The following is a 72089-nucleotide window of genomic DNA, read 5'->3' on the forward strand; positions in this document are numbered from 1 at the left end:
ACGGGGCGCTGCCATTGTAGCACCGCCAGTACGTGCTATGGTTAGAGACTGTGCAGTTGCCACGCGGCCCCTAATCCTAGTTGCTCCACTGCTATGCCACAGACTTAGGTCTGTCCTGAGCTTAAGGCTTCTCGGAGTTATCATGAAGCACCACATTTTCTTATCCCTGATCTCAGTGTATAGAATTTTCCCTGTCAGAATCTCCATTGCCTTCATCCACTGAAGAATTATGACAACCCACTTAGGGTAGGGATGGACAACATGCAGGCCATTTTAGGCAGGCCCATATCCCCTCTCCAAACCTGTGCTACTGAAAACCAGTGGCAAATAGCCAAAAAATCCTTTAAAGTGTTTTCATATTGGCCACCAAAATTCAGCATCACATTTCGGAGGTGGATGGGATTAGAATAGATAGTTGACATACATACAGCAGAGCTAGTGCCAGCTCATATAATTCTCTGTGGGGAATATATTAACATGAAAGAATGTGTATAGATCTGGCTCATTCAGAATTTAACAGATCTGGCCATATAAAAACACCAGGCATTACCAGAAAAGGAAACTTGTATTATATGCCCTTCCATATGCTATATAACCAAATTTTTGCTAATGGTTCTGCAAATGTTCAACCTATTCACCATCACCAACCCCAAATGGCCCAATATCTGGAGGTCCCTGTGAGGATTCAGAGTCTTTTCATACTGTGTGACTAAATGTTGTATTGCCATCATTTCTATGGACTGCCAACGTTTTGCTTTCCAAGGCATGTACTGTATGTAGCCAGAGACTGGTATGCAAGATAGTTCTTAAATGAACAATAGGATTTTCTAAAATGATCAGAACCAACAAGATCTTTAGAGATGATCTGGTGCTCAGAATAAAGCAACAGTTCATCCAGTATCTTTGTTTAGGGTCATGGGATGGTGTCTATCGGCTTTTACCTCAAATTATTCACTTCAGAAAACACTCAAACCAAAATAAAAAATAATATAAATTTCATAGGATTTTTTAAAGGTAAGGGATAACCAGAGGTGATTTTGCCAGTTCCCTTCCTCTGAAATATAGCCAACAGTACCTGGTATCCATTGGCCATATCCCATTGAAGTACTAACCAGGTTTGACCCTGCATAGCTTCCAAGATCAGACAGGATCTGGTGCCTTTAGGATATTCAGGCCCTGACAAGCATATGGTTGCTAAGTCATTAGTCACAATTATTTTGTGACAATTTCTGTTATTAACCCATTTCTTAACTCTCTGAAATAGCAGAGTTATGTTTGTGTTTGTTGTATTATATGTGAGCCAGTGTGATTTAATGGTCTTTGATTGATTGAGACTTGGGAGATGCAGGCTGAAGTCCCTCCTCAGCTGTGAAACTCACTGCAGCTACTGCCAGACTACAGAATTAATAGTTTGACACTGATTTAACAGCCATGGCTCCTTCCTATGGAATCCTGGTATTTGTAGTTTGTTCTGACAGAGAAGGGAAAATATCCAAATACTGCAGATCCCAGAAGTCCATAGCATGGAGCCATAGCAGTTAAAGCATTGTCAAACTGTATTAATTCTACAGTGTAGATGCAGCCTGGGTCACCTTGCGTCAGTCACCTTCTCTATCAGCCTGATCTACCTCACATGGTTGTTGTGAGAACAAAATGGATGAGAAGAGGTTAATCTATACCACCTGGAGCTTACTGGAAGGAACAGGATATACTGTAAATGTAACAACTGTAACAAATGAGTATGTGTCTTCCTATGGATAGTTATCTTTTAAATGCTTGTTGAATGTGTATGTGGGGGCAAAATTTCCTTGACAGTTTCTTTCTTTTGTCTAGAGGAGGGAATTGTTTGTGGGTATGAAGACACTTCTCCAGCCACAGGAGGCACATACTCCATTGGTTTTTTAAAAGACCATCTGGTTACTCCAATGAATCTCTGTCTTAAGAAAATCCAGGCATAGTTCTCTGTATGTAAAGCTAAGAGTGTGTAAAAGATGCAAGCAACTCCCCTACCCATTTAGAAATCTTCAAAAGTTCTGCTGGGTATTCAAAGAACTGTGTGTGTGTGTGTGTGCGCGCGCATATGTGCGTGTGATATTTCACTTTCAGTTGATTTTCACTAAGACCAAGTACTTAGTGTGAAGGATACAAACTGTAAACTGAGGGATTGCGTCTAGCAACTTCCTCGGGGAAATATTGTAAGAAGCTTTTTGGGCAAAGGAAGGGGGCATCATGAAGAGAAGGATTTATTTGGGATTAGAAGAGTAATTCAAGAGCAATTTTCCAGTCAATTGCAAAGAGTTCAAACATACGTTTGAAATACAATTATGCTGTACAACACACACACAGAGAACGGGAGGTATGCTCTCCCCTCCCTTCTCTCTCACACATAATTCCTCCTCCTTCCATATGAATCCTCCGTTCATGATACATTTGGACTTTCCTCACACGCTGCATGGTGCATATTCCTTCTGCTTGTCACTGTAAGGAGGTGATCTGCACACACACGCCAGCTGAATTAAGCAGCTGCAGTCACAAATGCCTCTGGGCAACTGCACTCTCTTTCTTCTCCATCCTGAAACTGCTACATGTTTCTTGGCAGTGGGAAATCCTTGATGCAAAGCCAGTTGGTGAAGTTTGGATTGGCATTGGGCTACCAGCTCCCTCAGTCTCCCTGTCTTCTATTTTGTGCATGCATGCATGCTTGCTTGCTTGCTTATTTATTTATTTATTTTGGTGTTACAGAGTGACTACCATTAACTATGAATGGAGAGGCTTGAGGAAAGACTGAATTCAAACCCAGAGCTCAACCAAGTATGCCTCTCACTCAAGTGGAGGATGGTGTCCTCCCTTGCAGGAACTGCTCATTGAATATGGAGCTGAATGAAACTCAGGAGCTTTTTGGAAACCCCACATCTGATTATGATGAAGAAGAATTCCTGCGGTACCTGTGGAGGGAATATTTATACCCCAAAGAATATGAATGGGTTCTGATTGCTGGATATATTATTGTGTTTCTTGTGGCGCTCGTAGGGAACATCCTTGGTGAGTAGTCGCTTCAAAATAGGTGGTTTAAAGCCATTTGTGTTGATGAGGTGATCTCCTGAGAAAACAGTGTGCTGCCATAGGGCAACGATCGGCTTTAGAATCATGATTTTTTTTAATGGCTATAGAAAATGCTTTGTGTTTAATAAGGCATTAAGATCAATACAATCGTACTTTATTCTGTTTATCTGGAGGGTCTGGCTTAGTGAAATATTTGCTTGTCCTTACCTGCAGGACTAGTAGCTCATTATAAGTTGGGCACCTGAGACAGCAAGGAAAAAGCATTTCCAATATACCAATTTTACATATTGTTCTAACCCTATTTATTCCAATGTCAAATGAAGGCTGAAACTGTACACTTTTTTTACCTGGGAGTAAGCTCCATTTTCTTCAGTGTGTCTAATATCTGAGTAAACATGCATAGGATAGTGATGTATGTGTCTTTTGGCATGAAGTGTTTAAAAATTCATGTATAGACATCTGACTCTTGTAGTAACTCAGTCAAGGATGAGGTATTAAACAAGCTACATGAGGATAATTTATGAAGCATTAGAATGCTGCTTCATCTGCCAAAAACTAATCGGTTTCTCATGGCTATCCGCTAAGTTTGAGTGCTGAAATCTTTGAGCTTCATCCATATCATTAGAAGATGCCTGGCTGGCATTTGAGCCTTGTAGGTCCATTCAGGTCAGCAGACTTTTGGCCAGGTTTTCACTGCTACGTGCCACTTCATTCATGTTGCCAGAATTCTGAATGAAGACATGAATGGCACACTTCATTCATGTGCAGCTCAACAGCTGTTTTTCATGGGTCTCAGTACTGGTAACTCTCATATCCCCAGTCTTGATATTCTCTACCAAGGTAGTGTAGTTTAACTGTAAACTTTAAATGGATTAGACATACCAGCTGTAGCTCTCTGAAGTTACTGACAGCAATGTGAATGAAATTATACAGCATTGTGCTCAAATTTGCCGTTTGCTGTATAGATATTGCGGATGGTTTATGATGATCAGAAAAAAAGTAAATGAATGCCACCCTTTGCACATTATCAGTGCAAGTGACAAAGTATACTATAATTTAGTAACTTAAATTACACACACATGCACACATACAGAGAGAGCAAGTGGAATCCCTTTAGGCTGAACTGACTTAAAATTCACATGAGTTACTTTAGGATATTTTGAGTAGAATCCCAAGACCCAGGACCTTCAGCTTGGTGCAAAAACAATATATTCTGAATGTCCCAATTTACTTTGTTCTGAACTGAACAGAGCTTGCAATCCTTACATGCAAGAAATACCACTCATATTTATCCCAAACCTTCTGCATTTAAGCAGTATCATTTAAGGCAGAGAGGAGTCTTTCTCTTGATACTGTTTTTATACATCTGGGAATTTTAAATCGATACCAAGTGACTGCAAATGACCCAGGGATTACTAGTCAATACAAATCTGCCTTCTGGGCAGTGCTGAAACAGAGGCTATCTCAGGGAAAAGTACAGCACAATTCAGGGTGATCCCCCCCCCTTTCCTTCTCAGAAGAGAGCAATGGAAAATGGTGACTTTAAATGAATTGAAAACAGGATCTGAAAAATATAGGGATATAGTGAAAGTGAACAAAAGAAGGAAAAAAAAAAGGGGGGGATGCACCAAAGATTGCAACTTTGTGGAAATAAGGGAGAGTTATCAGAGAAATGGGATTGCTTAAAAAAAATAAAAATATAAACCCTGATAAAACAATCCTAGATTTACAGTTGTGGGAAGGGTCATTTCAGAGGATTTCAGAGAACAATTTACCCAATATTTCTATCTGGTAAATTGTACAAGATGAGTTTAGAGAATAATTGATCCACACACGAAGAATTGGCAGCAGAGGATATCTGAAGAGTGATATCAAATAGGGGTGACCAAAAAGATATTTTACTATTAACAAATGAATTGGGGTGTTGGGAGTGTTTGTGTGTCCATGTGCTTTTGTAAGGAAGGCAATACTCATTTTGAAGCTTGCTGACACTCTTAAGGGGTTATTCAGATGGTGAAAATAATCCAGGATAAATCCAGGTTGAATCTTCATTGTTCACATGCATCCTGAATGCACCCAATTAAGTTTTCTATGCCAAAACCCCCACTTAACCTGGAATAATTGATAGTGAGCTTTGTTCTGAGCTTTTTTAAAAAAAGATTTGTGTCGTCAGCAGTGTGAATAACCATTGCAAATAGATACGAATAAACCCAGGATTAAATTCTGCATGCCTTGAATGGGCTTTAAATATATTCATATAATCAACTCCATCTTTATTTTAGCGCTAGCACTTGTGAGCAACTGAACTCTCAGAGATGCACAGGCATGCAGTTCCATAGTGTGAATAACAAATCCAGGATGAATGAGCGAGGATATTCACATCGTTGTGCTAAAAAAAATATTTCTGAATGAACCCTAAGTCCCTGTGTTTCTGGTGTTACAGGGGGTGGGTTTGTTTATATGTTTATTTATTAGATTTATATTCTGTCTTTCCTCCAATAAGCCCAGACTGGAGGACATGGAAGTCTTCCTACCCATATCAACACTGTGAAGAGGGTCAGGTGGCTGGGGTGAAAGTTACCTAGTGTGTTTCTTGGTTCAGTGGAGATCTGAACCTGGATCTTCCAAGTACTAGTCTAATACTCCAAGCATTCTTTGCATTAGTTTCTACTGACAGGAGGCCAATGACTCTAATACTAGAACTTGTAAATCCTGTAGGATCACATCTAGGATCCTTCTGGCTTATTACACCCATCTTCAAAAATTAGAAAGATCCTTCTAAAAGCTGTGTAAGGTAGTGGCAGCCACTACATTTGCAACAGTGACTTCTGTGTTTAATTCAGTGCATGGATGCTGAACTAAAAATAAATAAATAAAGGGGAAACTGCTTCTGAAGCACAAACACTTAAGACCAGGTTCATAGCTATTACTGTGTAGGTCAAAACTCAGCACCATTAATTCCCTTATCTTCTCCCAGTCCTTTGGTTATTATACCCTCTTTTCAACTGGGCAATCTTTTTTAAAAATGCTATATAAAACCAGTGGTAGAAGGGGATAGTGAGGTGTGGCAAGCCCTATTGCAGAACAATTCAGGTTGATGTCTGTGCCTGTTGGATCAAGGGTCAAGAGGAAGGTTATTGGTCAGGAGGGACAGAACTTCCCATATATCTGTGTTTGTCTGAAGTATGTGCCTTTTGCATGTGCACACAGCCAGGAGATCCAAGGAATCACCAGGCTAACACTGATTAATACAGTCTTCCAGGGAATCCTTGTGCCACACATGGAAAGCAGGAGACAAACTGCATGCAAAATTGGTAACTCGGATAAGTAAACTTGTAACTGTTGTTGTTGTTGTTGTGGTTGTGTGCCTTCATTCAAGTCACGTCTGACTTATGGCAACCCTAAGGCAACCGTATCATAGGGTATACTGAGACTGAGTGTGTAACTTGCCTAAGGGTGCTCAGTAGGTTTCCATGGCCTGAGCAGGGACTCAACCCCTGGTCTCCAGAGTCAAAGTCCAGTGTTCAAACTACTACACCATACTGGCTCTACATCCAAGTGATTAAACACATCTTTATAGAAAAGGCAGAAAGAATGAGACTGTAATGCTTATGAAGTCCAGAAAGACGTGAATGCAATTACTGTAAGGCAGGCAGAATTCATGCAGCACTGGGTGGGGCCCAGTGCAACCCTTGAAGCCCTGGCACTGTTAACCACCCCTCCACTATTTTGGTGAAAGGGGGAAGGCTGGAAAGCATTCCTGAATGCTTTAAAGGGCTTTAAAATACTTATATAGGAGGGATGTACTTCTGGAAACATCCAGAACCTCACAAAAGGCCCAATAGGTGAATGGCAGTGATGAGACATCACCTCTGGTCACCCAAAATGGTGGTTATAGCACCTCACTGCTGTAGCTCTAGAGGAGGCCAAAATGGCACAGTGCAACACTTCACTGATGAAAAGAAACACATCTTGATGGCAAATGTTGTTAATGAGGAAAAACACAGAAGCTGGGAAAAGCTCCAACATTCTGCTGTTGCTATAGCCTACTGGAAAGGGCAGGATCCCACCACCTCCTCTCATCTCCTGCTGAGTTAAGTGAGTGAAAACTGAACCGAGTTTGCCGCAATGGAAGTAAGCTGAGGATATAGGGAGATAATGGGAGGAGGAAAGAGAAATTAAAACATTTTTAAAGCATCTGGAGAAGTGAAATGGCAGAAAATTAATCAGCATTGACCCTGCCAAATTGGGACAGTGGGAAGGTATGACAGGCTTGGGAGTGTGCACCCAACTCCGAAGGCACTGCTTGTATGCCTGCTAGAAGCATTTAGTGGAGAGTTTCTACGAAAAGTATATTAGAGGATGAAGGAGAGAAGCAAGATTGTACCCAAGTCATAAACACAACAAAGGCATCACTACGGGTGTGTGGCGGTTGTGGACAGCCCCCGCCTAGAGGGGCATTTTCCCACTTGCCCTGCAGCCACACCAGACCGTAAACATACCTCAGTGCCTCCTGGTAGCTGCTGGGGGGTTGGTATCTTCATGGCAGGAGCAGCTGAGCCAGATCCTGAAAGCCTTTCCAAGGGGGCTATTTTCAGGGTCTGTGTGGCTGCTCTTGGAGAAGCTGCACCAGACCCTGAAGGCATTTCAGCATTTCAGAGAGCAGTCACCCCAGACCCTGAATGAGATGTGGGGTTGCTGGCAAGGCAGTTTGTCCCCTTCACTTGGTGCCACCAACTTCAGCAACACCACTGAAAGACAGTGGAGGGCAGAGTTGAGGTCCTGTCTTTTGACAGCCTAGTCGCAGCCGCAACACAACAGCTATTTATTTATTTCCCCACATTTCTCTCAGCATGGTGGCTTACAACCAGGCTTAAATAAGATAAAGGTAACTAATTTTTATTACTATTAATATCCTGAATGGATCCCAAACTTTTCTTCCATTCATACACCCACACAGTTCCCATCAGGATGTTTCCTACCTAATATATCTTCCACATACAACAAAGTCAGAAACCACACTTTTTTGTGTTGTGAATAGCATCCTTGCAGGCCAGACTGCTCTTTCCGGTCCCCGCCTACATTAAGAGAGCCAGTGGAGGAGGGCCGAGAGAAGTGGAGATTTTTAGTGGTAGATTCTATAGTTTCATGAGGGGAAGCTGATCAATCAGCTATCAGGGAGGCATCCCAAGAGAATCACTGAATGCTACAGATATTTGGTCTGTGATCCAAAATATACCCTCTTCCCTTCTTCTACACCCATAACAGGGACAAGGCAGCAGTGTGAAGCAGGAGTACCAGAACTTCAAGGGTGGGTAAAGTATGTGCCATGGCCCACAAAGTCCTTCCAATCCAGTCCCAGTTCCCACCCCCATTAATTTCTTCTTTCTTTTAAAAACCTATTTTCTAATCACTAAGATGCGTGAATTAGCACCCACAAGTGATGTGACAGATGGGTGAGGGAAACCACAATGTTTTACAGTCATCCCCCCACCTTCTGACCAGAAGATGGTAGTATCAAGTTCGCTGCATTATCCAAATGGCCCTATACAGACTTCCCTCTACCTTTCCATCTGTCTCACCTCGGTTTATGAAGTCTAAATTTGAATGAAGGAATTCATCTGAGATTAGTATTAGTCAAATCAAAGTTGTTGGTTTCCCACTTCAGAATATCATTCAGAGAGCTGTGCTCCTAAATGGCTTCTGGGGTGTGATTTAATGCTATGAACCATTAATCTTGGTTTGAAAGCAGATGTCTTTAAAATTGGAAAGCAATATTGCCTTGCATCACAAACCAAATGTGCTCCCACTTGCCAAACGACTTGCTCCTGCACTGAATAATGTGGCAATATTTGCATACTTTGTAATAAGCTTCTATTTCAGGAATGAAGCTTATTTATTCAATGTTATCTGCTATGCTGTCGAGTACACCACCTAAGCTAAACATAATCATTGCTTGTTATGATGGAAATAACTACCTTTATAGAAATGCCAGGAGCCCTTCACATCTTCCCTATTTTTCTAATTAGGCAGAAGAAATCAGAGCAGGGGGGATTTGTGTCTGAACGCCTCACAGATGAGAAAAATTAGGGCTGGCACCCTGCTGGGGATTTATGGTGTCATAAAGTAACTTTTGATTGTGTAGTTTAGAACTGCAGCATTGCACAATGGTCTGTTCTCCGGAGAGGATGTTGTAGCTGCACCACTGGGACCAGCCACAAGCTGAGCAACCAGTTTGGTTGTTGTGCAAGGGCCGCAATGCGTTAACAATACTGCACTTTGCACTGACAGTCAAGGAGAGAGGGGCAACAGTATCCTTCTGCATGAGCAGAAATAACTGTGACACCAGAGCCCTACTCTTATAGCTACACCTGACGATGCATGATCTTGGCTGTGTGTCATCTGCATAAAAATATTTCAGAGGACTTGTAAGAAAGCAGAAAGTTCCTGGTTTAAGATCTATCTGTTAACCTGTTAAAGGAGGAAATTAAAAATAGATTTTGCAATGTTATCATATTTTTGTTAGGTATTGTGAGTAAAGAATGGGAGAGAAAATGTGGATTGCTTCTTTGATATACAACAACAGCAGCAAGGATATTGCTTGCTCAAACTTGGAAATTTACTGAAGCACCGATGTGAGAAGAATGGCTTACGGAGGTTGCTGCATCAGAAGAATGGATTGCTAAGATTTTTCACTTGGCCAGATTTGGCTATTTCTAAAAAAATAAGCTTAGTGAAGATTAAAAACAGAATATAAGAATAATAATTGTTCTCTCTCTCTCTCTCTCTCTCTCTCTTTTATTTATTTATTTACAGTCAGAATTTGGAGGTGTCAGAGGCTCAGAGCCTTACTGTATATTAATTGTATGACTTTTTTTCTTTCCTTTTTTCCTCCTTTCTTGTCTTTTTCTTCTTTGTGTTTCCTTATCCTTGATTGTATATTATTTTGGTTGTAAATCAGACTGTTCATTCTAAAAATTAATAACAATTAATCCTAAAAATCACAACAATATTTTGTTTTAATTAGTGTGTTCTGCACACTAATTATTAGGAATCAGTGTGCTCTGCACAACATGCATGCTAATGTGTTATCTGTGCAGGAAAACCATGTATATATATTTTGCACACATTAATTTTCCCCACCAAAGTCCCAAAATAATCTGCATCGCTTGTAAATAATCTGCATCACTTATAGCTCAGTTCTTGGCCTGGCATCCATTATGTATCCCCATCAAAGAGATGCAGATCTGAGCATGGTCAGTTGTAATTTCTAATAAAACATGTTTGCTTTTGACTACCAGGCAGTGGAACATAGGACTTGTCTGCACTGACCAGTAAGACAGAGCACTATGCTGCTTAACTGGCCCTGGACTGGCCATGATGGCAACTGCACATACCAAGCCAAACCAAAGTCATTGTGGGGTGCAGGGATGAGGCTCACACCAGGTGACACCTCAGAGGAGGGGCAATACCCAATCAAGCTGCCCTCCCCTGGGGGGGGGGGAAGGGGCAAGTGCCCTTGGCCCTGCTTCCCTGCGAAGGTGGCAGTTCCATACAAGGATCCACCACCACTGTGGGGAATGACAAGGCCAAGGGCACCTGGCCCTGCTTTCCTGCTGTGGTGGTGGTAGCTCCCAAGGAGCCACTGTCACCAGGGAGAAAAAGAAGAACATGTGCCCCCTGCCCAGTTTTCCCAGGACAGTGGTGGTTCCTCATGAGGAGGCAACACCACCACAGGGAAGGAGATGGCAAATTTCTCCCAGCCCTGTGTCACCATGGTAGTGGTGGTCTCCTCCTGAGGAGGCTGTCAACACCATGGTGAAAGAGAAAGATTGAGCATGGCTTGGAAGCCCCACTCCCTGCACAGTTTGACACCAGAGGTAGTAATTCCACTGCCAGTGTGGTGACACAGCATTGTCCACATGGGCCAGCTGGGCTGACACCTCATCAGCATGGCTAGCCCATCCTTCTTCCCCATAGCCACCGCTATCCTATCTCTTACTTGCAGGAGCTCCATGGATAGGCTTCTTGGTCTTGGCACATTCCCACTTCTCAGGTTAGTGGGGTCCCCGATTACATGGTGAGGGTCTCCGGAGGCTATTTGGATGTTTCTCTGCCCTATCTCCTCATTGGCTGCATGGGTGAGCTCACCATCAGAAGAAATGGCAGCATGTTTGGAGGCCTGTCCATGCAGGTTAAGGATGTAACAGCAACAGCTCTGGGGACAGACCATCCCCTTTCACTGCAGTGTTCAGTGTGGGGAAAAGGGATCGCACAGTGCCTGGTGTGTGAATTGGCCTGATCCAGCTGTTCATATGTCACAAAACTCCTGCTAACCTTGGGGTTTGCAGAAAACATTGGAGCTACGTTCCTGTGACTCTGACAACTCCAGGGCAAAGTTAGGTTAACCAATGAAATTCTTGGTATTTCACCAGAGGTTGCTATACATCGTGGAAACAGACAGCACTGGCATTGAAATGAGCATGGGGTTTTTCACCCATGCAAACAAGGCCTTCAAATTTCAGACTGAGCTGTATTCCCTGAAAGATTGCCTGGGCTGTGGTTGGGAAACTCTGCTCTCATAAAAAGATGATGCAGAAACAGATATTAAGTGAGCTGCTTTGGGGTTTTAGCTCTGGATCCCTGGTGTCTTGGACCATAATAGTTTCATGCCAGGGAATTGGCTGGAGGTTTCTGGTGTATTTTCATATTCCTTAGGCTGTTCAAGGATCCCATTTCAGGCTCCAATAGCTACAGGCAAATAAGTAAACAGGGGCATTACTGGGGAGGTCAGTGGTGCAGCCCATACCTGGTGACATCTCAAAAGAGGAGTGCCACCTGATCAGACCATCCTCCCACTGGGGCTGGGAGGGAAGAGTACTCCTGGTTGTGCTTCCCTGTGCTGGCAATGGTTCCTTCCTTCTTCATGTTCTTTGAAACTACACCCGCTATTGAATATGTGATGACATACCGTAATCTCAGGACTGAGACGACTTCGTCAGTTACATGCAGTGGCCCGTGAGAGGATTGAGCAGCCATATATTTATTGTTTTTGTGCCTTCAATTCATTTCCAATTTATGGTGACACTAAAGTGAAGCTATCATGAGGTTTTCTTGACAAGTTTTTCTTCAGAGGGGATTTGCCGTTGCCAGCCTTTGAGGCTGAGAGAACATGACTTGCCCAAGGTCACCCAGTGGGTTTCTATGGCTGAGTGGAGATTTGAATCTTGGTCTTCAGAGTCATAGTCTAATGCTCAAACCACTACACTGCATGGCCTCCTATTAAAATATTGTAAATATTGTAAATGTCTTATAATGACATTATAATAACATGAACCGATGGTCACTTGAGCCATCTCAATGGTCTGTGCCACTCTTTTTATAAATGTCCAAAGGCCTTAACTCATAACAGATTTGGCCTTTCTGATACTGTTAACCAGGACAAATTCATTTTATGTTCAGCAAGACTGGCAAGTGGTCTAGGGGAGTCACAAAAGGGCAGCAAATTCTCAGTTACTATTATTGCAGTTTTTATTTTTTACTGCCTGGTAAGCAGTGATTGTGGCATTTTTCTCCTTGTGCCAAAATAAAGTGTCTGGCTGTGAACTTTATCTTCTAAAATAGAGATGGATGGTGAACAGGCTTCTGCAAACCAGACAGCAAAATGTCTTGGCCCTTGAGAGAAAGGCTCCAGATAATGAAATGAATGGATAACTTTTCAGATTTCACAGTAACATTCTGAGTTAAAATATCTCAGTATTTTTTACAGCAATCTTGGTCCCTCCAGGCCTGTTTTACTATAGCTCCCATCATCCCCAATTGGAGCCAATGGTTGTGGTAGACAAATACATCTGGACATCTCTAGGTAGGGGAAGGCCAATTTAGACAATTGTGTGTTGTCAGTGCTTTGCATGGGTACCATGGCTTTTCAGAATACATTTTGGAATAAAATGGTTTCACAAAGCATTTGAGTCTTAGAAGAAAACAGAGTTAGTTGCCAACTTGAACAATTTTTTTTATCAGTTCTCCTTTCTTAGTGGGGTTCCACCACTTCCCTTCCTTCATGTCAATTTCTGGCACTCCATTTATCTTTCTTCTTCCTCAAGTCAACTGTCAACGTTTTTTTCCATCTCCATATTTTCTACTCTTTGCTCCTTCCCAGCAGGTTACACCCTGCCCTATTCTTGCCTCACATACTATTACCATACAGTGATAGGCATTCCAGCTCCAGGCAGATACTATTTATTTGAATTACAACTGGCCAGAAGTCACACTTTTCACAGCTTCCAAAAGTTAAAAATAATGATCAGCCATTTTCCATCTCTCATTTTAAAATGGCGAGTCTGCCTTTTTTGCATTTCCCCTGCAGGCATTTGAAGACATGCAGCCCTTTCATGCTACACCAGTAGAACATAATGATACCACTGGGTCGGTCACAGCAAAATCTTAGTGAATGCTGGCATTTTCAGTTTAGGAAGGGATATGGCAAGAAAATTAATTCCTTTGAGATGTGGTGCTTCAGGAGAGTGCTGAGGATACCATGAATGACCAAAATAGCAAACGATTGGGTCCTAGAACAAATCAAGTCTGAACTCTCTCTGGAATCCAAGATGACTAAATCAAGGCTGTTGTGCTTTGGACACATCATGAGAAGGCACAACTAATCAGAAAAGACAATGATGCTGGGGAAGGTAGAGGGCAGTAGAAAAAGAGGTAGACCACATGCCAGATGGATAGACTCAATCAGGGAGACCATGGGACTGAGCCTACAGGACTTGAGCAGAGAGTTAGTGGATGGGGTTTTTTTGGGAGATGTCTCATTCACAGAGTTGCCATGAATCAAGGTCAACTCAAAGGCAGCTGACAATAAACAAACAACAATGCTGCCTCTGACCAAACTACAAGGTATTTCCTAGAATGGAACCTTGCCAGTTAAAGTGCAATCATAGTACTAATATTTGGGTACAGTAGAGGTGCTGGAGGTTAGCCATGTAGTTGTAGGATTCTCGAAGTATTAGCCCCCAAAATTAACTTTCCAAGCTCTGCCCATAAAGCAAGAGAATGCATGATCAATAAGATCCTTGGCAGATCACAGTTTTGGGAGAAAGGCAGCTGTTCTTTTTTTTAAATTATAATGTTAGTTCCATATTAAATTACATGCCTCTAGATTTGATAATGTTTTAAATAACAGGGCCATTATACCTATATTAAAAACATGAGCTTTGGCTGTCGTTTTTTAGAAAGTAATGCTACCATTTCCATAATGGAAATGCAAAGCACTACCATTGTAATACATTTAAAATGTTGTAATGATCTAGCAGGAACACTGTGCCTTTAATAACTGCACAGGAGATGGAGGTGTGCCTGTATGGTTTCCACCGATACAGTTTCCCCAGAATGATGAAGTGAGAAAGTAGTGGGGAAGAGAGAAATGCTCTCCTGCTGGACTTCTGATACAGAGAGAAGGTTTTTCTTGAGTACGACCACTGGTCCAACTAGTTCAGCATTGTTCCCTCAGACTGGAAGGAGTTCTCTGAGATTTTAGGCAGAGGTTTTTATGGCACTTATTAAACATGTCAGGGATTGAACTTGGAAACTTTTGCATGCATAAACTATTCTATACCACTGAGTTACAGTCCTTCACTATGTCTGATTTTTATTTTTATTTTTTGGTCAAAGTAAAGGTGGTAACAAGAGCCAGCGTGGTGTAATTATTTGAGCATTGGACTAGGAGCCTGGGACACCAGGTTTCAAATCCTGATTTGATCATGAAAACCCACTGGGTGGCCTTGGACAAGTCACATTGTCTCAGCCTCAGAGGAGGGCAAAGGCAAACTCCCTCTGAAGAAATCTTGCCAAGAAAACCCTTTGATAGGGTCGCCTTAAGGTCACCATAAGTCAGAAATGACTTGAAAGCACATAACAACAAAGGTGGTAACACAACATATTAAGCAAGATTGTATGTAGGGGTGGGGGGTTAGAATAAGTTTATTCTACATACTGATCACAAACACATTGTTTGAGTACTGATGACAGTATAATCACAATCAGAGGTTGGAGATTTGCTTTGTGGACTTAAATTCAACTGTTTCTGGTTCAGAAGCTTCCGATTTGGAAAAAATGGCTGCCAAAGCAACTTAAGGGGCCTGAATTCAGCCCTGGAGGCAACTGGAAGCCATTTTGATAGAAAAGGCCATGTGATAAAATCAGCCTAACTTCCAAACGGGAGCCAAATTGGGAAGAGGTAAGTCGGGCACTGGAGGCGGTGTGATAATCTCCATAGTCAGCATAGAAGATTCTGAATGCTCTAGTTGGATGAGGATTCTAAAATTTGTAGTCCAAAGCATTACATTTTCCCAGCTCCAGCCAGAATAGCACTATCCGCACACAGCAGGAATGCATGAGCAGCCTTAAGAACAAAACAAAGGTTTGCAAAAGTACAAAAAACCTGAGGGAAAGAGAAATATGCTAAAAGAGAAGGAAGAGCTAAAGTAACCCCAATAAGGGCTGAGCATGCTCAGTGGTCACAGTTCTGTTTATCTGTTGCTGTCAGAGGAAAGAGAAAATGGAAGCTTAGAAGTGGTGGTGGAGTGGAGCATCTTAGAAGAAACAGTAGCTTTCCACATGGGCACTATAAAATTTTGTGGCAGCTTCCATTTTGTCTTTTATATCTTCTTCCTTCCCCTCCCCCCCCATATTGTTATCACGTTTTAAGACACTGACAGTTTGTTTGGAATTAACATTGAGGCAACTAGTCATGATGGCAATAGCACTACCACCTGTTTCAGAGATATTTAAAGTTGTTGTCAATTACTTTGAAAGCCATATTTCCAGCCAATGCTTCTAAATATTTGTTCTTTTTTAAAATAGTCTCTCAAATAGACAAGGGAGCTTGCTTTCTTCGGCCCAAAGAAAGACAGGGCCCCAAACAGTGCAGCTAGTATGTTCTCTTTGACAGTGCACCAAGCATTCAAGATACACAGAGTTCTTCATCCAAGGTATAAGAAAGGATGGGGCAGAAATGCAGCTAACAGAAGTGAAAGAAAAGGCCTATGGGTTTCCATCACATCCCATCTTCTGTGAGGATAAAGCACACCAAATGCAAGGCCAGAAGCCAGCTCCTGGATGAAAAAGCAATCAAAGCTATTGAAGATGCATATTTCCCCTCACCTCTGGTGACCAATGGAATTTTCCTCTTTTGTTCTCCCCTCTTATTAGCCCATCTTAACATCATCTGCCAATTTAACTGATAGTTTTTATACTCCCCCCCTAATTGAATGGCTCACTGTGCTAAAATTCTCATTGTGCCCAACCATTGGGCATGTTGGTTGAGGGCTGGAGTGTAATAGATAGTCCACACATTTCCCACCCCTCCTCTAAGGAATTAGCATGGCAGGTTTAGGAAAGATAGGCCACAGTCTTGTTGGTGACATATGCTCACATAAAATGGGATTATGTATGAGAGACAGCATGGCATAGTAGTTTGAGTGTTGGATTTCGACTCTGGAGAGCAGGGTTTAGTTCCCAGCTTTCCATGAGACCTTCTAGTGACCTTGGGCAAGTCACATACTCTCAGCCTTGGGGGAAGGCAATATCCTTCTTGAATTGAGGTAACCAGAACTAGACACAATATTCCAAGTAAGGCCTGACTGAAGTAGAATGCAGTGGTACTATCACTTTCCTTGATTGAGACACAATACTCCAATTGATGAAGTCAAGAATCACATCGGCTTTCTTGGCTGTGTGGTTCTATAACCACGAGAAAAGAGCAGGTTCTGCCCTCCTAGGTCTCCAGTGCTAAATGTTTATGGGGACTTCTGCTGGCACTGTGAAGTTACCTTAGATGGGGATGGGGCATTGCTCAAGGAAGTAATAAATAACCCCCTTGTTCAATGAATTTAAAAAGCACATATGTTTGTGCAACCACAGCTTACTTGAGCATAAGGATTCCAGCTAGGATTGCCATAATTGAGGACCTCCAAACCGGGACAAATGTAGGACAAGGTTTGAAAATGTAGGACATTTTTTTAAAAAATTTCCTGGCTAGGACATTTTTTAAAAAGTCCTAGATTTTTAAACCTTGTCCTCCTCCTCCTCCTCCTGTTCTGGGAGGAAGCCTAGGCTGACTCCCAGGCAGGGAAAGGCGCGGGGAAGCTTGGCATCGCGGCAATCGTGGCGGTGCCAAGCGTCCTCCTCCTCCTCCCGGTCTGGGAGGAAGCCTAGGCCTGCTCCCAGGCCGGGAAAGGGGCAGGGGACGCTCCTCATCGCGGCGATCGCCGCGGTGGGAAGCAGCCTCCTCCTCCTACCTGGCCTCGCGGAGGCCTTGGAGGACCCCGCGGCCAGAGCTCCAACCACGGAGCCGCCTGAAAGGCCTCGCTGGGGCCCGGGAGGGAGCTTCTCCGCAGCTGGAGCTCCAACCGCGGAGAGCCCTCCCAGGCCTCAGCAAGGCCTTGGAGCTGTCGCTGGGGCTGAGGTGGCCGCGGTGGGTGGGGCCGTCCCAGTTTGGGCGCCAAACCGGACCGGGACCGGGATGGCACTGCCCAAACCGGGATTGTCCCGCCCCCCGGCGGGATATGGCAACCCTAATTCAAGCCCATGTTTTATATTCTATTCTGTTTTGACATAGGGGTCAGCTGTGAATGTCGAGATATGACTCATGGTTTTCCTTATAGCTCAATCTAATGAACCAGTGCCTGACAGAGTTTACCTCTCTACTGGCTGCATAAGCTCCCATTGCAGATGCAGCCTGCAACTGAGCAACATTTCAAGGGAGCAGTTTGCAATGAGGTACAGACCTCTGGAGGATTTGCCTAGAAGGATTTCCCAGCTTTTAGCCTTCCAGATATTTTGAACTCAAAGAATCCCTCACCACTGGTCATGCTGGCTGAGTCACCTGGAACATGACATCCCCCCAAAAAAGTCTGGAGGACCAAAGGCTGAGAGCCACTAAGCTAGAGACCCACTAAGTTAGCTACTTTGAGTCCCAGTTTTTTGAGGAAAATGAGGTACAAATAAATACAATAATACATATAAGAATGGAGTACTCATTATTTGTTTGGTCATTCATTCAATCAAATATATGCCACATTCTCTACCAAAATTATCTTAAAAGATGTTTGATCAGCAGATGGAATAGGCATATTTCCTATACCTATGTGTCCTTGAAAAATCATTTAGGTACTATGATGGCTGATTTCCAATGCAAAGGGACACCTGGGAGACTGTAAACAAACAAACAAACAAACACTACTTGTTCTTCTAGTTTGGTGGTATAGAAAATGGATCTGATAAGGCAGAGAAAATATTCTAGTGAGATTCAAAATTATAATTATCTACTTTAAATTTTAAAAAATCATCTTTTTTAAAAAAATCTAATGCTATGGATGCCTCCTCTTCCTTTAACTTGTGTGAATACATTTAAGATTTCTCCCTTCTTCATGTTTTATTTCTCACTTTTTTCTCCAAGCAGTTCTGATCTTTTGGCAGCAAGCTTTTTCCATATTGTTCAGAAAACATTTTCCCAGGTTAGGTTGAAATTGTACAATGAATATCTCAGTAAGCAGGGATTTGGAGTTTGCTCAGACTAATACTGAATAAAGAGGAGTGTATGTGTGAACTCTCTCCTCCTCTCTGTAAACGAATATGTGTGTGTATAATTTGTTGGTGTTAGCTGCCCTTGAGTCTTTTCTGACTCATGGCGACCCTGTGGATGAAACATCCCCAAGAATCCCTATCCTCCACTGTATTGCACAGATCCTGCAAGCCCCTGACCATAACCCCCCTGATTGAGTCTATCCATCTGGTTTGTGGTCTTCCTCTCTTTCTTCTATCCTATACTTTTCCTAGCATTATTGTTTTTTCTAGTGATCCATGCCTTCTCATTATGTGACCAAAGTGTGATAATCTCAACTTGATCATCTTTGCTTCCAAGGAGAGCCCTGGTCTGATCTGTTCAAGAACCCATTTGTTTGTCTTCGTGGTTGTCCATGGTATCCTAAATACTCTTCTCCAGCACCACATTTCAAATCAGTTGATTTTCTTTCTGTCTGCTTCCTTCATTGTCCAGCTCTCGCATCCGTACATGGTAATTGGGAATACAATGGCCTGAATGATTCTGACTATAGTGCTCAGTTGTATTTCTTTGCTTTTCAGTATCTTTTCCAGTTCTTTTATAGCTGCCCTTCCTATTCCTAGTCGTCTTCTTATTTCTTGGCTGCAGTCTCCATTCTGGTCAATGTTTTATCCTAGAAATGGGAATTCTTTAACTATTTCAATTTCCTTGTTGTCTAGATTGAATTTGTGTATTTCTTCTGTGGTCATTATTTTTTGTTTTCTTTATATTCAGCCTTTCCATTTTCATCTTTGACCTTCCTTATTAACTGTTCCAATTCCTGAATGTCTTCTGCTAATATTATGGTGCCGTCCGCATATCTTAGGTTGTTAATGGTGCTTCTTCCATTTTCACTCCTCCTTTTTTGGATTCTAATTCTGCTTTTCTTTTGATATTTTTAGTATATAAATTAAACAATAGTAAGGTGATAGGATGCAACCTTGCATGACCCCTTTGCCTATTGGGAACCACTCTGTTTCCCCAAATTCTTTTCTGACTGTGGCCTCTTGTCCTTAGTACAGATTCTTTATCAGGACTAACAGATGTAGTGGCATTCCCATGTCTTTGAGTGCATTCCATAGCTTTTTGTGATCTATACAATCAAATGCTTTGATGTAGTCTATGAAACACATACTGATTCTTTTTTGGAATTCTTTGGTGCACTCTATTAACCATTATATGTTTGCAATGTGGTTCCTAGTGCCCCTCCCTTTTCTGAATCCTGCTTGCGCCTCTGGAATTTATCTCTCTGTGTATGTTTGGAGACTATGCTTCAGATTTTAGAGCATTATTTTGCTTGCACGTGAGAGTAGTGCTATTGTCGTATAGTTGCTGCAGTCTTTTGTATCTCCTTGTTTGTAGATTGGTATGTATATTGAGCATTTCCAGTCTGTTGGCCACCACTTTGTTTTCCATATTTGTTGGCATATTTCAGTTAGCACTAAAGTTGCATCTGTCTGTAGGTACTGTAGCAGTTCAATTGGGGTATCATCTGTTTCCGGTGATTTATGTTTCCCCATTTCCTTTATTGCAGATTACACTTCACTTCTTAGAATTTGGGGTTGGTCTTCATATGGCTCCTCATTATAAATATCATTTATTCCCTCATCTCTTTTGTATCACTCTTCTGTGTGTTGCCTCCAACATCTTTTTATTTCTTCTTGTTCCTGTATTATGTTCTTTTTTTCTCCACAGGGCATCCCTGCCCTCAGTTTGAACTTTAATTTCTAGGATTTCTTTTAATAGAGATCTCTCATTCTTCCCTTTTTGTTATTTTCTTCTATTTCTGTGCCTTGATCATTGAAGTATTTCTCCTTATCCCTGCATGTCAGATGTTGGACAGTTGTGTTCATACTTCTGGCTTTGTTCCTATCTTCCTTTGCTTTTGCTTTTCTTCTTTCTTTTACTGCATGAAGTTTCCCATCTGTCATCCATTGTTTCTTATCTTTCTTTTTGGCCACTGTTAGTGTTTTCTTGCATTCATCCTTGATTATGTCTTTGACTTCTGTCCACAGTTCTTCAGGCTCCTGGTCAGTTATACTCAATAGTTCAAATCTGTTTCTTACGTTGTCCTTGAATTCATCTGAAATGTTATTGAGGTCATATTTTGATATAATGATGGTTTTTGCTTTCTTCTTTATCTTAACCCTGATTTTTGTTATGAGCAGTTTGTGGTCTGTGCCACAGTCAGCTCCTGGTCTGGTTTTGGCCACAAGGATAGAGCTTCTTCATCTTTTTGTAAATGTGGATATTTTACTATGTTGTGAGCCGCTTTGATTATCTCGTTACAGAAAAGCAGGATACAAATAAAAGTTTTATTATTATTATTATTATTATTATTATTATTATTATTATTTATTATCTTCTACTTCCAATGATCTAGTCTATCTGGTTTTTGTGTTTACTATCTGGTGATGTCTAGGTGTATAGTCTCCTATTTGGTTTTATGAAGCAGGTATTTGAAATTAATAAACTGTGTACAATACATTTCCATATTTAGACTTCCTGATATTTACTGTTTGAAAATCTGTGACCCATATTAAGTGGAAGGGCAGAGTAATTTACCAGTGGCCTTTTAAATTTGAATGTTAATTTAAAAGGTGTACTCTTTAGAGCACTTTGGTCTAACATGAAACCAGTAATGAACAATGTAAAAACAGACTTTTGGTACCATTTACTAGTGGGACACGCCAGCTCTTTTACCCCAAAGGAATCCATTTCATCTGCCTTGGCTGCATGCTAAATAAGGCACTTTGTAGCAATTCATGACAAAACATCTGAAAGACAGACCAGTGCCGCCGCCCCCCCCCCCAAAAAAAAAGGTTGTTGATAGAGGGCTGAATCACATGTTAACTTGACTGAATGGATATTTTATAAACTGGGGATGAGACTTGAGCTTGTGAAAAGGACAGCATAGCTTAGAACTCACATTCTTGTGAACTACACTGGATTATTCCAGCCAGATGTGTGGCTATTTGGGGGAGGGATGCTAAAATTAAGACATTGTCCATCAAATCTACTCCTTTGCTCCCCCAGTTTCTAGCATTGTAGCAACTTAAAATTTCAGTTGAAAATTTAGAAATACTAATTTAAAAATGCATCTGACGAAGTTGGCTCAAGTCCATGAAACTCATGGTACCAACTTCTTTCTTTCAGCTACTTTCAAAGGTGCTACAAGATCCCTTTGTGTACTAATTTAGAAATAAAGTTTAGTCATCCAAACAAAAGGCAGGAAAAGTTACTAAGGGAATGAAAAGACATCTGATATAAGAGTTCTAGGTGTGAATTATATTCTATGTCTTACTCTCTGCGATGCAGGAAATTCAGTGTCTGATAACAGAAGGTATGGTATCCCATACGCTGCAACTTGCACTGAGATCAGCTTTTGTCCTAATTTTTGTGCGTGACTAAATTTATTCATCCTCAATTGTCTAAGTTACAATGATTACTGACTGTGAATGGTTTTTAGTGTATGTGGCTTAGAATACTGAACAAGACTAAGATGCCACCTGGCTTGATTGACAGTTGATATAAAATGATTCCATAACAGACAGTATGCTGCTAGGATCTGATTTTGTTAGACAGGCCTCTGAAACAGCCAGCATTTGGAAAAACATGTTGTTACCACTCCTGCAGAACAACACCTATTTATGTTTGGGCTTCCAGTTGACTTCTAATTCAGCTGTGTTTGGAATTTAGCATGATTTCAGTCACCTCCTGCCTCACTCAGAAATATTCTCAATACAGCAATAGAGTCAGGCCTTTTACTTAAATGCAGAAGCCTTTATAACTCAGCATGCTCTTGGCAGGGTGTTTGCTTTGAATATTGACTCAGTAGTTTAATTTTCTAAGCTTTGAGATATGCTACATTCAATGGAGAGAGGCACTGCAATTTTATCTGTGCTTGTGATTTTAACTACGTAAGGAAATTCATGTTGCCCACAGCCAGATTTGACTGTCAATGATTATATAGCAATGTTGCTAATGGGCATTAGTGTAACTAATTTGCATCACCCAGCCACCCACCCACCTGCTCCCACCAAAAGGAAGACAAGAAGCATGGAACTGCATAAAATATGTACTGATGCAGATTTAGAAATATTTACTATTGTTTCAATAGAAATGCAGGTGGCTTTTGTATTCACAGATTCTGCATCCACAGATTCAATAATGCATGTCTTGAAAATGTTTTTTAAAAAAAATATCCCAAAAGCAAAACATGACTTTGCCATTTTACTATGTCATTGTGTATAATGGGACTTGAGCATCCACAGATTTTGGTATCCACAGGACAGGGGGTAACCCCCCAATGGATGCCAAGGACCCACTGTACAGTAATCTTGCCACTGAGAGGAAAACTGTGACTGATCTGCTGTCCAGGGTGAAACGGATTGTAGATAACTTCTTGGGATTCAGTGGTAGATGCTGATGCTGATATCAGCATCCTTATGCTGGCAGTTCAGGAGCACAAAAGCTGTTCCTTTATCCTCCCCTGTAAAGTGGTAGCCAGACAATGCCCAAGTATATCTTCACAGCCAGTTAGTGGCTATGTGAGTCAGGGAGCAGAGTTGTGCCTGGGCACTTTCCAATTGTTGCTTCATTGTAAGGGGGAAAGCATTCTACAAGAAACTACATTCTACAACTGAACACAGAGGTACTTCAATGTCCGAAAGAATACTTGTGCTGCTGTTACATTGGTGAATGTCTATAGGAGAATTTGTTCTTTTATTTCTGAACCACACTTCACATTAGACGTTTCATTAGACAGGGCTGTTGTCTGTATAGTAGGGCACATGGCCTGAAATGGAAACTGTCATAGTTTCTGCTGCCCAGATGGGAACTTTCACCTTCTTTCCAGGGCATGGTTGAAGGCGCATAAGGCCACAATCTTGCTGACACTAAGCAGGGACAGGCCAAAATAATGCATGGAGGAAAGATCCCCTGAGTGGAGGGGTCTCAGTGGTCTTTGTTGTAAACAGAAGCACCCAAGAGATGAATGGAGTGAGCTGTATTCTAATGGTAATGTGGACAATTTTTTAAAAATGGTGTAAACTTTTGCTTAAATACCCATTTAGTCTCCTGTTTTCTCCTTATATTAATACCTTTCTTTTTGAAGACTGAATTTTATTGATTGTTTTGTTAGACTAAAATAATTCTGTGTGCAAATGAGTCCAAGGCAATTCCGTTCACAGGCACAGAGATCAGCAAACCAATACAGGTTGGGTGGAATTAAAAAGCCCATTCATTGCCGCCAACAAGGCAATTTGAGTTCTCATGTTGCTCTTTTAATTCATATAAACAAATGTTGGAAATGATGACTATGGATGGTAAAAGATGAAAAACGTGCTGTTTTGATGCCACCTGGCATACTGTAAATGCCAAACTGATCCAGAAGGTATGTATGTTGCCAAGTGAAATATAATGGAAGCCTTCTGCAGTGCTGCAGGAATGGTCAGGGATTATGAAGCCAGGCAACAAGATGGCAATAAAAGCTGGCTAGGACAAAGGGAAGCAGAGGCACTGTCTCAGAGGCATACTTTCTTTGGTCTGGCAAATCCATAAACAAAAACAGCAGTCATGTTTTGCATTGGCTGAAATCTTTTCATTCTCCCCACAGACAGCTTTCCATTTACAGATAGAAAAGAAAATACTAGAATCCACCATTAATTTGTTTGCATCTATCTGTCTTTCAGATGTGACTGTAGTTAATTTGAAGATTTAAACAATTATATCAGTGCAGAAATAATGCCATCTGGAATTCTGGGATATGTAGTTTTAAAAGCTCATTAGCCTTCTCTGCCAAAATGTGCTGGTGCTTCACAAGACTACAAATCCCAGGACTCTGTAGTATGGCGCCAGGGCAGTCAAAGTGGTGTCAAATTGTATTAGAGAGACCATAAGCATGAATCTTGAAAGGTCAGATGACCTTTAAGTGAAAGAATAAAGGGCATGTTTATCAACTTTGCAGATGACACCAAATTAGGAGTAGTAGTTAATACCCTAGAGGAGAAGATCAAAATTCAAAATGGCCTAAATAGATTAGAAAGTTGGGCCAAAACTAACAAAAGGAATTTCAACATGGAGAAATGTAAGGTACTACCTTAAGGCAAAAAACCTGAAATGCACAGATATAAGATGGGGCAAACCTGGCTTGAGAATAGTACATGTGAAAGGGATCTAGGAATCCTAGTAGACCACAAGTTGAATATGAATCAACAGTGTGATGCAGCAGCTAAAAAGGCCAATATGATTTTAGGCTGCATCAATAGAAGTTTAGATCAAGGGAAGCAATAGTGCCACTCTATTCCACTTTGATCAGGCCTCACCTGGAATAATGTGTTGAATTTTGGGCACCACAATTCAAAATGGGTATTGACAAGTATGTCGAGGGGAGGGGGTAGCCAAAATGGTGAAGGGTCTAGAAATCATGCCTTATGAGGAGAGATTTAGGGACTGGGTGTGTTCAGCCTGGAGAAAAAGAAGGTTAAGAGATAATATGATAGCCCTGTTTAGCATTTGGACAAATATTGAGGATGGAGCAAGCTTATTTTCTGTTGCTGCAGAAAAGCAGACCCAGAGAAATGGATTCAAATTAGAGGAAAAGAGATTCCAGCTCAACATTAGGAAGAACCTCCTGATAGTAAGAGCTGTTTGACAGTAGAACACACTTCCTCAGAGTGTGGTGGAATCTCCTTTTTTGGTGTTTTTTAAGCAGAGGCTGGATGTCCATCTTTCAGGGGTGTTTTGACTGTGACTTCCTGTATGGCAGTGAGGTTGGACTGGATGGTCTCTTCCAACACAATGATTCTATGAACTTCTGACAGACAAAGACCTGAGGGCATGTGGAAAGAACCTCTATAATTGAATATTGCTACTTCCCTGCTATGTACATTTCCTCTTGAAAGTCACAGAGAAAGGTTTGTCAAGCCTAAAGCATTAGACCAATCTTTCTGCTAGCCCCCATTGCATTTTCCCACACCTGATCCTATCCCAAACTCCCTGGGGTTGTCCTGAAGGTATTATGCTTGATTAAATCAGTGTCACTGCCATTAAGCAAAAACATTCCTTTTGTAACTCTGAAGTTAAAACCATCAACTAGGTGGGAATCCCATTGCTTCTGGTACTCCTGAAAAATCAACTCAAACTGCCTCAAATAAAGTTTGGCCCATAAATATCTCTGGTTGGGCACTCCGATTTCAGTCTCAGTTGGGGTCAAGTAGACATGCTGTTGGATTCCATCTGAAAAGTCACAGATTGCCAGCCAAATTCAGTCCCAGGTAGCAATCTGAGTTCAATCCACTCTGCATCCACTCCTCAGATTGGCATTTGGCTTCTGGGCTGGTAAGCATTGCCCATTGCAGTCCTTTAATTGCTATCCCCTACCACCTTTTTCTGTACCTTAGTTCTTGTGTGTGTGTGTATAAGTGCTTCACATGAATGTTGACATCCCTCTTGTTGTTCAAATAATAAAATTGAGTTGTACTTAGTACTCTGGAGTTCTTGTTTTTCAGAACCAGTAAACATAGGCTGAAAATCCCTGCTAGTGTTACCCTGGCCCTCTTGCTGCTCCCAATTGAGCTAAATCAATGTCCTCATTGAGTACAATTTAGGCAACCCCCTGCAATTTAGGTAACAATAGCCTCAACTTCATATTAGACTTTCCTGATTCAGGATCTCAGCCAACATTTTCTCTTCACCACATTCCATGGTGTTTCAAGTCACTTGCAGTATTCCCTCTTGGTATTCAAAACTTTCAATGTATTCAGTAGTCATGTGAATCTCTGCTTCAAGAGGGACAGCACATTCCCCAACAAACTCCACATCTTTGCTGCCCCATGAGCAGCGAGAATAGAGACCCAGAGTAGTTAAGCATAGAATATCAGAAAATAGATAAAGAGAGAAAAGACAGAGATAAAATCCAACCTCTCCATGCTGGAAGCAGAAATAATTAGGGCTAGAGAAAAGTTCAGAAGAAAGCGGATTATGGTTATCATTGCTAAACACAACTGTTTGTTTGGTGGCAAAGGAGATAACACCTGGTCAGCCACAAAAATCAAAATGGGACATCACACACTTTGCTAGACAGTCCCCCCTTTCTCCTACAGTGCAACACACAGCAAATCACAGCAAATTACCCCAAAAGGAAGAGAATCAGAATTTTCATGAAGACAAATCTTGTCTGAGTCTGATTAATTCTGGAGGAAAATTGTCTGACGAAGAATAGATAATACACAAAAACATCACAGGACACCACAGGCATTGCCTGAATCATCTCAAAGCAAACTACCCCCCTTGTCCAACAGACGCAGAAAGTGATATATAATAATAACCCGACCGGATTTCGTCTAGACTATGTATTTATTTGTTATTTCTATTTCTCCTGGGATTTAACTCATGAATTGGCTAAGAACAAACGGTCTCTGATAAGTATTTTGGGAAAAAGGTATGAAAACTGCCTCTCTTTTTTACCACATAAATTAATATGAGCTGTTACTGTACATGGGGATGCCCACAGGGCATAGAATCAGAGAATCATAGAGTTGGAAGAGGCCGCATGGGCCATCCAGTCCAACCCCATTCTGGCATGCAGGAAATCTCAATCAAAGCATCCCCAACAGATGGCCATCCAGCCTCTGCTTGAAGACCTCCAAGGAAGGAGACTCCACTGTACTCCGGGGGGAGTTTGTTCCACTGTCGAACAGCCCTTACTGTCAGGAAGTTCCTCCTAATGTTGAGGTGGAATCTCTTTTCCTGCAGTTTGCATCCATTGCTCCAGGTCCTAGTCTCTGGAGCAGCAGAAAACAAGCTTGCTCCCTCCTCAACATGACATCCTTTCAAATATTTAAACAGGGCTATCATATCACCTCTTAACCTTCTCTTCTCCAGGCTAAACATCCCCAGCTCCTTAAGTCATTCCTCAGACCTTTCACCATTTTTCCAGACTTTTCACCATTTTAGTCGCCTTCCTTTGGACACGCACCAGTTTCTCAATGTCCTTTTTGAATTGTGGTGCCCAGAACTGGACACAGTATTCCAGGTGGTTCCTGACCAAAGCAGAATAGAGTGGCACTATTACTTCCCTTGATCTAGATACTATACTTTTACTGATGCAGCCTAAAATCGCATTGGCCTTTTTAGCTGCCACATCGCACTGTTGACTCATGTTCAACTTGTGGTCTACTTGGACTCCCAGATCCCTTTCACATGTAGTTTCATTCAGCCAGGTATCCTCCATCCTATATCTGTGCATTTTATTTTTCTGCCCTAAGTGCAGTACCTTACATTTCTCCCTGTTGAAGTTCATTTTGTTAGCTGTGGCCCAACTTTCTAGTTTATTCATGCCATTTTGAATTTTGATCTGTCCTCTGGGGTGTTAGCTACTACTTCTAATTCTCTATTGTGTACATACACATCTCTGCATTCAGTTCCATCCTGGGATTTGACTTAATGCCCCCATGTTTGCAGGATGTTATAAACAGGAAAAGTGTCTATGCTTGGGAGGGTTATGGGAGCTGTAGTCCAGAAACAAGATTTCCAAATTCTAGCTCAGAATGATGGAGTAAACGAATCTGGAAATAGCTTCTTGAATATCATACAGCCGCTGTTGTAGGACTAGAATTCCACTCACACAATGACTCTTTCCTAGTTTTTCCTTCTCCCTACAACCCCACAAACATGCTCTGAAGGATTCTCCACCATTGCAAAATAGTTTTGGAAAGCTGGAGGAGGGACCTCAAGGGAAAGGGAAGATCCAACCTCCTAGCAGGTGCTGTTTCATCATCAGGGGATAAAACTATGCAACAACCTGTAACAGGATCTGGTCCTGGAAGCTAAATTTATATCGACTGTTTGTTTTGGTGGCTTTTTAAAAACATGCTGGGATGAATCCATGCTGAATGGTGATTTATCTTAGTTTCCAAACATTCACTGACACACTGTGGCAACATGAATGAACTGCAGCCTCTCTGAACAGAATGTAGGCCAAAAGAGTTGTTGTTGTTGTTGTTGTTATGTGCCTTCAAGTAGTTTTTGACTTATGGTGACCCTAAGGCAAGCCTATCATGGGGTTTTCTTGGGAAATTTCTTCAGAAGGGGTTGCCATTGCAGAAAGGGGCTGACCTGGAAATGCTGTATAACATTTCTTTTTCTTTAACTTTCTAGCACAGAAGTGAAGTTTTAGCAGGAATCTGTGAGAAATTTCATTTCTTTTGTCTTTGTTAACTACTCACATCTTTGAAAACTTAATGCGCTGGGACTCTTCAAGGAAGGGCTAGCTAATGGCAGAGTCAGATACTCACTGAAGATATTAGTCAGTAGCAAGTTTCCTTATTGGGTTGAACATATGACATCAAGTGGCCATCTCAGAAATGGGGAAGAAATAGCTTAATTGATGTTCCTGTACTGCAGCTACCAATATCCCTCACCATTACTGTGAAAAGGCCTCTAAAACCATTTTACATAATAATTTTTGCAAGCAACTAGAAACCATTGCTCTTTACATCAGTAAAATAACTGCACTCTTGCTCATTACATATAACTTCATTCCATTTTTTCAGTATCCCCCTCCCCCTTCAAGTACTGTAATTACTTGCTGGTAACCACATTGCTTACAGCTGATTATTTCTAAGGTCTGGGAAGACATATAAGGTTACCAACCAAAGATTATGCCACCTGAACAGATGAAAATCGGGACACATGTGGCTAAGCAACACTGTAGTGTGATCAAGAGGGCAAAAGTGTTTGCTTTTGCCTCAGCCTACTGAGAAAGTCAAGATTCCACCCCTCTTCCCCTCTCCCCCCGCTCCTGAGTGGATAAGCAAGAGTGCAGTTATTTTACTAATGTAAAGAGTAAACGGTAGTGGAGTGCAGACTATTTTTACATTTTGGACTCACGTTGCAGCAAATGAAATAAGGCAAGGATAGAGGGAGAGAATGGGAGAAGCAGAGAGAAACTGGGGCATTATGAAAGCAGCTGAAAAAGTGGAATGACATAGTAGGCACAGCTGGAGGCTATGGTATGCACCAACCCTGCCCATGAATCCTCAGGTGTACAAGCACCTCTAAAGATCTCTATCCATTTAGTATTAATGCCAGCAAGAAAGCTTGGGCTACATTTCACTGAATGCACTTAAAGTCTTTTACATTTATATGTATAATTATTTATTTCATTTATCTCTTGCCGTTATCCCATTATGGGATCCATATTGGCTTCCCCAGGATGAAGAATCTCATCTTATTATGGTTTCCAGTCATGGTCAAATTTGTAAGTGTATTAGGGTTTCCAGTCATGGTCAAATTTGTAAGTGTGTTGAGCTGAAGGCACTTTCAAACACTGTCCTCCAAAGTAGAGCTCTGTGCTCAGTGTGCAAAGATCTACAGAAGAGCTGAGTATGTGGAGATGTTGCATGGTGCCATCTCACTTTTTACACTTGTAAAAACAAAAGATGGACACCTGCACATAGTTACAGAGCTTGTGGGTACTTGGTTTGACCTCTGTAGGAAGCAGGGAGCTGGGCTGGATAAGAGGTTGGTAACAGACCTAGAGTGCATCTACAAAGGCCAAATAAAATTATCTTACGTAGTTTTCACAGCATGCTGTCCAAATGATGTATGAGATGATTGGAGCTGAATCTGGGACTTTTCATCACCTCAGGACTTTAGTCTGAAGGGGGGGGGAGTGGGCATCAATGCCAGGTGTGAGTGGAACATCCAGATATTTATATGCATGTGTGGACTGTGCTCCATAGCAATGTTGGTGTGAGGCTGAGGGGGAATTCAGAAATATGCATTTTCACATGCATTGGGGCAGAGCATACTGTGATTTCTCACACCAATGTATGTTCAAACGGGAGAACTGTTTCAACAGTTTGTACCAAACTTGCCTTGCTGTGTGTAGACAAACCCATGGTCATTGTGGATCAAGGTAACCTGGACATTCCTATCAGTGTAGATGCACCCTTAGATTCAATGAGCAAATACAACCCAAGGTAGCACATTCTCAGTTCCATTTTCTGTCCCCTTATGGCTGTTGGATTGGTCAGGCATCCTATGGAAACAAGGAACCTCACTCAGGTCCTCTGCAATTGGTGGGGATTCCATAGATCTGACAAGCGGCAAATCTGCCTCCTCCCAAAATACAGACCAGCCTTCAGTAACTGGGCCTAGATTTCTATTATGTTAATCTTTCCATTATATTCAGCTGCAACTCAAATGATCCTACCTCCAACTATATTGCCTGTGGGATTATGAGAATTGTACTTCAACACATCTGGAGGGTGCCAAGTTGAGGAAGACCTATGTCTACTGCTGAAATAGCTTATAGACTTGGCACCCTAAGTAGTTAATCCAGCCTGCACCCATGTTTTGTCACAGCCCCGAGCACAGAAACTGGCCTAGTGAACCCAGTGAAAGAAAGACAAGAAAAATCTGAGTCACCTCATTTTCATAAGGGCACTCATCTCCACACCACACAGTTTTAACACTAGGCTCTGTCATATAAGATCCTGAGGTTTGTAATTTAGTTGGGGATTTTGGGTTATTTGCTAGAGAGTTCCACATCACTTCTTTGAATTACAGAGCTAAAGCTCTTTAGTGCTACAAATACTAGGATTTCCTAGGACAGGAGTAGAAGGCCAAAGTGTGGCCTTCTACGTGTTATTACAGCATCCTGCAGCATTTTCTGTGCTGGCCAGGGATGTACAGATGGATAGATTGACTGATTTAACTCCCCACTTTTCTTCTAATATGGGACCCAAAACAGTGCACAGGTATGATGAAAACTGAAAATTGCAGCTCAAAGGTATATGGAAAGACACACTTTGCTCATTCTTCTATATGATGGCATCTCAGCAGTTACAGTGGTGTTAAAGTGCCATAGTTGTGCAGCACAGAAACCTTCTAACAGACATGTATTAGCGGGAACACTTTAGTTATGAGTCTTATTCAAAATGGCATGTGTTTGTCAGCCACACCTCCTGCTCCAAGATCCTTGCTTTTCTCTGGCTGGCTGTTTCCCAATGTTTCTTTCACTGTACTGACTCTTCTCTGCCAATACAGTTTGTGTTGCAGTATGGAAAAACCATCACATGAGAACAGTTACCAATTACTTCATAGTAAACCTCTCCCTGGCTGATGTCCTTGTCGCCATCACTTGTCTTCCAGCAACTTTACTGGTGGATATCACAGAGACCTGGTTCCTTGGTGATGGCCTTTGCAAGGGGATTCCTTATCTACAGGTATTGACTGCTAGGTTTGGATTATACATTTAAAAAGAGAGAGTGTGTTATGGAAGCTATGATTAGGTTACTGCATTATTTATTCAATTATTGTATTATTAATTAATATTCTACCTTTTCCCCATTGAGCTCAAGGTAGCATAGAGTACATGGCTTTTCTTATCCCTGCTTTATGCAAACAACAACCCTGTAAAGTAGGATAGACTGAAAAAAACCTGAATGACCCAAGTGAACTTCATGGCTTGATGAGGCTTTGAACCTGAATCTCCTAACCTCTGGTCCAGTATTTTGACTGCTGTCTCACATTAGATCATGCAAGAAGACTGTTTTAAAAATTGCAATAGTACAGTATTGTACTTTTAAAAGCTTATTGTTTCATTTGTGGATTCAAATGAAATCATATTGTAAGATAGTACTGTAAATACCACAACTGCCTCTGTTAGGCACTTACAGAGAATGAGCTAATATGGAATATGTATGTATTCTTAACATGAGATATTTTGTGTGGGGAGTAGACTGATGCACATGTGAATTTGAGGCAGGAGAGTTTCCAATTGTGAGAGGAGGAAGAGAAGGACATAGGATTGTCCCTCTCAGTCTGATCCCTTTTTCACACAAATCAGTGATGAATTCAGGAAATACCAAGTTTAGCTGGCCTTGCTAAACAACAGTGGCAGTGACTTTAGCTCAGTGGTTCCCAAACTTTGGACCTCCAAGTGTTTTGAACTTCAGCTCCCAGAAGCCCAGCCAGCTAGGCCAAAAGTAAGGAATTGTGGGAACTGAAATCCAAAACATTTGGAGGACCTAATGTTTGGGAAGCACTGATTTAGCTGAATGTGCCAATTGACGTTCCTCTATGTGCATTGTTCAATGTGTATCAAGGTCTTCATACAATCAGGAACTCTGTTCATACAGCTGTATTCATAATGTGCATTGCAAACAGGAGCATCCCTACCAGGTGGGAAACTGAGGTGGCAAATGCAGCAAGGGGCTGAAAGAGAGAGATGGACTGTAGAGTTACCACATCTCTGGATGACAGTTGAAATCTGAAAGAAGTGCTATGCTTTCTCAGTTCTTTAGCACACCTATAACTGCTGGGCACCTATTGCTGTCTGCTCAACCATAAAACACTCCCCCTATAGCTCTGCTATATACCTTATTTGCTAGATTTACCAAATAGTGGTCATATTAATTCAGATACCTGTCACACCTATTTCCACAATCGTCTGGACCGGAAGTAGTAGGCCCTCTTCACCTTTTCTTACCTGGGCTGTGCAACCCCTCCTCTGGTTTCAGGATTTACACCTGAAATCTCAGGAAACAGGAAAACACTGACTTCACAACCCCAGACAGGTCTGCCCTTTGCCCCTAAGCTAGCCCACTGCCAACACTTTCTCACTGATATTTATAAATCTTTTATATTTTCATTTGATTGCTATTGTATTTATATTGTTTATTGATTTTGTTTTGTTTAGGTATTGGTCAGGGGATTGGGAAGGGATTATTTGTATCTTATTGTATTTTCTATATTGTATTTTCTTACTGCTGTTAGCCGTCTGGATTCCCCATGATTGGGCAGCATACAAATAAATCTGTATTATTATTATTGTTGTTGTTGTTGTTGTATTGATTTTATTTCTGTCCTGCATTTCTGCTTGCACAGGATCCAAGGAGATTGAAAGGTTTGCAGTCAAGTGGATACCTGTTAATGGGGTTAATGAATTCTGTTAATGGAGTGGCAAGAAACAGTAGTATCCCTTGCCTTGGGCAACAGAGTATCTTGGCTCAACCCTAACTGCAAACAAATTTCATAATCCAGTCTCTCCTCGTTGCATTACTGTTAAAACGTAGCAAAAGAATAAAAGCTCAACTGCAGGAATTTCACTGGTACCAAAAAAGCATTTTTTTATTTTTAGTCAGTCAGTCTGTCTGTCTGTCTTTCTGTCCCTCCCTCTGTGTGTGTGTGTGTGTGTGTGTGTGTGTGTGAAAGGGAGACACAGAGACAGATCTGATATGTTTTGAAATGCAAACCAGCTGGAGGAGGTGTTTTAAACCTCCTGTGTTGTTGCATGATGGCGCTAATCCAGATCGAGGCAACATTCACTTACTCAAAGGTAAAAAGGAAAGAAAGAAAGAGAATTTGATCTGCACAAGCACATATTTAAAATAGCATGCTGTTTAGCTTTTAATCACATCCAGCACCTCAAGACAGGTGAAGGATAAGCCTATTTTCTGGGCTATGCCTCTTTAGACCACACACAGAAGCTCATGTGGTATGCTGCTAATCTCTACCTTCTCCTTCCTCTCCTCCTCCACCCCCTTCTAAAACAAACAAACAAACAAAAAATCCCTGCACATGGAAAGCTGACATGGGAAGGAGAAAGGATTTGTGTCCAGGACTCACCCTAGAATGTCCCTTTCTCTTGTTACATTCTTTTAATTTCGTGTTTACAGCCCAAAGCCATACAGGTACATATGTATCTAGAGCTTGGAAAAAATACTTTCTCAGATGGCAACTCTCACTATCCCCAAGGCCGAATGTCCAGTGGCTGCACTGGCTGAAGTGGGGTGTGGTTCTAGGATTTGCTGATAAAAAGTTTACTTTTCCAAGTTCTACGTCTATCATCTGTTCTTTCTAAGAATTAGGCATTATGTCTGCTTTCCTTAGTTTCACTGACTTAACTGCAATTAATATATTCTGGATGGTGATGTAAAAGCCAAAATCTTTTTGCATGAGTTACGTATATATGATGCTTTGATGTTTCTTTTCCCTTTTTAGACTGTGTCAGTCTCTGTTTCTGTGCTGACTCTCAGTTGCATTGCATTGGATCGATGGTATGCAATTTGTCATCCTTTGATGTTCAAAAGTACAGCCAAACGGGCTCAGAACAGCATCATCATTATCTGGATTGTGTCCTGCATAATAATGATTCCCCAGGCCATTGTCATGGAGTGCAGCAGTGCGTTTCCAGCATTAGCCAACAAAACCATCTTATTTACTGTCTGCGATGAGCACTGGGGAGGTGAGTAGGGTTCATCCTAAGCCTGGAATTTACCACTGCTATTATGGAAGAAAAGCCTTGGCTAGAATGCTATTGGGCCATTACTTGTTGGAGTTTGCCAGGAGCAGGGAAAAGACCATGGGTATAAGACTGTGGAAGAAGTAAGGTGTGGGAGAAATAGGCCACTGGGGGATGCAAGTTTTTGTTTGCAACCCCATAGCATTCCTCTATGACCTTGAAAAAAGTGCAACCGCTAGTGTCAGTGTACTAGTAACATTTCAGTGTGTATATTTTACAAACCTACTGTATAGCTTTCTGTCTCCAATACTGTTATAGGGTGTCGATAAAACTGCTCATTTACATAAGCTTGTGTGATACTTAATTGCCTTTCACTGTCTCTGATCCCTAATGTGCAAAGCAGTTTTCATAGGTGACACATAGGAGCACATTTGTTCTCACTGTTCATTCAAGGGCTCTTTGTCTCAAACAGAGTTTTGTTCATATGGCCTAGAATTTAGGAATCTCAAGAGCTGTCCAAGAAAGCAGCCAGGCTGGTGAAGTTTTAAGGCAGTCTTCTTTCATGCAAGCTTGCCAGTAGTCCATGTATTAAGATCAACCTTAGAATCCCACCTTTGGGACCTATGACTGTCAGGAGTGAGAGCTGAAGATAGGGCCTTTTGGGTGGTTGCAACACAACTTTGGAATGCCCTTGCCAGCAAGGTTCACTGATGGCTAATCTTCCCTGTTTCAGCATTTAAGTTTTGTTTTGCTGTGGTGGTCAAACAAGTTTCAGTCTGTAACAATTCTTCAGTCAAGTTCAGATGTTTGGCATCCCATTCCCACTTGTCTGTGGGAAGTTGTCAGCTGTGGGATTACAACTCCATGGGGATCGCAAAATGCACTGATGGGAAGAGGCTGCCATGATTTGTCACAGAATCTTGGAAAACAAGGACTCTTATAGCCATGCAAATATCTACAGCTGCAAGCATAGTGGGGTAGGGAACCCATTTGGAGTAGTAAGTTAGTTCTCCCTCTGCTCCAAGTATTTTGGGAAGGCAAGAGGGAGCAAAACTGGGTGCACTCTGCTGGTGCTTCAAGAGACAGCTGGGTGCTGAAATCAGCAAAGTGTCCCTCACTCTCCTCTTCCATCCTAGCACTGGAATGGAAAGAAAGAAAGCAAATCTGAATGCACTTAGCCAATACTTCTTGATGAATCATCTCACTCCCAAACTCACTATTCAGATGGTTCTTGCAAAGTCAGATAACTATGCTTTGGTCCTCTTTGAAGCTCCCATCTTGTGTTCCTTTTGAGAGTGCAGAGGGGGAATGGTGACTTCAGGCTGGGGACTTAATTGGGCCAAATGAGTCCACAGTTACACAGTCAGCACCTTCTTGTGAACCTATAGCATCTTCATCAACAGCCCCACCAGAGCTTGGAAAGATACTTTCAGTTACATTCACAGTCTAATATCCCTAAAAGTAATTACTGACTTTTATGTTTGCATGAATCAACCTTCTCCCTATGCAAAACTAGAACCAAATATCATAGTACCACAAAACTGCTCACCTGTGGTACATGGAGATACCTAAATAGTAAGCCACACATCCTTATACTGTAACTCCAAAGGGAATCAAACCAGTGAAGTTATCAATTATTACTGTAACAATTAATTACAAATGGCTATTTATTTGTCACTAGTTATTTCTTACACACTACTCCTCGGCAAGTCCAAGACCTGGTCAGAATTAGAGGATTAATCGTGTCACAGAGAAGCCACCCATTGTTTTAAAAAGTCAAAGGTGGGCTATTGGGGCATGCACAGGACCCCCATATTTATTGTGGGGGGTTGTATGTGCTACCAAAAGAAAAAAACCCTAAAATAATTGAAAATGTACTTCTGGTTCTCAAAGATGGGCAATTTTATGTTAAAAAGTACAGGGAGCCTTTGCAACCTACTGAAAGGTAAATTACTGCACCTGGAGGAATAAAATTTCACCCTCTTTTTTTTATTAGATAGAGGTCAGACTGGGGATTGTAAAGGTATCAAAGGCCACAAACACAACCCTGGGAGGGGAGCACATGTGGGCCCAGGGCTCCACCTTGTCCACTCTTGTTTGTCCTCCGCAGTCAATACAGAAGGATTTGCTGCCCTTGGCATCAAGACGGTCAAGTCTCCCTCCTGCTCTCTCCTCCTGTCAGTCAGGTGTAATTGTGGACATAGGTGGAATCTTTCATTTTACTTCAAGAGCAAAGATCCTTAAGTGGCTGTCATGTAAAATATGTGCCTGGGGTTTTCTCTTTGATGTCCTGATTCCAAATGCTTTCCTTACCTCCACTTCAAAAGAAAAGACTAGTTCTATATCCATCCTGATTCATCATCAGCTGGATCACAGCTTGGGCTGCTTCTATGATTTTTTCCTTCTTTTTTCAAGTTAAGTTGTTAAATTAGAAACTATAAACCTCCCAAAAGGCTGTTGTAATAAATGTTGCAATCATGCTTGCCCTAGGCTGCCTGAAGGTCACCACATAGGCAGGTGGCGGCGGCACTTTATGAGATTCCCCCTCCTCTCCGATCCTGCCACACTGAGAGCTCAAATACTTCAGATAATTGTAATTTCTCCTGCAGTAAAATTTCAATTATAGCTGTGGTTCCCTAAGATGGAAATCTCATTAAGGAAGGTCCCATCCTTTTCAAGCCTAGGCAGTTATGGAATGTCCCTTTGTATGAGCAGTAGATGTATGCACATTGGGCCCAGGCACTAGGAACAAAACCAGTCCTTCTGACCCAGTACGTGGGAAGAAAACAGATGAAATGAGAAAATTTTTACAACAGCAGATGATGACAGCTGGTAATTCGTGAATACTGATGAAGTCTGAAAAGCCAGTTTCTCTGCAAATGGTCCTCTGGTGTTTTGGTTCTGATCCTTCTACTCCAGACTCCACTGTAGAAGCTTTCCAACCTTCCAGGACCCTCCTGGTTTCATCTCCAACCCATTAGCTTCTAACTAGAATTTACTCATCATGCCCTGGTGCTTTATTTCTTTTAAACCATTTAATAGTAGTCATTACTTCTTCATATATAATGGTTGACTTCAGAAGATCCCCGTGTCCTCTGCAATCCACCATGCAAGTGGAATGAAGACCTGGATGGAAGGAAGCTCTGGGGGCAGCGCTCCGGAGAGCATGGTGAGACCTGGAGGGCAGGAAGTGGAACAAGGGAGCCTCAGCAGGTCCGGGGCTGAAACAGGCCACGAGGTCATACAGATGAGCCCCAGAGCACCCCCAGGAATGCACTCTGGAGCGCTGCCCTCGGAGCTTCCTTCCATCCAGGTTTTCTTTCCAACCAAGGGAGGCCGAAGCCTTGTGGTTCCTGTTGCTTCCATCAGGCCTAGACGAGCCCCTCTGACAGCCCCAGTGGTCACATGCTTGTCCAGGCCTGACAGAGGTAGCAGGAACCGTGAGGCTTGGGTATTCCTTGGCTGGAAAGAAGACTTGTAAGCTTATCTCACAGGGCCTGGAACGGGCCTGTCACATTACAAAAGGGGGTACGAATGGAACGGGAGGCAGCATAGAAGACTGTTTACTGCACAGGAGAATGCCGCTACCACCGCCAGAAATTCCCATCACATTTCGGATGCGTCTCAGAGGGGGTGATTTTCAAGAATGCTTCTAAACCGTTCCAGGGGCCTGTGTGATAAAGCCCTTTGATGGAAGGAAGGCCAAGGGTGGTGCTCCAGAGTACATTCCTGGGGGTGATCTGGGGCCCATCTGGATGACCTCGAAGCCCGTTTCAGCTCCAGGCAGAATTGGGAGGTTACTGGCTATTCAGACTTCAGTGCACATTTCTGGGGGTGCCCTGGGGCCCAGCTGGATTACCTCTTGGCCCATTTTGGCTCCAGGCCCACTGAGGCTCTGCCGTTCTGCTTCCTGCCCTCCAGGCCTCACCATGCCCCCGACAAACAGAAGGAGAAAGAGTTGGAGGAGGAGGAAAGGAAGGCAAGGTAGGCTTCAGGTGGCTGGGGAGGCAAAGTCCCATTGTCCCCAATGGTCATGCAGCCATGTGACTGTGCCACCATTGAGGTCAATGGGATTTCCGCATATGTGGATTTTGGCATATGCGGGGGGATCCAAAACAGATCCTCCACATATGACGAGGGCCCACTGTATTAACTGACAGTTTTGGATATCTTCAAGCTATAATTTATCTACTTACTTTAAAAAATTGTTTTGCAACATCTGGCCTTCCTAACTTGATCTTTCATTTTATACCATTGCTTTCATAATACGTGCCTACAGGGTCAGTTTGGAAGCAGAAGTTTTTTGGGGGTAGCATAGGTAGAATTGCAACATTTTAAGATGTTCTTTTATGAAGCAGAGTTTCTGTTCTACTGGAAATAGAATTAATCACTTCTCAGAATTATGCTCTGAGTAATTCCAGTGAAAAACCTATTTCACCCCATACTTGTTTGGGATCATATTTGTTAAGGATTCTACTGTTGTTGGCTGTTGTAGGCCAGCCTTGTGTTTAATTTTGCTCCTGTATTTTTGTATGGAATTACAGCAACTACAGAATTCTTATGCTTGCCTTAATGAGCCAGATAATTCTATTCAGGTTTGCCGTTCACTCACTAATTGGACAGTAAAACATGCTGTGATGATTTGTTCTATTCTACTATTGGGCAACTAGGGATAACGTGCCAACATCTAAATTACTGGAGCATAGCTGCTAGAACACTTCTCATTTGCATGACATTGTTTAATAATAATTTAAACCAAATATTATGCACACTAGAATGTTAGAAATGAGCCCTGATCATACCAAAGCTGCAGTACTAGATACCTGAAGCTAATTATAAAGCTGGATGAAGTCCACAGCCAGAAATACTTGGATATTGCTGGAGAGGCAAGTCTTTTACAAATGAAGAGATATTTCTTAGGCAATCTCAGGTGCAATCTCCTGGGATCTCTAAGAAGGAGGAGGAAAGACTCCATTCGGAAACCTTGGAGAGTTGTTCTCAGTAGCCAAGATTCTAGACTGGAGTTGTGTAGTAAGAAGCAAAAAATATGATTGTTTTATTGGTTTAGAAGAAAAGTCCAATGCATTTTGGCCTATGTATACTCTTAAAGGTATACTCTTTGAGTGCTTTTTAGAATCAAAGTTCAGAAATAACCCTAGCACTAGTCCTAACCCTAACTTTGAAAAAGATTGTACACAATGTATAATATGTTGGGCTTTTTAAAAAATTAATAAATCAAGCATCTTTCAAGCATCTTGAGATGTCTCCAGTTTCTTCTATAGATTTCATTGGATGCTTCCCAGTTCCTGCTTCTTTTGATTGTGATATACAACCCTTGTGTTGAATGATAGTGTTGCACACCCAAATGTGCAATCAAATGCACAAGCAAAGGAGTACTACCACAAATTTCAGCTGGGGCAGATGGATATGCATTGGCTGAGAAAGTGCATTCATATGTACAACTCTGCTTTCTCAGCCTTGAACTGAGTGCAGACCTGCATCAGACAAAAATGTGCAATTACTTTCATTAGGGAGCCTATGGAAGTGTATGACACCAATGGTATTACAGCCAATGCATGCATGCAATTCTTGCAGTAGATGGGTCAGTGATGTGACTCATAGGCCAGGAACAGATGAGCCAAATGCACCATGCTGGTGCCGATTTTAGGGATAGGGACCGTGCACCAACCACACTGTTCCTAACCTTAGCACAGTCTGGCGGCGTCACTCTGGTGCCATAAAAAGAACTTGGAAATACTGGGTTCTTTTTACTCTGGAGGGAAGCCGTGCGGTTTGGCGGCTGCGTCTTCCCTCTGGAGGGAAATAGGCCACCAGCAGGCTGTCCCTTTGGGTTGGTCTGTATCACACCATAGTCAGAATCTGGAAAAAATACTTTATTGAACTGCAACTTCCAGAATTCCCCAGTCAGTATAGGCAGCAGTCATAGTGACTAGAAAATTCTGGGAGTAACTATGCAAGCTCTGTTCTTAATAAGGCATATTCTTATGTACCCAATGAGAACATCTCAAACATCCCACCTTCCTGGCTCCCAGCTTGTTCTGATGCACTTCACTGAAAGACATAATCACTCATTATAGGTGTCACCACTAGCAAGTGTGGCTATTAAACCACCATCTGAAGCTGACGTTCTCAGATTAGACAGCGGTTAGTTGGAGACTTTCTGTCTTGATCACTCCATGAAGAGAAAAATGGGATGATGTGCTCAGCCCAATGGCTTACTGACATGATAATCTGAACTAACTGAATAAATTTGGACGGTGCATTAACACTGCATTAATAATAAAACTGATTTTATTTTAAACTGCTTAGAAGTCTTTGGCTATGGGGCAAGATATGAAGATTTTGATTAATAAATGAAATAAAAAGTAAGTATGAACAAGCAAGCATAGAGGGCATCAAGAAACATTATTTATGAATGTTTTGAATTTCTTTTCAGCTGAAATCTATCCCAAACTGTATCACACCTGTTTTTTCTTGGTAACATACTTGGCTCCCCTGTGTCTTATGGGACTGGCCTATTTACAGATATTTCAAAAGCTGTGGTGCCGACAGGTAGGTTCTTTTGCTCTGATGTCTCTTTATGTGACCCATGTTGTCTGCTGAATGCCAAAATATTTATGTATTTCAGTGACAGGTACAATTGCATGAATGGCACAGACTAGAATAATAATATTTACATCTCAGAGAAAATGTATTTTGTTGCAGAAAGATATCCTTCTGTCCACACCCATCAAAGCACATGAATCAAGATTGCAAAGCTGAGTAAACACGCACATCTTATCTACACGCCCTTAGTCTAGGTATCTAATGATTAGTCTGAAGATTGGAAAAATGGTACTCCCTGCCAAGATGAGCTTGTTTTCTTCACGTTTGCAACAGTTATATCCAAGTGAAGCAGTGATCAAAGAAACTGAAAAATCTCCAAGGATATAGACAAAGAAGTGATATTGACATCTCTGAACCATATGCATTACACTTCTGTATTGAGACTTTTGCTTGTTTCCTCTTGATACTAAATTAAATACATTAGCTGGAGTCCTTACTATAACCACTCATGGAAAATAACACATCTGTGTTTTTCAAGTGTAGTTGCCAAGGTGAACAAGGCCGCACATTAAAGAGAATTGACCCAGCAAATCCTCTTAGCACCCTTTTATCTTCTGTGATTTGATGCTTTGATCATGGCATTGTTGGTTGTCAGCATCAGTGCAAGCCACAGGGCATATTTTTGTGCTCAGTCACATTCAGATGTTTATCAGTTAGCCCTCACCTTTGCAAACTTTATTTTTGTATGCATAAAATGTATCAGCTGGAATCCTGTCAATTAACACCAAGAGATTCAAAGTGCTGATTATGACCTTTGAAGCTCTACACAGGTTGGGTCCAGACTGTATCTCCTCCAAGAGCCTGGCCACGTTTTAAAACCATCATTCTTTCTCTTGGTCTTACACCATACCATCACAGGCATATTTGGTGAGGACATGGGAGAAAACCATTTTGGTGGCTTTATCTACAGTGGCACTCCCATGGGGAACAGGCTGTTGGGCCTCTCTCTGCTCTCTTTCCACCAGCAGGTCTTTGGTTCTTAACTCATGTGTTGGAAAGATGTTTTAATGTGATATCCTTTGCTTTTCTCTTTTTAAATTACGTTTTAAATGTGCCTTCAATATAGTTTGTATAATAGGATTTTAACTATAATTTGTTGTGAGCCACCTTGGGTCCCATGCGGAGAAAAGGCAGGGTATAAAGTAATGACATAAATGATCAAACAAACACCAACAGAGTTGGCTTACTGAATGAATTGTTCTACAGTAATGCAACACACTGGCAAATCCAACTGATTCAGTAGCTCTACTCTGATCAGAGCTAGTAATATGTTTTAGGCCACTAATAGCTTCCACACTTCAGTCTGATCACCTTTGAGATCTGTAAAACTTTGGTTATTTTAAAGCTAACTTCCTCGGGAGATGGCATGCATTCCAATATGACATTCTTTAATTTTTTCTTACAGTTCCTTCATATGACAAGGCAGATATCTTGAAAGTGTGTTGCAATACAGTTGAGCAAATGAAACACCATTGCGACTGGCACTCATCTAATGTGGCTATTCAGCCTAAGAACTGTAGCCACCACAATAATCAGACCTGGTGGCTGCTGGCCTCCTGATGGTGCCATACACTGGCATAAATATGTCTAATTAGCTGGTGACAGCTAGAGGGAAAAGACCTTGTACATTACTGCCAGGAAACAAGTTGGATGACTTCTATTTGTATTGCATTTTAAAATATTTGTTTTGGTCCCCTCCTTTCTCTATATGTATTGCTTAAAGGGGGTTGTAGACTTTTAGGAGAGCTGTCTGTGTTATTGTTTTCTTTTTGTTCAGCACATATTACATAATTGTATTTATGAAGAAATAATGAATAAATAGGCTGTTTGGAGCTAGGAGATTTTGTCTGCTTTCCCTTATCACCATTGTGCTTTCAGCCATTCCCTCACAAAACATCCATGTGGCCATGCGTGATCTCTCAATGTCTTTGTTGCCATCTCCTCTCAGATTGTTCTTAATTGTAATGCAAAGGGTTTCAAAATCAAAATGGAAATGCATGAATGGAACGGAAATGACTTTGCAAGGACTGCTTTCATTTTATCCATCATAAAGTGGCTGTATATAAAGTCAAATCAGTGTGTGTGTGTGTGTGTGTGTATTATTATTTTTACTGTATCTAATAAATAATTATAAATAAAAAATTATTTCTATCCCGCTTTTTGCCAAGCAATCAAAGTGGCGTACAACAAGTTAAAATACAACCATATATACATAGTACCCCCCATTAAAACAAGATTAAACAGTATAAGATTAAACACTTTGTAACTGCAGGTGCTCAGATAAGGTAAAACATTTTCCCATGGTGCTAAATGGCAATAATTAAGATTCCAATTACTGTGCTCTGCCAGATTCCAGGAACTTCATCAGTGGTTCAGAGAAAGTGGAAGTTGCTGCAGTCTGGATCACAGACCGGAGGGCTAAAGACGTCAGCAAATTTGAGGATTAGTGCTGTGACAGCTGAAATCAAACAGATTCGAACCAGAAGAAAAACAGCACGTATGCTCATGGTTGTTCTCCTGGTTTTTGCTCTCTGTTATCTCCCAATTAGCATTCTCAACATACTGAAAAGGTAACCTTTATAAAAAAAGAGGAAAAAACTAATGTACAGGATGTTCTGGTCTACAAGCAACTGGTTGTGTTTGGGAAGCAATCTTGGAACAGATGCCATTGTGTTAAAGAACCAAGAAATTATGGTTGGATTTGCAGCTGTAAATCAGTTAGATAATCTAACAGCCATGGTAGTAGTATAATAAAAGTGAAAGTACCAAAAGTGCATGGAAGATATGGACATCTGAAGATAGCTCTCTTGTAACAAAATGGACTGTTTGTTCATCAAGTGTAGTGCTGCCTCCTTTGAGTGGCGGGCAGTATTTATTTTTTTGTTTTATTTATTTATTGACTTTGTTTCACACCTTTCTTCCCAAGGCAGGCCCCCAAGGCTTAAGAAAGCAACCACATCTTAGATCCCTTCATCCAGAGCTGTGCGCCAAGCCATCCCCATTCAGTGCTGAGGAGTGTTAAATGTTCAGGTCGAATTTTTCTGACCGAGCAAAATGGCGCCGCTCAGCACTGAATAGGGAAGGCTTGGTGCCGCAGAATGGAACAGGGCCATTTTGAGGATGATTTGCTGTGCGATAAAATCTGGTTCCCCCCGGTTGAGCATGGCCTTGAGAGTCCCCTTCCCATAATGGGGAAAATGTGTGCAATAAGGTCCTTGGTCAGACCTCATCCAGAATACTATGCTTTGATTGTGATTTCCTGCATGTCAGGGGGTTGGACTGGATGGCCCTTGTGGTCTCTTCCAACTCTACTATTCTATGATTCTATGATTCTATGATAAGTTCTGAGCATCACAATTCAAGAGGAACACTTACAAGCTGAAGTGTGTTCAGAGGAGGGCAACCAAAATGGTGAAAGGTTTTTAAACCGTGCCCTATGAGGAACAACTTAGGGAACTGGGTATGTTTAGCTTGGAGAAGGGAAGAATTAGTAACAGAGGTATGTGGGAAGTAATTTTTGTTCAGACCACAGTAGTATGTGTGCATTCCCCTCTTCCTGGCAGTGCTGTTGTGTGCCTTCAAGTAATTTCTGATGTATAGTGACCCTATCATGGGATTTTCTTGACAAGATTTGTTCAAAGGAGGTTTGCCATGTGTTAGGAAAAACACTCCCATTGATTCTGTAGAGACCTTCCCCACAACAGTAACAGCAGTGTAAGTATGTGAGGGAAGACTACCTGTTACAGTCCCATTGAAAAGCCAACACCCCACTGGAACTATTTAAAAGCCCTGACATGTTTTCAGGTGATACATTTTGCATGGTGACTCATTCATCTCTAAGCAAGACAATTTGGGTGGTAAGGAAGTGCCAGGTGAAAAGAAGAAACCACCAAAAGACTGCCGGTGTGCCTTTTAAAAACACCAGGGGGCACTCCAGTTTAACAGGCGGAGGGAGCTCAGTGAGTTGAATGTGCCACTTTAAATAAGCAATTGCAATCATGTACAAGGATTAATGTTGTTTCAGTGATGGCCTGGGTTCACATAAGAGAACTACAAGTGAATCTCTGGATGGCCAGAATCCTTCTTGTGAACTATGCAAGTGACTGCACTTTTTCCAGAGTCATGGTGTGGTGAGGCTGGAAGGTATTCAGTATCAGCCAGCTCAGTAGCCTATTCCATTGAAGCTTCTCTTCCTGGAATACACGCTGGAGCTACAGCTTTTGCAAAAAGCTGCATATTCTGATGTATATGCTAATGCCCACTGCTTTCTAGGGTGCTATCTGCATGAGCCAAATAAAACACACACACCGTCTTTCCCGTGAGTAGTCTGGATGGCATAGAGCCCAATCCCTGGTTCTGGTGCAAACTGTCTAGATGACGTACAGTCAGTTCAGCACCAAACCTGAGGTCAAAACAAGGTACCCAGCAATGTGAGTGACACAGACCTCAGAACAATGCCAACAATGCCAGGGCTGGTCAGCACCTCAGGACGCATTGCAAACACTTGCCTAGCACTGCGATGGTGGGCCCACAGTTATGGGGGAATGAAGGGTATGGGAGGCCAGGTAGCTTTGGGGTCAAAATACTCCGGGTTGCTCACAGAGTATTCTGGTCCTTGCAAACCCAACCTAATTGTAGACAGGGTTCTAGACAATTTCTCAGATTATAGCCATAGTATCATTTTTATCGAAGATGTTTTCATACTCCTTTTCTCTGTATGTGTATAAGTTCCTGTTGTCATCTGCATTTTTAAAAAAAATATGTAAAAATCTTTACACATTATAAAAAGCAAAGCTAATTTGAGATGTTTTCTGTTTTTTCTCTCCCCTTTTTGTAAGGGTATTTGGGATGTTCAACAATGCCAGTGACAGAGAAAGCGTATATGCCTGGTTTACCTTCTCCCACTGGCTTGTCTATGCAAACAGTGCAGCAAATCCAATTATTTATAATTTTCTCAGTGGTAAGTCAGTCAGCTACCTTTCGTGTATTCCATGCAGAAAGCCTTAGAATTAACTGATTCATTAAACTCATTTGTAGAACTTTTTGTATTCATTCATATACTGCGCTGCTAAGACTCACCCAGTCTTGGGATAATACAGATGTTCAACTCTTAGTCCTCCAGTGATTTTTATAACTGAGGTATCTTAAAAATGTCACTTTCTGGACTACAACTTGCAGAATCTTTTACCCAGCAAGGCCACTGCTTCTCAGGGGGTCTAGTCAAAGAAGTAAATTCCCCCAGTTCTGGGAAGTGAACAGAGGACAATATCAAATGAAACATTCACTGCTTGCATCACGGATCCTAAATATGAGACATTCCTTCTACCCAGGAGAGGGGGAACAATAATATATAAGCAACCTGAAATAATCTGTTTAGCATTTCACATCCTTTTGCCTCGTGTGGCTTTCTTCAAATTATATCAGTGGCCTGTAAAAAGAAAACAAATTTAGGATATACTTTTTGCACATGCTTTGTTTGTTGAAGCATATTGAATAGCATGTTGAAGCATATTGTTTGTCGAAGCATACTGTATTTCTCATGATGCCTGTGGTGTTTGACTTGACAGGGAAGTTCCGGGAAGAATTCAAAGCAGCTTTTTCTTGCTGCTGCTTTGGTGTTAGCCGCTGCCACCACCACCGCTGCGACCATGGTCAGCGAGTCAGAGGACAGATAAACACTGAAAGCCGAAAATCCTTGACCACTCAAATCAGCCATTTTGACCATGGAACAAAGATCTCAGAGCATGTTGCACTGACCAATATAAGCACGCTGCCAGTGAATGGCTCTGCACCGATTCACGCCTGCTAGCCTACTTCCTTCTGGGTTGATCAGCACCTTTGTCAGCAGAATCTGAACCAGGTCACTACAGACTGAATTGGAACATCAGACTGTGAACTGACTGAAAGCCACACGAAAATACGGGATTCGTTTTCTAAAAGAAACTCCAGCTTTGTTTAGAAGTGTATGTGATTTTCATGGCATTCGCTTTTCAACTGTAAAAAAAGCCATCATTTGGAAAAGTTGTTAAATTATTTTTTAAAAAATATCTTCCTTGGTCTTGTTTTCTATTTGGTTCATCTCAATAAAGTGTAGGTTCAGCACCTAGCATTGCACTACAAGTCTCAAAACACAGCCAGTAACCAAAGTAGATATGTAACAGTAGAAGAATACATTGGTCTATATCTGGTTGTTAGTCTGGACTGGAGTAGAGTCATTGGATTAATCAGATTTGCCTCTGTGATGACTCACCAACCATTGCTTCAGTGGGTCTATTCTAGTAGGGACTAACTAACAGGATTCCAAAAAACATCTAAGGGTAGCCATGTTGGCCATATAGCAAATCCAATAACATCCAAACAATGATGTCTTTATTGGGCCAACCAAAATGCACAATTACATGTTGCAAGCTTTCAAAGTCACACTGGCTTCTTCATCAGGCAAACAGGAGAAAGAAATTGAAGATGTTAGTCATAGGCCTGCATTTTCTGTTTCTGGTCTTAGTTCAGATGGTAGGGAGCCTATCTTCAGGCTGGCACCTCCCCCTTTTTGGCCACATGGTCACTGGTAGATTTTCAAAAACAAAGAAATGTAATGTCCACATGACCAAAGGGGGAAGTGCCAGCTTGCAGATAGCCCTCCCTACCATCTGAACTAAGACCAGAAACAGAAAATGCAGGCCTATGACTAACGTCTTCAATTTCTTTCTCCCGTTTGCCTGATAAGGAAGCCAGTGTGACTTTGGAAGCTTGCAACATGTAATTGTGCATTTTGGTTGGTCCAATAAAGTTATTATTGTTTGGATGTTATTGGATTAACAGGATTCCAGTCAATGCAACCAATATGGGACTTTGGGCCACTTGTCCTTGTTTGTCCCTTTCACTCTCCTGTATAACATGCAGGGCAGCAAGAGCCAGGTACAGTGGTTTGAGCACTGAATGCCTGCTCAGCCTTGGAAGCACCCTGGATGATCTTGTGCAAGTCATGTTCACTCAGCCTTAGAGGAAAGAAAAGGTGAACCCCCACTGAACAAATTTTGCAATAAAACCCTGTGATAGGTTTGCCTTAGGGTCACCATAAGTCAGAAACAACTGGAAAGCACACAACAACAAGGGCAGGGAAGACCAAATAGATATGGTTGAGGAGCCCTTTAGGCCTGCCATTGGACCTTGGAGGATGATGCATCTCGTTCTGTGTATGTGCCCTATTTTTAAATGTTTTCCCCCACTAAAGACACCTCACAGTCCTATGCAATTTTCCATTTTTCTAGACTCTGTTTTATGGACAGGAAATTGCTTTTTTTTCTTCAACCTACCAGATGCACTTCCATTCTGCAACGAAGTCTTAGAAAGTTGGAAAAACCCAGAGGTAGAGAGAGGCCACTGCATTGCTAAAACATGGCCTTAGAAAGCATATGCTGAATATGGACAACCTGTTTCCCACCTTCAGCATAAGGAAAATTAGTTGTTTTGCAGATATCCATGTTCTAAAGGTGTAAAATTCAGTCTTTAATTGTGGTTCTTCAGGTGGCAAAACAACACCGTGGGCAAACATAAGAGAAAGGCTAACAGGCTTGGAGAAACTCCACATATGCAGGTACACAAACTGTTTAACCCCCCCCCCCAAAAAAAAGTCTAAATGAAAGAGCTTAAAATAGGCCAATAAAGAGCATGCTTATTGTCATGTAATGTTGACTGGCTTCAGTGATACTGGAGGAAATAAGTGGCTGTTCCAGCAAAGGCAATGGAACAATTTGTTGCAGTCTGAATGTATGGGATAATATAACCTCCCTCAGCCTGGAGTTTACTAGATGTAGTGGGACTACTGGCTAAGGATAATGGGAACTATAGTCCACCACTAATGTCATCATCCTCATTCCACATACCTACCACTGGTAAGAGAGAAGAGAATAAGAGATGTAACTTCACACTATGGCTCAGTTTTATTTATATGACATGACAAGAGAGCAGAGTATTCCTTCTCAAATTGAGAGAGGATATGAAATCCTAGTGGAAGCAAGCTACCAGCATTTGTGCTTATTTCAATGGATGAGTTAAGGTTTTGCTAAGTGTGTTATGACCACATTGGGAGAAGGGAATTTTTTGTCTTTCCCTGAGAACTTAAGGCCAAGTTACTTAGATAGGAATTCAGCTTCTCAAGTTTATTCAATGTGACTTGAAAGGCCTTGTGGCACTTCAGGCACAGCGGATGTATTATGACATAACTGATAGCCTTTCAAGCACCAGTATCTTTGTTGCTTTTGGTGGAACAGATGGTTATGCTCCTGAACTTTCTTCACTGTGCCAGTTCATCACTGCGTGTCTTCAAAGGCTGAATGTGTAGTGCAATTCTGTACACAAAAAGAGAGGCAACCATATTGTTATATCACAATACTCAACATGAGAAGTCAACATAGATACAGTGCAGTTGTATTTTTTATCTTTTGTGTTTGTAAAACTAATATTTTATTAGTATTAGTCAGTGGTTGAATGAGCAAGTGTGCCAAATTCATAGAATCATAGGGGATTATCACATGGGAGGCTTACCATGGGTTAAACGCCAGCAAAACACTCCAGAGGCATGAAGGTTTGATAGCCAGTCATGTTTCTGAAGTATCCCCGAAGTATCACCACACCTCTCAAAGCAGCCATTTCTTCATAATGAAAGTTCCTTTGCTTTGAGAATGAGATGCTTTGAGGATGGGAGAGGTGAGAAGACACTTCAGTGATGCTTCAGAAGGGTGACTGGCTATCATACACTAGGGCTTTTGGAGTGTTTTGATAGCATTTTAACCATGGTAAGCTTGGGTGTGATAATCTGTATAGAGTTGGAAGAGACCATCTAGTCCATCCCTCTGCCATGCAGGAAATCACAATCAAAGCACTCCCAACAGATGTCCATCCAGCCTCTGTTTGAAGACCTCCATAGAAGGATATTCTACCACTCTCCGAGGGAGCATCTTCCACAGTTGAACAGCTCTCACTGTCAGGAAGCTCTTCCTAATGTTGAAATGGAATCTTTTTTCCTGTAGCTTGCATTCATTGTTCCAGGTCCTGTTCTCTGGAGCAACAGAAAACAAGTGTGTTCCATCCTCTATATGACAGCCCTTCAAATATTTAAACAAGGCTATTGTATCCTCTCTTAACCTTCTCTTCTCCATAATGACCTGCTTGCCAGTCTTGAGTCCCCCTGACTTAAAAACAGTTCTGTGCTCCTGCCCAATCACCCTTTAAAGCTTTCCATGCTTATGGGCATCACTGCAGTTGTGAATTCCACAATTTAATTATTAAATGTATGAAAACATGCCTCTTTTTATCTGTGCTGTACCTCCACTTTTCAACTTCAGCAGTTGACCCTGGGTTCTAGTGTTTAGAGAGAGGGTGCCAGTACTTTCCAACCCCCAAATAGGAAGCATCTCTTTAAATAAGGAACACTGGAGAGCCAGCCTGGCCTAGTGGTTGGAGTGTTGTGCTATGATTCTGGAGGCCAGGGTTTGATTCCCAGCTTAGCCATGAAACCTGCAGGAATGACCTTGGTAAGTCACGTACTCTCAGCCTCAGGGGAAAGCAATGGCAAGAAGACTCCAGGATAGCTGTGTCTTAGGGCTGCCATAAGCTGGAAAATGACTTGAAGGCACAGATCATCAACAACCATGCAGCCCTACCAGAGGCAAGCTTTCTGGCCCTCCAATAAGGGGCATCTCTTAGAAGAAGGGTAGACAGCAGGGTCTGGCACCAGCCCTGGCCCCCAAGAGCTGCCCTCAGGAGGCCTAGGGAAGCAGGGCTGGGAGGGGGCGGGGGGCGGAGGCAGCCAAAAGAGGCAGAGCCCGCGCCGCTGGGCAGAAAGAGCATTGACGGCTGCCTCCAGAGCGCTGTCCCCCAGCCTTGGTGCTGAAACCTCGCTCCCTCCGGGACGCCTCTGGCTCCTGGCTTCCCAGCCTCAGCACCTGGGACTGCGCCAGCCATGGCTCCTCTCCTCTGGCTCACCACAGGCAAGTAGTAGTAGTAGTAGTACTTCTTCTACTACTACTTCTCCCTCCCTCCCTCCTGCTATTTCTTCTTCTTCTTCCTCCTCCTCTTCTTCCTCTCCTCCTCCTCCCTCCCTTCTTCTTCTTCCTCTTCCTTCTCCTCTTCTTCTTCTTCCTCTCCATTTCTTCTACCTCTTCCTCCTCTCCTCCTCTTCTTCCTCCTCCTCCTCCTCTCTCCCTTCTTCTTCCTCTTCCTTCTCCTCTTCCTCTTCTTCCTCTCCACTTCTTCTTCCTCTTCCTCTTCTTCCTCTCCTCCTCCTCTTCTTCTTCCTCCCCCTCCTGTTCTTCATCCTCTTCTTCTTCTCCTTCCTCTCCTCCTCCTCCTCTTCTACTTCTATGCCAATAATTCCCAAACTCTGGCCTTCTAGTTGTTTTGTACTTCACTTCTCAGAATCCCAGATCATTCACCAAGATGACTGAGCCTTCTGGGAGCTAAAGTCCAAAGCACCTGGAGGACTGGAGTTTGGGAATCACTGTCCTATGCCTTCAAGTCCTTTCCAACCTATGGCGACCTTAAGGCCAACCAGCAAGTTTTTTTTTCCAGATGTGGGTTTACCATTGCCATCCTCTGAGACTGAGAGAGGGTGACTTCCCCAAGGTCACTGAGTGGGTTTCATAGCAGCAGGGAATTGGAACCCTGTACACCATAGTCCAGTGCTCAAACCACTACACAACGTTGGCTTATTTGATTTGATTTACTTTACTTTGTTATTCCACTGCTGAGTGGGGATTCAAATCTTGATCTCCCAGAGTCCTAGTCCAATACTCAAACCAGCACACCAAAGAAGAAAGTCTCACTGTGTCTGCTGAGGTTGGAGACCAGTTGAGTAGGAGCTAGATTCCAGCCTCAGCAGTATGGGATTATGCGGGGGAGGGGGGGCAAAGTTTGGCAGCCCCACACTGCACCAGGCATTTTCCCTTAACCTTTCCCTGTTTGGAGACACTGTAAAAGGCAGGCTTCACCATAAAGTTAATTTTTTTCCCTCCACCTCTTGTTGTATGATAAAATTATTGGAATGGCTGATTTAAAAAGAGAGAGAGATAAACTTTTTAAGCCCTTGCAATTATTGGGGGGGGGGATATTTAAAATGTAAACATTCTGGTACTTTTAAAGACAAAGTGGCTGGAGTTGTTTGGTAAGGTATGTGATAGTCCAGAGACTGGAAATGTTACTTTTCTGGGCTAGAATCTCCAGGATCCTCAATGGCCATGTTAGCTAGGGGATTTTGTTGTTGCATACTTTCAAGTAGTTTTCCATTTATGGCAACCCTGAGGAATTTAAGCTGCTTTAAATTTAAAATGGCTTTGAGTCCCATGGGGGGTGGGGGGAGAAGCAAGATATAAATTAATCAATCAATAAATAAGAAGAAGAACCTATCACATGGTTTTACTGGCAAGAGTTCTTTAGAGTGGAGTTGCCTTTGCCTTCCTCTAAGGCTGAGAGAGAATGAATTGTCCAAGGTCACCCATGGGGTTTTCATGGCTGAGTAGGTTTTTGAACCTTGTTCTCCAGCATCCTAGTTAGGCAATGGTTGCTAAAAGTGTGTCAAATAAACTGATTTGATAACAAGTAAGACAATCAGGAAAGCTCTTCTCTTTCTTTCTGTTCATGTGAAAAGTTTTATTGGCTAGATTAGATCTCTAGATTACAGTTTAGCCAGTTAGTTTTCGGACCTGCAGCTCCCCAAATCCCCCAGTCTATCAGCAATCATTTTGGACTTGTTCATTTTAAGGGGGTTACACTATTAAAGGTACTTGGTGTAAGCTTTATGCATACAGCTGATTTTGGGATTCATGCTTGCATTCATTGGCTGATGTTATTGTAACTTGTCATCTTGATAGTCTTTTGTCCTTTTTGTTTTTGGGAAATAACAAAGGTCAAAACCTGAAAAAAGAAAACCCTCCCAGAATCCTCCAACCATCATGGGTAGGAGCTGAGGTCTGTTATGGTGACTGAAGGAGCCCATAGCCAACACATGTTTGTTACATTTCCATGACCTATTGAAGGTGGGATCCCATTAGGACAACTACACCTGTTTCACCTGCAATCATTATAATGTGCTGGGGAGTAAAACTAAATGTCTGGCTCAACTCAATCTGTTTCATCCAACCGTAGCTTTCTTGTGCCCTGGCTTCCCGGTGCTCTGCAGAGCATGGCTAATCCCTTAAAGGCTCATGAATCATATGGCTTTCATGTTCCTAGAGACAATGTGTGATTGGAACATTCTCTATGTATTCCTAGCATGGCTGGAAATAACAAGATGTTGATGGCCCTGTTCTGGCTTTGCACTCCAGTGCTATCTCTAGGATGTTTCCATTTGATCCCAACTCCCCCCTTTATTTATTTTCAGCTTTGCTCCTTCCTTTCCTCTCTTTTTTTTAGAGATAAGATCTACATGTAGCTGATGTATTTAAAATGTAAGCAAGTGTACTGATCCACTCCAGTCTGTAAATAGTACCATGCCAGTTCAGCCTTGCATCAATCTGATGTGGACAATAGCTACCATGTAGACATGAAAGTCTTGTTTAAACAAATAGGTTCTTGTTTGCTGAGTAAAAAGCCTAAGTGCATGTAAGGCCAGAAAGAGAGTTATTGTTACTATTATTGACATTTCCCTTTGCCCTGGAACAGAAAAAAGGAAGAACAGTTAAGCAGGCATACAGGAAGCCATGGGAAAAGAATAAGATGGCATTCTGATCCTATACAATCCATTAAAAAGCATATTATGGTAATTCCTAGTCATTTCACTTAATAGTTAACAGCCCGAGCAAATCTAATTGATAAATTTCACATGGCTAATCTTCAGATACTACATGTTAAATCAGACAGAAGGCTATTTCTCTACATTTTAGGGATATTTCTATATAGACGATTGTATGAAAGTTTTAATAAAGAAATATTAGCAAGATCAGATTGATAAAATGAACAGTGCAATATTTTATGTGTTTACTCAAGGGTATGTTCCACCAAGTTCAACAGGGCTTATTCCTAGGCAGGTAATATGAGTGTAGTTTATTTATGGGACAAGAACTATGGTTGAGATTTGAATCAAAGTTTATATTCCTCATAGTAGCAGGAGGTGCAAAATATCTGTATGTTGCCCATTAAGGTCAAAGAAATGTCACAAGGTGGAGGGCCAGCCTTATGAGATGGCTCACTGATCAAGCCTGTATCCCTTTCTCTATCCAGCCCAGGTCACTGTTCCTGTAACTATCATTCCTTGTTCTATTATTCTGCAGAGGTTAATGGCACTTGTGTCCTCTTCTTTTCAATTGGACTTAATGTATCTATCTGTGCAGTGGAGTACATCTTCAGACATATTAACATCAGTCAGTACATACTTATACTTTTTTTTTGGGGGGGGGGGTTATATAAATTTATGGGCAGGTCTGAGCCTGCCTGAATGCTCCTACTTTTAGAGAAAACTGTGCTCTCAACATGTTAGTTTCGGTTTGCAGAATAATTTAAAAAACAAGAATGAATTGGCATACTCAGATTTAAAATGCAATATATTAATGTATCATTCAAAAGGTCATCATATTAAGTCTGTTGCCCTAGGGGGGATACAGACAGGTGGCTCCATGCCGCCCATATTTGCCCCTCATTGGTGCCACGCAAGCCACACAGCACGGCACCAACACACTCCCTAAAAAGGATCCGCCCTAAGCGGCTTTTTTTAAGGGCGTCATAATGACGCTCATATGCCATCATGATGACATTTCTGGCGAGCGCTGTTTGGGCACTCGGACACCCGCGCATCATCATCACATGCCCCGTGTGGACAGGGGCATTGCAAGATGGCGCATGGTTGCTGAAAGTAGGGCTGGGCACGTATGGGTGCCCAGCCCTATGGAGCCCTAAAATTGGTCCCAGGCAGGTGCAAAGTGCTAGTGTGTACCTGGCCTTAGTTATCTGTCTTCTCTGCCTGCTGTATATATTTTATCTATGAAAGAGATGGAAAGAGAAAGTGCAGCTCCCTAGGTGCTGGACTGAAAGTCTGAGCAACTCAAGCCGACATAGTCAGTGATGAGGAATGCTGGAAGCTGCATACCTATATTTCAACATCCACATTTTGCCAGCCCTTTTGCAAAGAGAATGTCCAATTGAACTTTTCTGCATAGCCACGGATAGGACTGTAGCAGAAATGAAATATTTGCTTTAGGACAGCCTTCTCCAGCATGTTGGAGCCTTGTCCAACCCTGTTGCACAACTCCCACCATCCCCAGCAAGTAAGGCCAATGAATAGCGCTTACTGCAGTTAGTCTGAAACACCTATAAGCCACTAGGCTGAAAGAGGTCCCTCCAGAACTCCTTTTCAAAACAGCTAATTCAAACTAAAGTGATAATGAACAGAGGCTAATGACCTGTTTAGGAAAACAGTGAATGCTTGTTCTATAATCAGTTGAAATCGGGGTAACTGGAATTAACAGGCATAACCTTATTTAATATACAAAAAGTGACCCCTTTTCATTCTACGTAACATCCCTTACCAATCTGATCTATCCAGATATGATGGACCATAATCCCCAGCTAGTATCTTCAATGAAATGTCTGGCTGGGAATAGGAAGGATTCGAATCCAACACATCGGGAGGGAACAAATTAGGGAACATTTTTATACAGAATAAATTACACACTATTCTGCAAGAGAAAGGCAAGAAAGCCAATACTTCTTGTAAAAAGAGTGGATTAAATCTAGGATTTGTCTTCCACTAATAGTAGGTTTCCACACAAGGATGTTGCCCCATCTGATTTTCAGGAATTCCATCACCTGCCTCCTGCACTACAATTCACCCCATTCAAAGATGTCCATAGCATTTGCTATGGGAGCTGCCATCAGGAGGAGAGGACAGGAATATCCTCTTCTGCTAGCCAGTTTGGCCTAAATTTGGATTTAACTCTATTCTCTCTCTTTCTGGCAGTGCTTGCACTACATTCCATGAGTGCATCTACTTTGCACACCCAAATCTCCAGATGTCAACAGCTGAAAGAGAAATGCATTACAGCAGGGGATGAATGTGAAAGTGTCTGGCATTTACTGGAAGAAGTTTGCTATGTTTCAGGTAACTATGGCAAAGCCATATGATGCACTCTGGTAACAAAATTACTGTCTCCTATGCCTAATCTGCTTCTCACAAACATTAACTTTGAACTGAATTTCACCAGACAGGGTTTTTCTTCTTCTTTCATTTACTAACTTTCTTTCAGTTCAATGGAGAGGAAAGGCAGATCTCTCCTTCCATGTGCTGCAACTGAAATGTATGGGGGGAAGCGCTTAAGGATGGTGTGTGTTTCTATCCTTCTTTGGCATATCAACTTGCTGGTGTGGCTACCAACTCTTCTTTGTGCTGGATGCATATTCATGAATATTTAGGGCTACTGTCTTAAACACCTTTAAGAACTGGGGCTTAGTTCTAGGAAAAGCACATTGGCCTGTTACAGACTGCCAAAATAAAGCTGCTTGGGGTCTCTTTGGAGGTATGCTGTTTAAATGATGCATGCATCCTAAGAATCCGGAAGCTGCACCAAAGCTGCACTCCAGTGCTTAGGAATGGAGTGTGGCTTTGGCACAACCTCCGGACTCTTAGGACCCATGCATCATTTAAATAGCATACCTCCAAAGAGACCCGAAGCAGCTTTATTTTGGCAGTCTGTATCAGGCCATAGAGTTGTATTTCAGGCCTACAGAATATAAATGCAATCTTAAACATGCTTACTCAGAAGTAAGGCTCTCAGATTTTAATGGGATTTACTCCATATTATGCATGTTTAGGATGAAAGTTTCTGTTATTTTACTGAATCTTGAATAACAACGTCCATGTGATTTTAAAATCATCAGCAGCAAGGTACTGCCTCTGTTGGTGTAATCTGAAGTTATAATGTCAAGCAGTGGAGTAAAGTTACCTGGGAGGAGGCAGAAAGAGTTAGAAGCTGATCTGGCTCCAGATGCTATGCTGGAAGAGGCTACTAAAGCAGTTTCATTCCTTCTTCCAACCTCTAGTCCTTTGCACTTTGCACATACTGTTAATCAGACAGCCATAAGCTAGTACAATGCTTTTGTTCCTACATCCACTATTGTAAGTGGATTTACAATAAGAACATAAGAAGAGCCCAACTGCATCCATGCAAAGACTCTATAATCTTCCTGGGGAAGCCTTGAGATCTGAGGTGAGTCCTCATCCGTGGAGTAGGCTAATGTCCAAATGAAAAATGTATTGGAATTCTGTGGTCTCAGGAATTTCTAAAGGATTAAAACCAAATTCATTTAAGAGGCAGGTGGCACTGCTGTCAATGGTCCCCCCCCCCCAATTTAGTAATGGTAGCTTTAGTATCACATGCTTCTAAGAGGGGCTACCTTGCAAGCACCTCCAACTTTGCCCTGTTTTCCAAGATGGGGTCTAAATTAAGTTCTTAATGCCCACATTAAAGCACCATCTGAACCATCAAAGATTGCCTCTCTGTGTTTGTTGACTCTGAAAATAACTCTAACCCCAGCAAGGCACACTGCAGAAACAATCCAGTTTGAGACCACTTTAATTGCCCTGGCTTAATGGTAGAGAATTCTGGAACTGTAGTTTTGTGAAGCATTTAGCCTTCTCTGCCAGAGAGCTCTGGTGCCATAATCAACAGCAATTCCCAGGATTCCCTAACACTGAGCCAGGGCATTTAAAGCATTCTCACACTGGATTATTTCTGCAGTGTGTTTTGGCCTCCAATGGAAGCAACCTAAAATGAGCGTTGGAGAAGCAGGATACAAGTGTAAGATAGCAGCCTCCCACTCATGCTTCTCAGTAACAGCTTCTGATATAGACTCATACAGAGAACATTCACAGAGATGTGTATCTTGACTAGTAGGTGTACACTAGTCAATTATCCTCCATGAATTTCTCCTATCCCCTTTGAAAGCCCTCCAAGTTGGCAGCTATCACTGCTTTTCGTGGTAGTGGATTCCACTGTTTAAAATCTTAAATTGGCCATAGTAAGACCAATCCTAAAGAAGCCCTCCCTTGACCCCCTGGTACATAATAATTATCGGCCTGTTTCGCTGCTACCATTTTTGGGAAAGGTGATCGAGAGGGCGGTTGCGATCCAGCTTCAGGCGGTCTTGGACGAAACGGATTATCTGGACCCATTTCAAACTGGCTTCCGGGCGGGTTACGGGGTTGAGACGGCCATGGTCGCCTTGGTCGATGATCTCCGTCTGAGCATCGACAGGGGAAGCGTGTCCCTGTTGGTGCTCTTGGACATCTCAGCGGCTTTCGATACCATAGACCATGGTATCCTTCTGGGGCGCCTCGCAGAGGTAGGAATCGGGGACACTGCGCTCCAGTGGTTCCGTTCCTACCTCTCGGGGAGGTCCCAGATGGTGCAGCTGGGAGACGTGTGCTCCGATGAGAGGCCCCTTAAAACTGGGGTCCCTCAAGGGGCCATTCTGTCTCCCATGCTATTTAACATTTACATGAAACCGCTGGGAGAGATCATCCGGAGACATGGGGCGCGGGGTTATCAGTACGCTGATGACACCCAAATCATTTTCTCTATGTCTCCGACTGATGCAGTGACTGGGGATGGCGTCTCTCCTCTCGTGGCCTGTCTGGAGTCAGTAATGGGCTGGATGAGGGAAAACCGACTCAAATTGAATCCAGAGAAAACGGAGGTACTAGTGATAGGTTCCCCTGGTCCAGGAATGGCGGTGGTTCCACCTGTCCTGAACGGGGTCACGCTCCCTGTGAAGGACTCCGTGCGCAGTCTGGGGGTGCTTCTTGACTCGTCGCTTCACCTGACTGCTCAGGTGAATGCGACGGTCAAGAGCACTTGTTATCAGCTTCGGCTGATTCGCCAGCTGCGCCCATACCTGGCCCAGAGGGACCTAGAAACTGTTGTACATGCTCTGGTAACTTCGAGACTGGAGTTCTGCAACGTACTCTACATGGGGCAACCCTTATACCAAACTCGGAAGCTGCAAATGGTGCAAAATATGGCAGCCCGGCTGGTCACTGGTGCGTCCAGGACCAGCCATATAACACCAGTTTTAAAAGATCTTCATTGGCTGCCCATTCACTTCCGAGCTCAATATAAGGTGTTGGTAATTACCTATAAAGCCCTAAATGGCTTGGGCCCAGGATACCTGAAGGACCGCCTCTCCCCGTACATTCCGCCTCGCACCCTCAGAACGTCTGGGCAGCAGCTACTGAAGGTGCCTGGGGCTAGGTTGGCCTCCACCACTCGGAGGTCGTTCTCCATAGCTGCCCCAGCCCTTTGGAATGCGCTGCCCACAGAGCTCCGCTCGTCTACTACCCTGGCCCAATTTAGGAAGGACCTCAAAACCTTCCAATTCCAACAGGCATTCCCCGAGTAAATATCCTGTGGGCCTCCCTCCTCTCTTTCGTGGCCAAGAGGTTGGGCTTTGGGGCTTTACTGTTGGTTTGTTTTTAAATATGTTTTTATTGGAATTGTTTGTATTTTAATTATGTTGTGAGCCGCCCTGATCGGAGGAAGGGCGGCATATAAATAAAAATTTTATTATTATTATTATTATTAAAAATATATAGTAATAACATGTACGTGTGTGTGTGTGTGTGTGTGTGTGTGTGTGTGTGTGTTCAATGCACAAACATCTCTCTATAGTGGGCATCCTGTTGGTTACTTCCAAGTAGAGTACACACATTCAATCAGTTATTGAATGGCAAATCAAAAGGTACCTAAATCCCATTGAATCAATAGGTCTACTTTAGTCAGGAGTAAAAACTGAATTTAGGCATACAGTTGAGCAATATCTTTATGATCATACTTGTTTGTGGCCACTTTTATAGATTTTGTTTTTACTCAGACTACTAGTGTGTGTCTGTGTCTTCATGTGTGCATGCACACATGAACACACATTTTAAGTATATCTATATCTGTCTTGGTCTTGATCCCTTCTATAATGTTAAGGTGGAGGGAAGCTACTCAATCCATGATTGTTTTAAAGAGCCTGATTTGAATGTTCTGGAACAAAATGTACATCAGGATGTACATAAAACACATTAATTGTCAATATTTTATGGTTGTTTGCATTGGGGCCTGTGGATTTGATACAAACACTTGTTCCTGATGTGCAGCCCTGCTTTGGAGACTCAACTATCCTTGATCAAGAGGTATTCCTTCTTGACTAAGGGTTAGTTCTTTACACTTTACAAACACCCATTTTTCCCACTGGATTTTTTAAAAAGACATCCATGTACTTGCATGTTAACTCTATGTTACACTGTTCGACAGTGGAATGCACTCCCTCGGAGGGTGATAGAGTCTCCTTCCTTGGAGGTCTTTAAACAGAGGCTGGATGGCCATCTGTCAGGGATGCTTTGATTTGGATTTCCTGCATGGCAGGGGGTTGGACTGGATGGCCCTAGTGGTCTCTTCCAACTCTACGATTCTATGATTCTATGATAGCATTGTTAACAATTCCAAAACCAAACCAGACCCTCTTGTGGCATGTTACATAACCTATGGTCTAAGTCAAATATTTGCTCTTGGCCAAAGGTAGATAGCCAGTCTAAAGTTAATACAAAACAACACTAATAAATCCTAGTCTTAAATCAGAAGGAAAATCTGACACTTTCCATTTGTGTGTATCTTTGCCACCAATTCCTCTGATCAGTAATAAAGGGGACAATTATGTATATTTTAGAAAACTAGCTCTGCCATAAATGAATTTCTGCCATTTTAACTGAGCAGCTGGATCAACATTGTGAATAAACCTCAGGACACTCGTAAAAGGAATGTGTGCCACTTAGCACATCATGCACTGAGTATATTAAAGTCTTCTGACTTTGTTAATTGAATTCTGAGTACCTTCCATCCTTCTCCTGGCTGCCACCTCCCTCTCTATGAATAACCTGTGGATGTTGCACAAGACTAAAAATGCAATCTGTTGCCTCTCTCTATTTCTAAGAAGTACTAGGGCCTTTCAAAACACCTTTGTGTTTTATTATCTTGCTGAACAAGTATATCTTGAGTTTATAGTAGCAGAATGTTCCACACTTTTGTACAGCTGCTGAAAAACAATTATCTTGGCCATAAATCAATTAGATCATAATCAGATTCATTAATTAGTAGTAGGGAGCTGCTGATGAGTAAACAGCAGAGGCTGATGGTTTCCACATCAGATGTGTGTTTGTGTGGGTAATTCCGGGTTTCATTCTGAACTTTAAAGGGGGGGGGGGGGTGTTAACTCTATTTTCAAAGTATGTACATGACACATTTCCACTGTATGTTATTTTGATGTTCTAGCTGTTATCTTATCACAGAACAGATCAAGATGTTTTGGGACATGGCTCGGATTATTTTATACATGTTTGACATGAAATCACTAGGAGAGTACATCATTTTTTTTTTAATGTCTAAGCAAACGGTTTCCTTCAACATGGATCCATCTCATGGACCTTGTGGTCACTTTCTGCCTTTTCCATTTTATTTTACATGGTACTGAACAGATTTCAGCCCCTTGGATCACTCCCTTAAATTTTGGAACAAAACCCAGAACAGTGTCACCAAACCACTGACATGGAAGCTGCCAGGTGCCACTGTGAGCAAATACTTGACTAATATCCTTAACTGTTTTCTAGCAAAGTCAGCTTCCATGCCTTGGACAGGAGGTGAGGGACCTTATATCCCAGGATGAAACTCAACCTGTCTAGAGTCCCTCCAGGTTTCTTCACCCTTTTCTTCATGACACCAGCATTTGGTGGGTTGTCAGCATTTGTATGGGCTTTTCATATTCTACGAGCTGTCTCTCCTAGTGCTTTGTTACTGATAAGTAAGAGCTTTAGGCCAAAATGTTTTGGTATTTTGGTCTAGTTGCATTTGCTCTTGAACTCACCCACCACTGGAATGTTCCCCATCTTGAAAAGTTTTCTGAAATTGTATTCAACCACCACACTGAAAGATTTCCCACCAAACTTGGATGAGAATTGCCTTTATCAGATATAACCAAAGAAATAGATGCAACCCATGGTAGACTATGGCCTAAATGAGTAACAAGTCTCTGAGGTACAGCAGGATTCTTTTTTTTTTAATGGTTGTATTGTTTCTGCCTTCTGATTGGGAAAATACTAACAGCAATTGTATTTTTGAAATCCAGGCAACAGCTGTGTTGTGCAAGATTCAGCTAACTGCAATAAAATCATCCAATTCTTAGTTGATCAGTTCTCAGAATTTAAAGATTGCATGTGCACAAAGGATAACTGCAGCATGAAAACATTCCAGGTCAAGGAATGCTCCAGTCATCAAGGTAACAGATGGATTTTATCTATGACACAAAATGTTTCCCTCCAATGTCCTCTAAGAAGCATGAAGGCATTTTTACTGTGTTTTTTTCTGTGGGGTGGTGGAGTTAAAGGCTTGGAAAAGCGGAGTAATGCCACTTTTCTTCTCTTATGGCATAAATCTCTGCAGCTTGCTACCTGTGCAGAGCAATGGAAAGGATGGAGTTGGAGGTAAGGTTGTGTGCTCCATTTTGTAATCATTGCAGATTTTGCAGCCTTCCTCAATCCCTGGTGGCTGGTGGCTTCCATGTAAGGGAGGCAATGAATGTGATCTGGGTGTTGTTCTACATTTTAAAGGAGGTGTGCAATCCTAGGAGATGAACTCTCATCCCAAAATAAGTCCAGCACCTTGGATAAATCCTTTCAACTTCAAACTAAAGCCTGAAATGTATTATTCACCCCACTAACATGAAAGCTTCCAGCCAGTACTGCCCACCATTCAAAAGAGTGATCATTGAGTAGTCTAGATCTGGAAGCAGCTTTTCATATTATCAGTTTTACACAGGACTTGTTAGGAGAACAAGAATGTTCTTGAAATATTGGGCATTGCCATACAACATTGGAATACATAACACCACACAATACCATACAATACAAACATGTAAACATATAAACCCTAACTATAAGACAAACACGTTAAAAACATAAAGCTGTTTTCAGATGCTTCCATTTACATAGTTCTGAACCTTCCTTCTTCAAGTGCATACACCTTGTCTTTATTAAATAAAATATATTTTAAAAAAAGAAAAAGAAATATTGGGCATTGCTTGGAGGAAGGGAAAAGATTACAATAGGAATCAAGTATTGTGAGTTGTAGTATCACTACAGTGTAGTATATGTGCTAGAGTGTTGGGTTGGGATTTGGAATATGAAATTTCAAGATCTCTCAAAGCCTTTATCTTCTCTCAGGGTTGTTCAAGTGGGGAGAAGTAGCGTTATGCAGGCTTCCTCAAGTCTACTGAAAGAAAGATGGGATGTAAAAGTTGATAATAGTGTAGCATGTAGTGGCTGGTATATTTGATGAATGGAAGAAAGTCCATACAAATAAAGTTTATCATCCCATTCTCTTGCAACTCCTGTTTCCCTTCTCAAAGCCATTCTGAGTGATCTAAGAGCCCTTCTTAGAAATTTCCTGGCAAAACGTCTTTTAACAGCAAAGATTTTTCCTTTAAATAACAAGACATATATGGAAACCCTGCCTGCTGGGGGTGGAGGTGAGGAGATATGAAACATGCTGCCTTGTCATCAATTTATCCAAATGCTTTTTAACATTATCCAATTCCTTTTGACAGGACAACCAGAGCATTCCTCGTCCACACGAAAATTTCCACAGCAGACCAAATCCCAAGTAACGGGGCTCATGGGCTTGTTAGGCAGAAATGATTGCTTTGTTGCCAAGGAACTGTGCCGAGGAGACGATTCCTGTTCTACCCGTTATAAGAATTTCCTGAGAGCCTGCAGAGCAGAGACAGCCAAATGTAGCCTCCCAATGGCAGGGCAGCAATGCTTTACAGCATGGAAGGAGCTGCAGAGGACAATCCTGGGGAACTGCACCTGTCCAGAACCAGTGCAGAGAAGGTGCACAAAAATCTGGAAACACATCTTTAACAACACCTGTTTAGACTATGCACAAGGGTTTTACAACCCAGCCACCAGTAAGGAAAGCTACACAGGTGAGGAAGCTCAAAGCCTCAATGCAGGTAAAAATGTACAAGAATTGTATATTTAAATTTAACCGTTTTTTTAAAGTAGCAATTTAGAACGACTTTTCAGCTCTACTTCCTTGGGTTTTTCTGACACTTATCACTATTCTAAAAAGCTGCATTGTTTTACTTTTGCCTGTTATGTTCAGGAGATAAATGAGAGGTTGGCATGCACTGAGAGTCACCAAGCTTTCTAGCTTTCTTGGCTCGCTTTTATTGTTTTAAACAGAGTTCTGTTTTCTCTTACAAAAATGAATGGATTTCACATGGATCCACAGAAACATTTAGGTCATAATCTACAGTGTAGCAAATCAAAAATCCTCTGAAACACATTATCACTTACTTTCCATTGCTTTCTGTAAGATGGGGAGGCCTCCCCACATTTAAATGGGATAAAACCAGATATTAAGAGATTGTGTATTAATACATTTTAATTTATTTAATTAATATGTTTTTCCTCTAGCAAAGTATTTTCTTCAGGGCTATGTGCCAATCAGAATTATAAATTAAGTGCATGCTTACCTTCTACTGACCAATCACAAACCAATGAACACTAAAACCACATGCTATGATAGACGTCTTTCACTGCTTGGGGGAGCACCTCTGCCAAACATGTGACAAACATATCTCTGTCCTTTAACCCCCAAAGCCACTGATCATTGGGATCAGTGGGGTCAAAAGCAACAAAAATTAGAAGGAACTTTGATTATTTTGAAGGTGAGGCAAAAAATGGCCTCCAAACTGCACAAGAATTGGCAGCAGTCATGTACTTTGCAGCACCAACATATTTATTTCACAAAATACACATTCAGACATGATTACATCACAGCATATTGCCATTACAAGTAAACTTCTGAAATAACACTGCACGCTACACAGCTGGTTGTGAAGGGGTTTTTCCCATTAGAAAGTCTGAATGTCTGCTTCTTTAAGGATAGTAGGTAGGGACCATCCATGACTGTTGCAATTGAACTGGCAGAAAGGCAGAACTTATCTCTCAGTAGAGCTGATGGAAGCCTTGCTTTCCTCCTTTGGGTATGGGGCAATGTGCAGCATTCAACCTAAATCCAGTCCTTCTGAGGAGTGAAGTGTGAGCCTTCTGCCATCTCAGTTTGCCTCCTGACTGATAGATTTCCCAGTGAGTTTGCTGAAGAAAATCTCTTGGAGAAAAATGTGTTTTTCCATGTTTACTGGAGAAAGTTTAGCATGCTGAAGCACATTGCAGCCACTTAATAATCCTTCCTTTCCCAAGTAAATTTATATTTTGTAAGGATTGGACAGTGCTTGGATGAGTTACCTGTTTTGGACTATAGCTTCCAGAATCCCTTGACCAGTATGGCCTAGAAAAATAATTTCCCCAAGCTTTTAATCAGGAAGCAGTAGCAAGTAGTGTGAGCTATAGTAGTGAACATTTTATAGATGGCATCCTTAAGGCCTTGATAATACTGCTGAACCCAAGGAATTACAACATCTTGTAAACCGCAGTTCCTTCCATCCCAGTGGCAATAGAAATACTTTAAAGAGGGAATGGACAAAGTACAACTCTATATATTGTTGAATTGCAACTCCCAGCATTTCTTTCTATTGATCATATATTTAGGGCTGCTGGGAGGTGTAGTCCAAAGTCTCATCACTTTCAAGCGAACAAGCTGAACATGGCAGAACTACTAAGGATTACTACTTGGCTGTTTGCAGGCTTTGGTGGGCTCCCATCTATCCATAGGTCCTAGCTCTTATTTTTGTTGAATACTGACACCAAATAAAATTGCTCCTCTTCTGTAAACTTCTAGTTGTAAATGAAGAATCTATCTACTTAAGAAATTCAAATACTGTAGTATGTACAGTTCCGCCTTACTAGGAACAGAATAGTAATTTATTGCATCCTCATAGTCAATAATAATAAAACCCACCAATATAGTGTGTAAATTTACAGCGTTTTATAAACAAAGGTTAATGATGAGGATGATGATGATGATGATGATGATGATGATGATGATTCTTTTTCTCCCTCCTTCTCCTCTCCTCCTCTTCTTTTACCATTGTATACATATGCATCTCTTTTGTTGCAGATCGGATGAAAATAAAATCACAGTGGAAGTCATCAGCCCTTTCAAACTATGGTAAATGTCAATTCTAAACCTATTTGTATTCATTTGTAACCTGCAAAGACTATGAGTAATGCGGCTTGAGACCACATCAGGCGAATCATGCTGTCCAGGTGTTTCTGGATTATAACCATAGACAACATCTCTCATTTTTGGGTATTCTGGCTATGGTTGCTGGGATTTATAATCCACCAACATCTGGAGAGCCACATGATTCCCACCCCTGGATATTGCTACAGTGGCGTACTGGGTGGCTTGTGATAACATCATTGATCGTGTATTCCTGCATGGGAGAAGGTTGGACTTTGTTCTCTTCCTCATGGTCTCTTCCAGCTCTATGATTCTATGATACAATGATTGTTAGTATTGCATATGGGAAGTGAGCCAGACTATATCATATTTAGCATTCACAATATATTATGCACACAGCATCACAGAGATTTTGTACACTGTCTGTGGTGACCACAGCATTTACAGGAAAGGTAAGCAACATGCACACTGTGGGCTTCATGTGATTGACTGCCCATTTCTGCAGTACCTCCCCCTTTCAAAAAGATTAAGTGGTGTGGCAATGGCAACTTCCTTTTTAAATTCCCAAATAAAGTGGGGGGGGGGGAGGTTCATATATCTTATTGTGAAGGTAAACTATGGGGCTGTCATGACGCCAGCAGCCACCTCCATCTTTGCCAGATTGGGGCCATGGCAACCACACACTGTGGCCTTTCCATGGTGCAAAAAGGAGCCATAAAAAGTGGGTCCTTTTTGTGCCCTGGAAAGAGTGCCATAGCCACCGCCACTTTAACTTTACAGTGTTTCTTTGCACTGCATCACCTAGATGCAGCGCCGAAGTAGTACTGTGATGCCACGCATCATGTGGTATGGCATGTGGTGCCATGCAAGCCAGGGGGTAGAGTCTAGGCATGAGTCGTATAGATGCTATGCCCTGGCTCTGCCCCCAGGCCGGCCATATTTCACCCCCAGGCCAGTCTGCACAGCCCCTAAAATCCCAGAAGTCTCTAGAAGTGCAATTCTTTCTTAAAACAATGCGAACACTCTTTTTAAGAGAAGTCCATTAAGCATATAAAAACATATTAAACCACATACAAAACATACAATACATATAAAAATCAGCACATATACATTAGATGTCAGTACTGACGCATCTCCATTCAAAAATCCCTCTTTCTTCTAATAGCCATCAAACATATATTTTCATTCCTTAAACTTTCTATACGTCTCCTCCACTTCCTTCTTCATTATCTCTTTCAGCCTTTCTCAGTTATCTGTCCTGTCAACATTTTCCAAACACTTAATCATACCTTCATTATCACATACATTGGACCTTTGTTATATGCTGGGGTTTGGTTCCAAGATCCCTCGTGTATAACAAAATCCGTGTATGCTCAAGTCCCATTAAACATATTGACATAGCAAAATGTTGTCCCTTATAAAAAATGGAAATCAAGGTTTGATATTTAAAATGTATACTTTTTTGGAACATTTTCAAACCGTGTATGTTTGAATCTGTGTATAAAAAATCCATGTATAAGAAGGGCCAACTGTACTTCTTCCTTCTACAAGCATACTCATACATTCATTCTGAGTTCCTTTCTGTCAGTACACACCCTAAAATAGTTATCCTTATGCCTTCCTTATAGCCGTACATTTTCTTAGGACTCTTACATTTCTATTCACAGTCTATTTATTTTACTATCTTAAAACACTAGTATGCTTATGATAAATACAATATATCATTTCTCTTGTCCATCATTCTCTGCTTAACAAATGTGTTCTCTAAATATTCGGTACTGCCGCTTTACCCCATTTCCTTTTTAGAAACTCATATAAAACAAAGCATACACTCTTTGAACATCTTGTTTCAAAAGAAATCTAATGGTCTTTTCTGAAAGTGTTTCAGGAGCTCCCTCTTCTTGCTGATTTTGCTTGTTTTGTGTTCCACTTCTGTGTTGCATACACTGGTTTACTGCCCTGTCAAGGCTGACCACATTTGTTAGCATTTCATTTTTTTAAAATAGTTTGTATGAAATTCTATTCATAGCCACCAATTCAAAACAATTTTGAATAAGAACAAATGAATCTGAGAGAGCCAAATTAAAGCAGTTGCTTAGACTTGATGTATCTCCAACCATCCAGAGCACATTTGTGGAATTTACAGGGAGTTGCATGGAAAGTAGGAATCTGCTTTGTCATAGGTGCCACTTTCATTGCCTGATGTACACTTTCATATTTCACCCAATAATAAATCCTATTAACGTTAATGAATTAGAGCCTATACAGACTGGCACTTTGTTCCAGACTGTGGGCAAAGTCAGGGTGCAGCTTCCTCACATTGGATGCTCTAACTCTGCCTCCAAGGTGTTATTTTGGCACACACTAGTCTACACAGTGCATGCCATCATAGTGCAACTCTGGCGCTGCATCTACATGGTGCAGTGCTGAAGGGGCATCATAAAGCTGCGCAATGGCAACTATGGCACCCTTGTAGTTTTTTGCGCTCTCCAGAGGCCAGATCAAGGCCATGGCGTGAGATCGTCGTGGCCCCAATTTGGCCAGTAAAGGGGCAGCTGCAGACCACCCCATTGAGGTGTTCTGTATAGCCCCTTAGTATAGTTTGAGGCCATTAAAGCTGATCTGAAAAATGGAGGGCAGAAACCAGAGCGAGTGGTTTGAAGACAGATGATGCAGCAGCTGGATCTGGTCAATTCAAACAATGAAAATGCAATTGCTTTGGGTTTTGAGGAAAAGTCATGGGGTGCACTCATTTTCTCTCCTGTCTGAGGTGATACCAGTTGCCTTTTTATCATCTGAATTGCCCACCCCTTTCTCTTCCCTATTCACCAATACACAGCAGGGGGGAAAAGAGGGATCCCAGAGTCTGGCAGCTGCTAGAATGGGGTGGGTTGGATGGAGCTGGTCCTACATCAAGAACACTCTGCCTGCTTTATGTAGGACCTCAGCCATTCATTCTCCTGTCATCTTGTAATCCTTTTGTTTTCTCCTCAGAGTACAAACACCGGCAGTCCTGTTTCCAACTAAATGTGGAATGTGTTAATGATGAAGTCTGTAACAGACAATTAGCTTTATATCTTCGAGTTTGCCAGGCAAATGGAACACAGTGCAAAATGAGACAATGCCAAGAAGCACTACAGTTCTTCTATGAAAATATGCCTTTCAATGTTGCCCAGATGTTGACATTTTGCGATTGCATGCTGTCAGATGAAAATTGCCACCAGGCCAAAGGACTCCTTCATGGCAAACCATGTGCAGTCCATTTGGTTCCAGCACCTTCATGTCTTAGCATAATTCACACATGCCAAGCAAACACTCTCTGTCGGTAAGTGAAAATACACTGTGCATCCATAAGACTGAGCAAGGGACTTAGTGTTTGAAACTAGTATTTTTATATCTACTGTAAGGCTCAAAGAATTGAGGATTTTGGGGTTCTACTGGAGGCTTGACAAGGCTGGCACACTGTTCCCTCCTGCTGCTTCTGCCATTACTGTTTCTACTCTTTCCCTGATATCACAATTCTAATATTAATGCAAAGCTCAAGATAGAGTCATGTGCACACTACCACTGAAAACATGGCAAGAAACAAGACAGTACTAGGCAGCCAGCAGCAGAGATACCAATTAAAGTGTTAAACATGCTGAGCTCCTAGTTGTTTTCAGAGGACAATCCGAAAGGAATATATAGTGCCATAGGATGCTGATATGTGCAGCTCATGAATATTCAGGGTTTCAGATGTGGAAAAGTGTGATGGATTTTTTGTTTTTGATAACAGATCAGTTGCTGTTTTAGAAACTTGTCAGTGGGCCATATTTGAGGTCTAAGCATTATACCCGTCTTTAGCATTTCATAAATATTTGTAGTCCATACCTGAAATGGGGGAAAGGAAAGCAAGTGACACCTCTGGAAAACAGTGATGGGATAATCACTATAGTATCATGACTAATAGGAAAGATCTGCTCTTTTGTCTCTTTCACACTCTACAATTGTAGAACCAAGATCCCACTTTTACTGGCTTGCCTGCATCCTATGTAATCTGGGATTTATGGTTTCATGAGGTATTATAGCACAATGATAAAGAATTCTGAATATGTCATGAAATTAAAAATCCTAATATTCTACAGACTGGAGCATTGGCACTTGAATAACATCAGAGTGTAAAATTGTGTAGTAGGAAAGAGACCTAAATATTTGACATCTACCTCTTAAATTTCAGGTCATCCCCTGAACCACAACCTATTCTTACTGTTCACTTACAGCATCTATTAGCTATTTCTACATTACTTAACATAGAGGTTGATCTAGCCCCTAAAAAATTGTACACTCCACCGCAAACAAAGCATCTTTAATCCATATGGCTTGGAAAGAAGTAAGCACATCCCCATTCCCATTCATTCTCGGAAAGTATAAATAAAATGCTTTGTGTTGGCTGGTGAGTGCCCAAACAACTTTTCATTTTTTTGGTTATTTGTCTCAGAGGAAATGATTATTTTCTCTTTTATTTTTGCAGTTTGCTGATCCATTCTTTAGTTTTTCATGCAGCCCACAATGAAAGCAAACAGCAAAATGTGACCTCTTATGTTTCCACAGGGTCAAATATGAGAATTTTACATCAAAGTGTTTAAAATACATCAGCCAAGCATGCCTTGAAGATAAAGCCTGCCTACAGTTTTTGGACAGCAGTGATCTGATTTGTTCTGACAGTGATGAGTGCAAAGCAGCTTACATAAATCTGAGGGGCTCTGCCCTTCAAGTTGAGTGCTCTTGCGACACCACTTCAACGGATGAACGGTCTGCATGCAAATGGTTCCAACAAGTGTTCCATGGCAAATCCTGTTTCAGTAAGTTGACTTCACATATCATCCTCTTCAAAGCACTGAGCTATAGTGCAAAAAATCCTCCTAATTGATCCAATCTCTGAAACTCTTTACACAAACCAACAGAAATCTTCTCACTTTCACACCCTTCTACCCAAATCTTGTTCCAGCTAGCTGAGGTTATTTTTGCATCAGTTTTCAAGAACAGGTTACACGAGGAAAGGCATGGCATGTGAAACACATGAGGCCTCTGTAAGTCATTTTTGCATCTCCAAAGTATGCCCAAGCCACTTTTTAAACCACTGTACTTGGTATGGAGAAGAAACCTTAGCTTTCCACTCAAATGTGAATTTTAATCAAACATTTCTCTCATTTGTCTTAAAGCAGGAGTGGGGAATCCTTTGCTCTCCACACATTTTAGGCTTCAAGTCCCAAAATCCCTCCCCATGGATATACTGCTTGGACTATTGTGAACCCATAGATTTGAAGGGCAAATGTTTCCCCACACTGTCTTAAGAGTGTCCTTAGTGCCTACTTTATTCATGCAA

At 41.8% G+C, this 72089-nt stretch overlaps 2 protein-coding genes across 2 annotated transcripts in view; both read left to right on the forward strand.

The window, feature by feature from the left end:
* The first annotated feature begins 2813 nt into the window (after positions 1 to 2813).
* Positions 2814 to 47473, forward strand: HCRTR2 (hypocretin receptor 2). The gene is made up of 7 exons (XM_042445464.1): positions 2814 to 3042; positions 31730 to 31908; positions 34688 to 34931; positions 41386 to 41501; positions 43905 to 44125; positions 46394 to 46515; positions 47123 to 47473. The coding sequence occupies exons 1-7, from the start codon at positions 2814 to 2816 to the stop codon at positions 47362 to 47364; spliced, it is 1353 nt and encodes a 450-aa protein (XP_042301398.1). The 3' UTR covers positions 47365 to 47473.
* A 7798-nt stretch (positions 47474 to 55271) lies between these two features.
* The window catches only part of GFRAL (GDNF family receptor alpha like), a 19995-nt gene continuing 3177 nt past the window's right edge, over positions 55272 to 72089 (forward strand). Inside the window, exons 1-7 of the mRNA XM_042457500.1 lie at positions 55272 to 55398; positions 56503 to 56643; positions 62703 to 62852; positions 64179 to 64559; positions 66659 to 66709; positions 69719 to 70049; positions 71315 to 71565. Coding sequence (XP_042313434.1) covers positions 55272 to 55398; positions 56503 to 56643; positions 62703 to 62852; positions 64179 to 64559; positions 66659 to 66709; positions 69719 to 70049; positions 71315 to 71565 — 1432 coding nt within the window. The remainder of the gene's footprint in view (positions 55399 to 56502; positions 56644 to 62702; positions 62853 to 64178; positions 64560 to 66658; positions 66710 to 69718; positions 70050 to 71314; positions 71566 to 72089) is intronic.

This window comes from Sceloporus undulatus, chromosome 1 (genome assembly GCF_019175285.1).
Source record: "Sceloporus undulatus isolate JIND9_A2432 ecotype Alabama chromosome 1, SceUnd_v1.1, whole genome shotgun sequence".
Lineage (NCBI taxonomy): Eukaryota > Metazoa > Chordata > Lepidosauria > Squamata > Phrynosomatidae > Sceloporus > Sceloporus undulatus.

Coding starts and splice junctions, on each gene's coding strand:
- HCRTR2 (XM_042445464.1), top strand. CDS start 2,814: ATGCCTCTCACTCAAGTGGAGGATGGTGTCCTCCCTTGCAGGAACTGC. Junction 3,043..31,729: donor GCTCGTAGGGAACATCCTTG/GTGAGTAGTCGC, acceptor CTGCCAATACAG/TTTGTGTTGCAGTATGGAAA. Junction 41,502..43,904: donor AAAAGCTGTGGTGCCGACAG/GTAGGTTCTTTT, acceptor GTGCTCTGCCAG/ATTCCAGGAACTTCATCAGT.